The sequence below is a fragment of the Elgaria multicarinata genome, chromosome 4 (genome assembly GCF_023053635.1).
Source record: "Elgaria multicarinata webbii isolate HBS135686 ecotype San Diego chromosome 4, rElgMul1.1.pri, whole genome shotgun sequence".
NCBI classification, from domain to species: Eukaryota; Metazoa; Chordata; class Lepidosauria; order Squamata; family Anguidae; genus Elgaria; species Elgaria multicarinata.
This window is the reverse complement of record NC_086174.1, coordinates 148,729,997-148,802,085: the sequence shown is the minus strand read 5'-3', so window position 1 is coordinate 148,802,085 and position 72,089 is coordinate 148,729,997. Positions and strand designations below refer to the sequence as shown.

Genomic DNA, 72,089 nt, shown 5'->3' with positions numbered 1-72,089 from the left:
GGGCCCATAAGAACAACCAAAAACAAAACTAGGTAGCAGGGTAGGGTTCAAGAAACCCTGGGCCAACCTGGACCATCACCTGCCCTCTCGAGTTGCAATTCAGAGGCAGAAGAGGGACTGGCTCTACCATTAAGCAGAGCAAGAGGTCCATCTCAGACACCAGATGTTAGGCAGGGAGTGGTGGAGAATTAGCCAAGGACAGAGCTATGTACACCATGTGGCCTGCCTCGAACCTCGTAAACTGACCTACTCAGTTGCAGTGGAGGACATCACCATTCAGGTGAGATTTAACTGCCAGTCTGGTTGGCTTGGACAGTGGTGGTGGGATGCCATCTTGTCTACACCTAAAGAATGAGAGGGGGAGGATCACATGATATGCTGATCGTGAGATCCTCCCCCTGGATTCACATGTGGTGCATGACATCCAGGGAGGATGTTTCTGGTGCCAAGCTTATTCGTGAATAAACAGGCACCAGGAGGTCAGGCACCCACACCTCCTGCGGTCTCAGGACCAGTTATCCTGGGAAAATTGAGGAGTTGTCCCTGGGATCCCCTGTGCATCATGTGGACGCACAGGGACAATCCAGGGACTACCCCAGGATATAGGGCTGGTGTAGACATGCCCAAAATGTCTTGGGCCAGCCCTGCATATTATCTGTGACAACAGGACTTACTAATAGGTGTACCTGAGGTGTACCTGGAACCTTTGCCTTTGACCATTATAATCCATTCTCAGTGGTCCTCGGAGAAATCCAGTTGTTAGCTGTCAGCTGGGATGGTCAGAGGCTGTCGTTTTTAAGTGGTGACTCTGGAGGGAGGGTCCCCCACTCCCTGACTGCAAGCACTGTGTGGTTGCCATGGAGGAAGGGGTGTAGATGCATGACCGCTGAGAGCCCGGAAACACCAGGTTTGGCCTAATGACATTATAAGTTGTTATAACTAACTCCTATTCTGATTCCAAGGGCTGTTTATTCAGAACCTATTATATTAAAGACCCAATGGGAATTGACTTGTGTACATTGTTCTCAGAAAGTGCACAGCAGGGAATCCCATTTAGCCATATAGATCGTGCATGTTTTTCTTCAACTCACTTGCCTCCCAGTTTGGTTTTTAAGCTGGTTCCAGGGATCAAGGAGCGAAATGACATTAGGGGTCACTAGGTTAGGACAACAATCGAGTGAAGTGCCCTAGGTGTAAATAAGAAAAATTGGCTGTGCTGCTATGCAGGAAAACGCTGGCGTCGTATTTGGTATTTATTGCTATTGGCATTCCATATACAGGGCTCGGGGAGAATTTTGTTTGGTCTGCACTTATAAGTAAATGAAGCTACTTTGCAATTCCTAAAATGCAAACTGGAATGCAGTTATCTTTCAGACTGTGTACTTGTCCAGATATGCAAAGGTGTGTTAGGGAATGTGGTGTATAAAAATGCTTACCTTTGAAAAAGTCACACACAAAAAATAATGCAAATGTCTGTGTGTAGGTTTGTGTGTGTTATTCAGTTCATAGACTGATGTGCAAATTGGATGGATTGGATTTATGTCTGAATATATGAGAAAATAACATGGACCGGAAATTTGTCAATTCCTACCTACATCCTTCATGAATTTTTCTAATTCACTTGGGATGCAATCCTAGGCATATTTTTGTGAACCGCCCAGAGAGCTCCGGCTATTGGGCGGTATAAAAATGTAATAAATAAATAAATAAATAAATAGATGGGGGTGGGGGTGGGGTGGCGGGAGAAGACCTCCTATAAATCCTAGCATGCCCCAGCCAACAATGCTGGATGGATGGATGCTAAGAGCTGTAGGACTTTTTTTCTGTCTAAACATACATCCTTAACTACATCTTTTTTAAAAAATCCCAGGCTACTTCCCTGAACCCAGTACAGAACACTTCTTTACTGTATTAGCAACCTGACACTGTAAATTTAGGACGTATCTTTTCTTTCTACCCTGATATTTTAAAAATTATTTCTTACACTGCAGCTGCCAAAAACATGCTTTGAAATCTCAGGAAATGTTTTAGGCGGCTTCTGAAATTTGCTGTCAGCCTTTTTGGAGTAATGCACAATCGCTACCATTTGGGGAGTGTTGCACATAATAAGAAGATTAGAATGAGGAGTGTTTGTTGTTAGGGAAAGGGAATGAGAGTGTGTGACATGCAGCTGGTCAATTATTGTATCTGCTCTTCAAATGCAGATCTGGTTCATAGGATTCTATGTTTGTACAGGCTGTTTCTGTTTTGTTTTATTTAGTATTGGGATGATTTTTCTTTATTTTTGCTAAGCATAATTTCTATACAGCTGTAGTAGAATTTTTTTTTTTTTTGAAGCTGCATAATACACCTTGGAAGCACATGCCTTTGTCAGCGACACATGTGATGCTCCTGTTTCCTCCTCAAAACCTAGGACTGAGGCCTTAGCTAGACCTACCTGAAAGTTCGGGGCAGAGGAGGGGAGACGTCGTGTTGGAATTAATGAGAGATGGGAATGCTGTGGATGTCATATATCTTGACTTCAGCAAAGCTTTTGACAAAGTACCACATGACATTCTGATTAACAAACTAGCTAAAAGTGGGCTAGATGGAACAACTATTAGGTGGATCCACAGTTGGCTACAGAATCGGACTCAAAGAGTACTTATCAATGGAACCTTCTCAAACTGGGGAGAGGCAACGAGTGGGGTGCCGCAGGGATCAGTCCTGGGCCCAGTGCTCTTCAACATTTTTATTAATGATTTGAACGAGGAGGTGCAAGGAACGCTGATCAAATTTGCAGATGACACAAAATTGGGTGGGATAGCTAATACCCTGGAAGACAGAAACAAACTTCAAAGTGATCTTGATAGGCTGGAGTGCTGGGCTGAAAACAACAGAATGAAATTTAATAGGGATAAATGCCAAGTTCTACATTTAGGGAATAGAAACCAAATGCACAATTACAAGATGGGGGACACTTGGCTCAGCAATACTACAAACGAGAAAGATCTTGGAATTGTTGTAGATCACAAGCTGAATATGAGCCAACAGTGCGATATGGCTGCAAGAAAGGCAAATGCTATTTTGGGCTGCATTAATAGAAGTATAGCTTCCAAATCACGTGAGGTACTGGTTCCTCTCTATTCGGCCCTGGTTAGGCCTCATCTAGAGTATTGCGTCCAGTTCTGGGCTCCACAATTCAAGAAGGACGCAGACAAGCTGGAGCGTGTTCAGAAGAGGGCAACCAGGATGATCAGAGGTCTAGAAACAAAGCCCTATGAAGAGAGACTGAAAGAATTGGGCATGTTTAGCCTAGAGAAGAGAAGATTGAGGGGAGACATGATAGCACTCTTCAAATACTTAAAAGGTTGTCACACAGAGGAGGGCCAGGATCTCTTCTCGATCCTCCCAGAGTGCAGGACATGGAATAACGGGCTCAAGTTAAAGGAAGCCAGATTCCGGCTGGGCATCAGGAAAAACTTCCTGACTGTTAGAGCAGTGCGACAATGGAATCAGCTACCTAGGGAGGTTGTGGGCTCTCCCACACTAGAGGCATTCAAGAGGCAGCTGGACAACCATCTGTCAGGGATGCTTTAGGGTGGATTCCTGCATTGAGCAGGGGGTTGGACTCGATGGCCTTGTAGGCCCCTTCCAACTCTGCTATTCTATGATTCTATGATTCTATGTCTCCCCCGCTTACACGTAAGGTGCCACGACCTCAGGAAGAGAGGCATTGCACCTGCCATTTTTTATTTTTAAACGAAGAGAAGCACACAAACGCTCGTGTGCAGAGGTAGGTGTTTTTTTTTAAATAATAATAATGTCATTTCCCCACTCCCCCCACCCTACCCCCATGCACAGCTCCTGGCTCCACGCGAGTAATCGCGCGGTGCCGGGTCAAACCGTGGCAATGCGCCACACAGTCCACGGTCTCAGGAGACCGCGGAAAAAGCAGGCCCAAAGTGGAGGGCTTTAACCCGGGGCAAGGGAGGGATGATCCCGCCCTGATCCTGGGATCCCCTATGCATCATGTGGACACACAGGGACGATCCTGGGGTTCGCCCCGTGATAAAATCCAGTCTAGCTAAGGTAGGGTGACCATATGAAAAGGAGGACAGGGCTCCTGTATCTTTAACAGTAATGTAGAAAAGGGAATTTCAGCAGGTGTCAATTGAAGGGGGTGAAATTCCCTCTTCATCACAACAGTTAAAGCTACACTAGCTATAGTAGAGTGACCAGATACAAAAGAGGGCAGGGCTTCTGCAGCTTTAACTGTTGTGATGAAGAGGGAATTTCACCCTCTTCAATTGACACCTGCTGAAATTCCCTTTTCTACATTACTGTTAAAGATTCAGGAGCTCTGTCCTCCTTTTCATATGATCACCCTAGCTAAGGCCTGAGCAAAAGTTTTGTTTGATCCAGCTCTTGCCACATCTTAGCTTGTTCTGGAGGCTGGCACTCAGCAGGCGAGGTCATGATGACACAGGGCATCTCTCCGCATTTTTGCAATGATGCGGAGATGAGCAGCTTTTTGTCTCGAATGGTTCACTTGCACATCATCTTAATGCAGATGGGAAAGCAGAGGAAAGCCGATCAAAAATAAGATGTACTGACTAGCCAAAACAACAAGCAGTCTTATGGCACCTAAGGGAGCAATCCTATGCATGTTTAGTCCAGAAAAAGTCCTCCAACTCTCAACATTCCCGGCTGGGAATTGTAGGACCCTTTAAAAATGTTTTTATTGAGTTCATCACATGTTTTCAATGTAATAAATGAGTATAGAAAAATATTACAACTAGGGGTGTGCACGGACCCCCCGCTCCGCTTCACTTGCAGATCCGCCATTTTCCGGAGCGGGTCGCTCCGCTCCGCCCCCGCTCCGCCCACTTCCGCTCCGCTCCGCTCGGAGCTCCGGATCCGGATCCGGAGCTCCGTTTTTGCCCCCCATAGGGTTGCATTGAAAGCTAAAAAAGTAAACAACTTTTTTTCCGTTGAAGTTAGAAACCTCACGTTTGGCACCATGACACCTCATGGGCGTATACACACACACGCCAAGTTTCAAGGCAATCCCATCATCCCCTGATTTTTGGCGAATTTTTGAAAATCGGGCACCCCATTCACACCCCTTGGGATAGCTCCGTCAATTTGCATGTTAGAAACCTCAAACTCGGCACCAGGGCAGCTTATCCATGTGTCCACATGGACGCCAAGTTGCAAGCAAATCCCATCATCCCCTGATTTTTGGCGCGGCTCTACCCTCTAACGCACCACCCATAACCCTAATTCACACCCCTTTAGATAGCTCCGTCAATTTGCACGTTAGAAACCTCAAACTCAGCACCATGATAGCTTATCCACGTGTCCACATGCACGCCAAGTTTCAAGGCAATCCCATCATCCCCTGATTTTTGGCGAATTTTTGAAAATCGGGCACCCCATTCACACCCCTTGGGATAGCTCCGTCAATTTGCATGTTAGAAACCTCAAACTTGGCACCAGGGCAGCTTATCCATGTGTCCACATGCACACCAAGTTGCAAGCAAATCCCATCATCCCCTGATTTTTGGCGCGGCTTAAACTTTTTAACTCACCCCAAATCAAGTCCCATTCTACAACTACGTCAATTTGCACGTTAGAAACCTATCCTTTGGTCCCATGACAGCTTACCCATGTGTCCCCATGGACACCAAGTTTCAAGGCAATCCCATCATCCCCTGATGTTAGGGGAACTTTTGAAATTTGAACACTCCAGTATGTCAGGGATTTAAAGTTGCAATTGCAGACAGCTCAATGGGGCCAGTTCCAAGGCAATCCCAACATGCCACGAGATAACCCTAAATCTTCTGGCACATTTGAAAAAGGGATTATTGAACTTGATAAAGTCTAAGTGAGCGCAGGAAGGACTTCTCCCCTGAGTCAAAGCAAGACACATACACCATCGCTGCAAGGCGGGAAGGGGAGAAGGGAGGGAAAGCAGGCAGGCAGCATGCATTGTAGTGCCGCAAGGATGGCTTGAGCACTAACGCATAGCAAACCAACCCATAAGTGGGCGCAAAGTGAGGCAAAGATGGCTGGTTCTTTCTTTCTAAGCCAGCAGTTACGCCTTGAGGGGCACAGAGGAGGACGACTGGGAGCAAGCGTGCCGGAGGGTGCTGGGCACGAACCGCAAAGCCCATCTCCCAGGCACCAGGCGGGCAGAGCAGGCGAGGAGTCAGTCCTGGCAGATGCCCCACCACAGCAGCACCCCGGGGGAGGCGGGCAGACAGGCAGGCAGGCATGGGTTGGCGGGCCCAGAAAAGCTGGTACCTTGCACAAGTAAGCCATAGATCTGCGGGGGAGTCAGTCCCAGCAGATCCAGCTACCTCACAAGGACGGCTCCCAGGCAGGCGGGCAGGCGCCTCCACTGTAGTGGCTGTGCTCAACTCGGCGGGCGCACTACAAGACGAGTTGAAGTGAGAGCTCACTTCTCAGGAAACGTAGTGGCTGTGCTACGGGAGATCGGTCGACTGCTGGAGCTTAGCTTTTTCTCTGAGGGGAAGTCCATGAGTTGAAGTGACAGCTTGCTTCTCAAAGACAGGGTTACAGCGGAAGAGGGGTGGGACGAGACCGGGGAGAGAAGCTCGACCAGTGACTGCTACTAATCCCCACATCCTGGAGGACCACAGCATCCCACACAAAGTGGCTGTGGTGAAGTCAATGGCTGTCATGAGTTGAAGTGAGTGCTCACTTCTCAGAAAAATTAAACTGTCCGTACACACTAAGTGGCTGTGGTATGGGCGATCGGTCGACTGCTGGAGTACCACCCGCACATAGGGGAAGTCCATGAGTTGAAGTGACAGCTTGCTTCTCAGGAGGAAACTTAAACTGTCCCTATGCACTAAGTGGCTGTGCTATGGGAGTTCGGTGGACTGTTGGAGTACCAGCCGCAATTGGGGAAGTGAATGAGTTTCAGTGAAAGGTTGCTTCTCAAAATCAGCACACAGATCAAGGACTCCATTTGATCCCCGAGCTATCTAAAGGGTGACCCGTGGACTGCTGGAGTTTTCCTCAGGTTCCCGGTGGCTGGGATGGGTCTCGGCTTCTCAAAGCCATGGCACTGCTGCATATGCAGTGCAGCTTCTCGTAAGAGAGCTGTCCCACGGAAAAACGGTGCATTACTGGAGCTTAGCTTTTTCTCAAAGGGGAAGTCAATGAGTTGAAGTGAAAGGTTGCTTCGGAAGTCTATGGCTTTCATGAGTTTCAGTGACAGCTTGCTTCTCAAAGAGGGCGTTACAGCGGAAGAGGGGTGGGACGAGACCAGGGAGAGGAGCTGAACCAGCTGCTGCGACTAATCCTCACCCACATCCTGGAGGACCACAGCATCCCACACAAAGTGGCTGTGGTGAAGTCAATGGCTGTCATGAGTCGAAGTGAGTGCTCACTTCTCAGGAGGAAACTTAAACTGTCCCTATGCAGTCAGTAGTTGGGGAGAGAGGCACGGCCAGCTGCGCCTCGACCGTAGGGGCTGTGCTCAAGTGTCTGAACTTGGAGTCGAAGCGAGAGCTCACTTCTCAGATAACTTGAATTGCGAGACTGGGGAGAGACGCTCGACCAGCTGCTGCAACTAATCCTCCTCACCCACATCCTGGTGGAACAAAGCATCCACCAAGAAGTGGCTGTGGTGAAGTCAATGGCTGTCATGAGTCGAAGTGAGTGCTCACTTCTCAGGAGGAAACTTAAACTGTCCCTATGCACTAAGTGGCTGTGCTATGGGAGTTCGGTGGACTACTGGAGTAGCTCCCTCAATTGGGGAAGTCAATGGCTGTCATGAGTCGAAGTGAGAGCTCACTTCTCATTAAACTTAAACTGTCCCTATGCACTAAGTGGCTGTGCTATGGGCGTTCGGTGGACACCTGGAGTACCAGCCGCAATTGGGGAAGTCCATGAGTTGAAGTGAGTGCTCACTTCTCAGGAGGAAACTTAAACTGTCCCTATGCACTAAGTGGCTGTGCTATGGGCGTTCGGTGGACTGTTGGAGTACCAGCCGCAATTGGGGAAGTCCATGAGTTGAAGTGAGTGCTCACTTCTCAGGAGGAAACTTAAACTGTCCCTGTGCAGTCAGTGGTTGGGGAGAGAGGCACGGCCAGCTGTGCCTCCACCGTAGGGGCTCCTCACCCACATCCTGGTGGAACAAAGCATCCACCAAGAAGTGGCTGTGGTGAAGTCAATGGCTGTCATGAGTTGAAGTGAGTGCTCACTTCTCAGGAGGAAACTTAAACTGTCCCTATGCAGTCAGTGGTTGGGGAGAGAGGCACGGCCAGCTGTGCCTCCACCGTAGGGGCTGTGCTCAAGTGTCTGAACTTGAAGTTGAAGTGAGAGCTCAAAATTGCTCCATATGAGACTGGGGAGAGAAGCTCGACCAGCGACTGCTACTTATCCCCACATCCTGGAGGACCACAGCATCCGCAGTAGTGGCTGTGGTGAAGTCAATGGCTGTCATGAGTTGAAGTGAGTGCTCACTTCTCAGGAAAATTAAACTGTCCGTACACACTAAGTGGCTGTGGTATGGGCGATCGGTCGACTGCTGGAGTACCACCCGCACATAGGGGAAGTCCATGAGTTGAAGTGACAGCTTGCTTCTCAAAGACAGGGTTACAGCGGAAGAGGGGTGGGACGAGACCGGGGAGAGAAGCTGGACCAGCTTCTGCTACTAATCCTCACCCACATCCTGGAGGACCACAGCATCCCACACAAAGTGGCTGTGGTGAAGTCAATGGCTGTCATGAGTCGAAGTGAGTGCTCACTTCTCAGGAGGAAACTTAAACTGTCCCTATGCAGTCAGTGGCTGTGCTATGGGAGTTCGGTGGACTGTTGGAGTACCAGCCGCAATTGGGGAAGTGAATGAGTTTCAGTGAAAGGTTGCTTCTCAAAATCAGCACACAGATCAAGGACTCCATTTGATCCCCGAGCTATCTAAAGGGTGACCCGTGGACTGCTGGAGTTTTCCTCCGGTTCCCGGTGGCTGGGATGGGTCTCGGCTTCTCAAAGCCATGGCACTGCTGCATATGCAGTGCAGCTTCTCGAAAGAGAGCTGTCCCACGGAAAAACGGTGCATTACTGGAGCTTAGCTTTTTCTCAAAGGGGAAGTCAATGAGTTGAAGTGAAAGGTTGCTTCGGAAGTCTATGGCTTTCATGAGTTTCAGTGACAGCTTGCTTCTCAAAGAGGGCGTTACAGCGGAAGAGGGGTGGGACGAGACCAGGGAGAGGAGCTGAACCAGCTGCTGCGACTAATCCTCACCCACATCCTGGAGGACCACAGCATCCGCAGTAGTGGCTGTGGTGAAGTCAATGGCTGTCATGAGTCGAAGTGAGTGCTCACTTCTCAGGAAAATTAAACTGTCCGTACACACTAAGTGGCTGTGGTATGGGCGATCGGTCGACTGCTGGAGTACCACCCGCACATAGGGGAAGTCCATGAGTCGAAGTGAAAGCTCACTTCTCAGATAACTTGAATTGCGAGACTGGGGAGAGACGCTCGACCAGCTGCTGCAACTAATCCTCCTCACCCACATCCTGGTGGAACAAAGCATCCACCGAGAAGTGGCTGTGGTGAAGTCAATGGCTGTCATGAGTCGAAGTGAGTGCTCACTTCTCAGGAGGAAACTTAAACTGTCCCTATGCACTAAGTGGCTGTGCTATGGGAGTTCGGTGGACTACTGGAGTAGCTCCCTCAATTGGGGAAGTCAATGGCTGTCATGAGTCGAAGTGAGAGCTCACTTCTCAGGAAAATTAAACTGTCCCTATGCACTAAGTGGCTGTGCTATGGGCGTTCGGTGGACTGTTGGAGTACCAGCCGCAATTGGGGAAGTCCATGAGTTGAAGTGAGTGCTCACTTCTCAGGAGGAAACTTAAACTGTCCCTATGCACTAAGTGGCTGTGCTATGGGAGTTCGGTGGACTGTTGGAGTACCAGCCGCAATTGGGGAAGTGAATGAGTTTCAGTGAAAGGTTGCTTCTCAAAATCAGCACACTGATCGGGTCACCCAGAGGACCACAGCCTGTACGTAGTGGCTGTGCTGAAGTCAATGACTTCCAGGAGTTTAAGTGAAAGGTTGCTTCTCAAAGGCGAGGACTTGCCTGTTTCATTTTCGCAGCGAGACAGGCAGCTGCAGTAACACTCACAACCACACACACAAGGACAGCTTTTGCACAGAGGCTCATGAGTTCAAGTGACAGCTTACTTCTCAAAACCATACTTCTGGATCAGGGAGTACGTCTTCCACTCCCAGGGCACTCCAAAGGGCGACCCGTGGACTGCTGGACTTTACCTCCCTCAGTTGGGGAAGTGAATGATGAGTTTAAGTGAAAGCTTGCTTCTCAAAGACGGGTTACAGCAGAAGGGGAAGAGGAAGAGGATGAGACTGAGGAGAGAGAGAGAAGAGAGCATCCACTGTAGTGGCTTTGCTAGTGGCTGTGCTACGGGCGATCGGTGGACTGCTGGAGTACCTCCCGCACATAGGGGAAGTGAATGAGTTTCAGTGAAAGGTTGCTTCTCAAAATCAGCACACAGATCAAGGACTCCATTTGATCCCCGAGCTATCTAAAGGGCGACCCGTGGACTGCTGGAGTTTAACCTCCCTCACCCTCAATTGGGGAAGTGAATGAGTTTCAGTGAAAGGTTGCTTCTCAAAATCAGCACACTGATCGAGTCATCCAGAGGACCACAGCCTCTACGTAGTGGCTGTGCTGAAGTCAATGACTTCCATGAGTTCAAGTGAAAGGTTGCTTCTCAAAGGCGAGGACTTGCCAGTTTCATTTTTGCAGCGAGACAGGCAGCTGCAGTAACACTCACAACCACACACACAAGGACAGCTTTTGCACAGAGGCTCATGAGTTCAAGTGACAGCTTACTTCTCAAAACCATACTTCTGGATCAGGGAGTACGTCTTCCACTCCCAGGGCACTCCAAAGGGCGACCCGTGGACTGCTGGAGAGAGGCAGCCTGGCTAGTGGTGGTGGTGCCAGGCATTGCCTTGCCCCCTGCTTGCACCTCACCTAAACACGTGCAGTCAATCATGGACAAACGGTTGTAAACCGCCCAGAGAGCTTCGGCTGTGGGGCGGTATATAAATGTAATTAAATAAATAAATAAATAAATAAATGGAGTCTTTTGGAACTGGGTGGAAAACTTAGCTGACTAAGCTGTACCGGACGCCACAGAAATGAAATGAACTCAAGTGCGGTGCTTTGCCCTCACAGTCAGTCACACACACGCACGGTGACAAACTCTGCCTAGTGCCTACAGAGACGAATGTAATGATTCAGAGTTGATGTTGTGAACTGTAACACAGCCACTAAATAATAAGAATAAGAATAAGAATAAGAAAAATATAATAAAAATAATAATAAAAAGAAAAAAACAGCCTGCCTGAACTGTAGTGTGCCTGCCAACCCAAGGAGGGGTGGAATTAAAGGGAGCCTGCCTGTCACTCCCACGAGGGCTTGAGGGTGGGGTATCCCAGCAGGGGGAGATTGCCCTTCAGAAAGACCAGCTGCTCCACCAAGTCCGGCTCCAAGCGAGAGCGGTGAGGGGTCACTATGTCGCCCGCCATAGAGAACACCCTCTCGCTTGGAACACTGGTGGGTGGGCAGCTGAGTCGATCCATGGCCACCCGCGCCAGGTCCGGCCAAATCTGAAAACGGGATGACCAGTAGGCCAGGGGGTCCATGGAGGAGTCCTCGATGGGCTCTGACAGGTAACGCTGCATGGTGGTTGCAGCGTCATCCTGGCTGGTGGCTGGGGAGGGTCTCTGCCCAAACACGGTGTGCAGAGCCTCTTCCCAATACCCCTTGCCTGTGCTGCTGCTGGGAGGGATGCATGTGAGGCTGCTGCTGGTGCTGCTGGTGCTGCTGCGGGGAGGGGTGGCCTGCTCCTCTGCCTCACTCTGCCCCACCCTCTTGGCCCATGCCGCCCGCACTTCGCCCACCAGCGTTTCCACCCAGTGCTGCCTGCTATTTGGCCCACAAAGCCCATCCTTCACACGAGGGTCGCACATGGCTGCCAACATGTGGACCCTGTCGGTTTGGATGGGCTCCAGCCTCCGCGTCACGCCGTCCCTCAGCCTAGTCACCGCTTCGCGGACCTCGGGCTCGAAGCGCCTGCCGGTGACGGGATCCCTGTACTCCAGAAAGTCGCCCATCTGTTTCTGGAGATGCCTGCATACAGGGATCACCTGGCTGAGGAGGGCAGAGCTTTTGCTCAGGGTCTCGGTGGCGTTCAGGAACGGCTTGAGGACCACCACCAGCTGGGACATGGCATCCCACTGCTGCTTGCCCAGGTGGTGGACGCCCATGTCCCTGACCCTGAACAAGTCGTGGATGGCACGCTGTTGCTCCACCATCCGCTCCAGCATCAGGTAGGTGGAGTTCCAGCGTGTCACCACATCCTGCACTAGCCTGTGCTGCGGGAGATTCAACTCCTCCTGCTTCTCCCGCAGCAAGCGACTGCCCTTGACGCTGTGGTGGAAATGGCCTGCCACCTTTCTGCAGCTCTCCAGGAGGTTACGGATCCCGGACAGGGGACCGAGGTTGGGCTTGCTGCTGCCCATCCCAAGGCCATCCCCCACCACCAGGTTCAAGACGTGCGCGATGCAGCGGACGCCCTCGAATCCGCCGTCGCGCACCGCCTTCACCATGTTGGCTCCCCCGTCCGTGACCATGTAACCGCGGGTGACCTTCTGCCCAGCTAGCCACCCATCCACCATGCGGTTCATGGCCTCCGTAATCTCCGCTGCCGTGTGGGACTGGTCCATCACTTGCGTGTGGAGGAGGGCCCAGCAGTAGCCCTCCTTGCCAGTCCCTGTAGTGCTGGATCCTTCCTGCCCCACGGCTGCCCACCAGTGTGCCGTCAGGGACAGGTAAGCGTGCACTCCGCCCTCGCTGGACCAAATGTCCGAGGTGAAGTGCACCATCCGTGCCTCTGCCTGGCACAGACGACCCAGCACTAACTCCCTGCAGGAACGGTACAGGGAAGGCACCACCCGCCTGCTCAGGGTGGTGCGACACGGCAGCTTATAGTATGGCACCACAAGCGCCATCAGCCTCTTGAAGCCTGCGTTGTCGACGAGGCTGAATGGCTGGTCGTCCAACGCCACCATCTCACCGATTGACGTGGTGATCTGGGAGGGCGTTGGAAAACGCCATCTTGTGGTTCCATACTTCCCCCACCCCATTTCCGGCAGGGTTGCCTGCCTAACCCTTGTGGGGATGGGAGATGGAGAGCTGAGACTGGAAGTGCCAGCAGCAGCAGCAGCAGCAGCAGCCGCCGCCGCCTTCGGCTTTCCCCTGGAACCAGTCGCCTTGCCCGCCTCTTTCCCCAGCAAGACCGACTGGTGCTGCCTCTTAAGATGCATCTTCATGCTGCTGGTTCCATAATGCCCTGTCGATGAACCCCTGCTTAGGCTGAGTTTGCAGTGGCGACAGACAGCAAAGCGGGGATCCGCTCCCAACTCAAAGTGGTCCCACACGATGCTTGTCTTTCGTTTCCGTGGTGACACCACCAATTGCCCGCCTGAGCTCTCTGGTGTTGCCACAGAAACAGGGGTGTGGGATGAGACTGGGGAGAGAGCCTCGGCCTGCTGCTGCTCCTCCTCAGCCCCCACATCCTGGAGGCCCACCGCCTCCTCCTCCTCCCCCCCCCCTCCACTGTGCTGAGGACCTCGTCTAGGTCCATCAGCGGGCTCGTGGGCTGAAAGGAGAATGAAGGAGTTGGGGATACTCCTCCTCCTCTAATGGCACTGCTGCCACGTGCCTCTTGCAAACGGGCACTTTTCCCATTCCCACCCTCAAAAAGAGAACGCCGGGCACAAGTTGCAGAAGAGAGTGGCTCTGCCTGCTGCTTGTCCTGCTTCTGTTTTGGAGCAGTCAGCCAAGGAGTTGCCCGTTTGAGTTTCACAGGAGGAGAGGAAGCCTGCTTACTGCTGGCAGCCTGAGCCTTGCTGCTTTCAGCACGCCTGCTTCCTCTTTTCATGATGACTAACAAAATATTAATACTACTAATACTATGTATAAGGTACTACTAAGAATATGTATAAGAAGAATATAATATGTTTAAATGTAGGGAAATGGGACAAGAAGAATAAAATATACTACTACTAATATGTATGAGAATATACTAATATATATATATATATATATATATATATATATATACTACTAAGAATATCTACAAGAATATAATAATATGTTTTAGAATATTACTAATAAATGTAGGGAAATGGGACAAGAAATGGGACAACCACTACTATAACAAGAACAAAATATGAATACTACTACTAATATGTATGAGAATGTATACTAATAGACTACTAAGACTATGTAAAAGAATATAATAATAATATGTTTAAGAATAGGGAAATGGTGTGCGTATGCTTTCCCCAAAATGCTCAATCTGTGGCTGCCTGTTGAACTTGACAAAAGCAGCCCACTCTGTCGAAGTTACACAGAGAAGAAAAAGAGAATCAATTTTTTTTGGTATATTTGGTATATAGAAGATAGAAGGAAACACAATCAGGATTTAAGAGAGGGGAGGGGGGAAAAGAACCAACCACTACTATAAGAAGAACAAAATATGAATACTACTAATATGTATGAGAATGTATACTAATAGACTACTAAGACTATGTAAAAGAATATAATATAATATGTTTAAGAATAGGGAAATGGTGTGCGTATGCTTTCCCCAAAATGCTCAATCTGTGGCTGCCTGTTGAACTTGACAAAAGCAGCCCACTCCATCCAAGTTACACAGAGAAGAAAAAGAGAATCAATTTTTTTTGGTATATTTGGTATATAGAAGATAGAAGGAAACACAATCAGGATTTAAGAGAGGGGAGGGGGGAAAAGAACCAACCACTACTATAAGAAGAACAAAATATGAATACTACTAATATAATATCTATGAGAATATATACTAATAGACTATGTGAAAGAATATAATAAAATATGTTTAAGAATATAAATGTAGGGAAATGGGACAAAAAGTGTGTGTATGCTTTCAAAAGAAAGCTTTCACAAAAGCAGAACAGTCAGGCTTTAATACAGGGAAGGGGGGGGGCAACCAACCCAAACACACACTCCAAAATTCAAAAATAAAGTTTATATTAAATCAAAGTAAGGGGAAAACACAGGGCAAACTAAGCTACAAGTCAGAAAGAAGCAAACAAACACACACACGCGCCAAACTAAACCTATATTAAATTAATCTATCTCCAAAGCAGGAGCACTAGCTAAGTAAGTGTTCCCTCCACGAACGCCAACCCACAAAGAGACACAAAACAGAAAGTTCTCAGGGTGGGTCTGCCTTAGTCCCCCCTCCAACGCTGGGATTGGGAGGAGGATGCTTTCTGAGGAGATCAATTCTCATCAGGATTGGGAGTTGAATGTGCCTGTCATCGCTTCCAAAAAAATAAAAAAATAAATAAAAAAAACCCAAACCCCGATTTTTAACAAAATATTGCACGTGAACCACAGCACGCAGAAAGTTGAGAGTGGTCTCAAAATGACCCCCATCCACGACTCTCTGTGCACAAGAATTTTCAGAACGATAGCTTAAACCCCCCCCCAGTTATCCCCGATTCTTTCCCTCAATGCAATCCTATGGGCGAAAAGCCGAAACGCAGTTTGAGCCGCGCGGTTGACCCGATTTTCAAAAAAATATAGCACGCGACACGGACAACGCAGAGAGGTGAGAGTGGTCTCAAAATGACCCCCATCCACGACTCTCTGAGCACAAGAATTTCCAGAGCGATAGCTTCAAAAACATCGTAGTTATGCGCGATTATTTGCCGCAATGCAATCCTATGGCGAAATGTTTTCAAGATGGCGACCGGAGCGCTCCGCCTGAACTCGGAGCTCCGAAAAATGGTCGCTTCTCTTCGCCTTGCTTCTAGGGGGTCCACGGTCCGCTCCTACTCCGCCTCTGGGTAAGGCGGAGCAGGCAAATCCGCTACTGCTTCTACGCTCCTAATCGGAGCGGATCACACCCCTAATTACAACTTTTTCAACTAACAAAACACTTATATATTACATATGAAATCCAATTACAGTTAACAGGAATCACAGGAGTTTCAATATATTAATTATCTTATATTTATCCACAGAACTTCATTAGGGGCATAAGTTTTAGTTGTAATTACATAAAAGCATTTGTGCCCTGACAGATTTATTCTGGCATAAGCTTTGGTGGGCCAAAGTCCACTTCATGAGACTATGGTCTTAGCTAGACCTAAGGTTTCTCCCGGGATCATCCTGAGGGTCATCCCTGCCTGCCACACATCCCCTGTGTGTCATTTACATGAACAAGGATGACCCCGGGACAATCACGGGATAAACCTTAGGTCTAGCTAAGGCCTGTGTTTTGGAGAGTTTTCTTTAAATATGATGGGGAACAGTGAGCAGTGTGTTTGTGTGTGTGTGTGTGTGTGTGTGTGTGTGTGTGTGTGAGAGAGAGAGAGAGAGAGAGAGAGAGAGAATAAACAGTGGGGTTAGAAGGAAATTAAATGCAAAAAGCAGAAGGAGAATTGAAAGTGATGTGGCACATTGTGGCCAGTGGTGGTCACATGAACCTATTATCATCACTGATTGAACAAGTGCTGCAGGTTTTTGAACCACAGAAACGACCTGCAACACTTATTCACCAGAGAAAGGATAGTGAGATGTGTGTACATATGATCAACGATGCCTCTTTTAGAAATATACCTGTCATTTGTCTTCAGGCACAATAAGGTCAAGTGTATAGCTGGATTCTTTCATGTTTTAAATGAAGTACATCCATGTGTCCTGTGTCATGGCTCTGTTCCTGATTATTGTTGGATATACCTTACATCAGTCGTCCCCAACCAAGTGCCCACCAGTTGTTTTTGCAATACAACTCCCAGCATTCCTGACCATTGGCCATGCTGTCTGGGGATGACAGGAGTTGAAGTCCAAAACATCTGGAGGGCCCCAAGCTGGTGTATATGTTTGATAAATTGGTTGGGGTGTGTTAGTGTTAGCATCCAATTAAAAATGCATCCTAAGACATTTTAGAACATCCTTTTCAGAAGCTGTGCAAATACATTTACAAGTGTGAATTGTGCAGCTGCCAAGGAACAGAAGATTTCAAAGAAAATCTTCGTCAGAAACATGCTAAAAATGTGAAGTGCCAGCTGGCAACATTTATTTCCTCAGGACCAAACTTTCCACTGAAAGCTCTTTTGTAGAAAATAGTGGTTTCAGCTGCTCCCATTTCTGATATTTAACTTTTGCAATATCAAATTTTGTATAAGCCTTTCTCATTCTTTAATTACCATAGGCATGGAAATATCCAGAAATTTGCATGTCCCGTGTGACAGGTTATTTGATCTGGATGAAGAATCCTCACTTTTTATGTTACAGGGAGTTCAACATAGGCCCATAGCCAGGCTAAATATTTGGGGGGGGGGACTAAAAAAATAGGGGTGCAGTTCATCTGGTTTGCAGGCCTTTTAAAGACAAAATTATGAACTTTTTTTAAATGTATTTTTTTAAAAAAAAAAAAGTGGAGGGCAAAAACATCAAACTTCATGTAATATACAGTTTTACATTTCCGATATTTATGTCTATATAGGCTCCTTTAAACTTTACTTGCCTAAAGGAAGCATCATGCGATTATTGGAGTGTGGAGCTGTGCTCCTGGCCCTGCCCCCTCTTTAGGCATGCTGTTGGTCCTGCCTCAGACATACACATGTTAGCCTGCAATGAAGAAGCTTATACATAAGCAGCTGCTTGTACATAGGATTCCATACAATTGGGACACTGGTGCACTCAAGCAATAGCCTTTGATGGGTCAAGTTTGTGGTTACTTTGTCAGGCACCAGTTAGGACAACTTTTGGAGGTAAGGTTCTTGTAGGGTGACCATATGAAAAGGAGGACAGGGGTCCTGTATTTTTAACAGTTGTATTGAAAAGGGAATTTCAGCAGGAGTCATTTGTATATATGGGGAACCTGGAGAAATTCCCTCTTCATCACAACAGTTAAAGTTGCAGGAGCTATACTGCAGCTATACTGTGACCAGATTTAAAAGCGGGCAGGGCACCTGCAGCTTTAACTGTTGTGATGAAGAGGGAATTTCACCAGGTTCTCCATATATACAAATGACTCCTGCTGAAATTCCCTTTTCAATAGAACTGTTAAAGATACAGGAGACCTGTAAAGATACACCGCTCACCCCCACCCTAACCCCGATCTGCGCAGTGCCCGTGCATGGCTCCTGGCTCCACGTGAGGAATCGTGTGGAGCCGGGTCAAACCACGGCAACAGGCCACACATTCCACAGTCTTGGGCTCAGCCCGGGACCGTGGAAAAAGTGGGCCCAAAGTGGAGGGCTGTATCCCGGGGCAAGGGAGGGATGATCCCTCCCCGATCCCAGGATCTCCTGTGCGTCATGTAGATGCACAGGGATGATCCTGGGGTTCACTCCGGGATAAAGCCCCGTCTAGCTAAGGCCATAGTGGAATATCCTGCTTGGTGTAGATGAGCCCTATGTAATTCTGTAAAAGGATAAGAAGACATCACCAAAGCTATGGACCAAAAGAAAAGGAAAAGGAAAAGGCCTCCATCATTTTTATTTTACATTAATTTGTTTTTCTGTTAGAAAATCTTTCCAGGGATGTGAATGTTTTAAGTCATTATAATTAGCATTTACAAGAGGAAACCAAAGCCAAATGAAAAACTAATTGACTAGAAATATTTCCTTTTTAATTGCATTTAGTTCATTTTAACTGTGTTTCCCATGTGTGAAAATATTTTATGTTATTAAAAGGTTAATAAAACATTAATTAATTTACAGCATTTTAATGTGCTGTAGGAATCCTTTAATTACTGCTATGATGTGAACATTTTTATTGAGTCTGTAGTTTTTGGGATTCCCAAGTAATGCAAAGTAGATACTAAGCAATGAGGTTTCATTATCTTCTTGTTCTGAAGTGGACATACTGGATATACTGTCTAGGGCTGATGGAGTTGTAGGCCAAAACAACTGGAGGGTTGCTAGTTGCTTACCCCTCCTAGACCCAAACCCAGGACCAGTTCTAATGGTATGTCCGGGCCTGTAGAGGGGCCAGCCAGTGCTAGAAGTAGCACAGGCTGTCGCTCCGAGCTAGACATAACACACGATGGGGTAAAGGAAATCCCCATCATGTTGGCCATTTTTTCCTCCTTAAAGGGACCATGTGCACAGGAGCGCACCAACAATAAGGTAGGCTTTTTGTTTTTTTTAAAAAAGGGTTCCCCGCTCCCCCTGCTCCCAATTCCCCCCGCGATGTCCGATGCCCCACCCACCCACCATGTCCGATCGCCACCTGCCCGCCATGTCTGATCGCCCCCACCCGCCATGTCCAATGCCCCCCACGCCCGCCCGATGGCCTGCCATGTCCGATTGCCCGCCCACCCTGTCCCATCCCCCGCCCACCTGCCCACCATGTCTGATCGCCCGCCTGCCTGCCATGTCCGATGCCCCCTCCGCCCCCCTGCCGTGATCTAAGATCCCCCTCAGCCATGATCTCCCCACCCTGGCTCCGCTCTTCCCCCCCTGGCCCCCATCTGTCCCCCCCCCCCGTGATTTCCCCCCGGCCTGATGGGCACAGCGCGGCTTCTCCCGGCTACTCATGAGTAAGCCGCGTAGCCAGAAAAAGCTGCAGAACGGGCTAGACCGGGCCACAACTGGTGCTGGTTATCCCGGGCCAAGGGAGGGTTTAGCCCGGGCTGACCCCGGGATCCCCTGTGCGTTATCTGGATGCACAGGGGTGAGCCTGGGTATTAGCCCAGGCTAAACCCTCATCTAGCAACAGCCTTAGTTTCTTAAAAGAAAAACTCTCTCACAAAAAAGATTCACCTGTCACTAGAAAGATAATAAAATCAATGCAAAACGAAGAGCAAAACAAAGACAAATTGGCACATCCAGCTGTGTTTAATTTCTTGCAGGAACATCTGATGAAAACAAACTATTGATGAAAACACACTTCAGGAGCTAGCTGAGGAAATTTGAGTTGAGTTGGAAGCCTTTTGATATTGCAGAAAACTGATTTTTGGAAAACATCACTGTTTAGAAGGTAAAACGTGCTACTTCCTTATTAATGATTTAGTGTGTTGTGGAAGAAGCCAGCTAAACAGGATGGGGTGGGGGGGAGCTAAATGAAAATCAATAACAGAATCTTTTCAAGCCCATTTTCCTAGAATTTACCTCCTAATTTAACTCAATTAATTTTGTATACAATATGGAAACCCTAAAGCAATTGCCCACCATTGAGATATATGCAGCCACAGCAGCAGTCATGGATATATGAGAATGATGAAAAGGATAATGTTCACCAGCAATTGGGACTTCTACTAAGGAAATGGTCCACAGAGTGTCGAAAGGAAGGCATACCAGGAATAAAAAAGAGAGAGACGTACACAACTAATTAAATTTCCAAGAACCAACAGTTGGGACACCATGATGTGGTTTGCTGAATTTTGAAACCAGTTAGGCCATTTGATTACTACAGCAGTGAGCTCCTCTTTTTTATTATTTCAACAGGCTAAAGGGTTTCCATCAAGAGTGCCCTAGAGGAAAGTGGAGACTCTTAATTCTTGAAAGGATATTAAGGGTAGAACATTTAATTTATCACATCTGGAAGAAATAAGTTTAGTCATGCTCTCTGTTTCTCCCTCTCTCCCTCCCTCCCTCCCTCTCTCCCTCCCTCCCTCCCTCTCACACACACACACACACACACACACCATAGCTAGATGAGGTGATATCCCGGGATCGTCCCTGTGCATTCACATTATGCACAGGGGATCCCAGGAGCAAGGAGGGATTATCCACCCTTTCCCCAGGATATCGCTCTACACTTCTAGCCCACTTTTTCTGTGATCTTGGGATGATCCTGAGACCGTGGAACATGTGGGCAAGTGTCCTGGTTTGTCCCAGCTCCTTGCAAGTAACCGCGAGGAGCTGGGAGCCAGGCATGGGGCACAGAGCTCCTCAGGAGCTCTGTGCCCATTGGGGGGTGGGGTGGGGGAAGGCGAGGGTTTCTTTTTTAAAAAAAACACTCACCATTTGCGCACTCACCTGAGAAATGACATTGCTTCCTTCCCCTCTGCCCCTAAGAATTATTTTTATATTTAGGTACATGTGATTGCCAGATGCTGGCAATGGACCAAAAAAGAAAGAGCACTAATAGCGATGTTTTGTTTTGTTTTTTGGTTTTTTTTGGCATTTCCAAAGCATTCAGTACTGGTCTGTTAAGAGCACTCTTTTGTTTCAGCAGATGTAGATTATTGGTGATGTTCTCTGGAAGTCAATGGTGTTGATATTTCATGGTCTACTGTAAGAAGATTTAACAAACTGTGCTTGCTGTTTCCCTGAACCAAGATTATAACTAATATTCTTCCTTCCTTAAATACCCACATACTTATTGTTATCATTTCCCAAGGAACTAAGCTCCCTTGCCTGGCATAAAGAAGTGGCCTTCTGATTAAGGTGTGACTTCTAATTATAGTACAAAAATGTGAATGGCACTGAGAACTTCAAAGCACATTGCTGGAAGCAGCAAAGGTCAAATTCTGTCTTTGTGCAGTTTGTTATACATTATTCATATTTCCCCTACTAGGTACGGTGTTTACTTGCTCTGAATGGACGACTGTGTGTTACAGTTTTAGCATCATGTACCCTATGTTCTGTTGAAGGGACCTATGTATCCCATTTTGATGTATTCTGAAAGAAAGGGCAGGCAGCCTTTTTGCTCTTCCAAATTCTGTTGATTTCACTGGTGGCCATTCCAGGTGTTTTGTGCTGGCGGCTTTCGTCAGACCATAGAAAGGGATCTGATAAAGACGGCAGAAGGGTAAAATTTCTCTGTAGATTCATGGAAGGCCTCCTCATCTGGGCCGGTGTCAGCTGGCCTGTGACTCCACCTGCAGCCTTTTTTGTTCCCTCGCTCATGCTGTTGATGTCTTATTGTGTTTGATTGTTGATATGGTGGTTCAACTGCTCAATGAAGCAGGAGTGCTGGGCTGAAAACAACAGGATGAAATTTAAAAGGGATAAATGCCCAGTTCTACATTTAGGAAATAGAAACCAAATGCACAGTTACAAGATGGGGGTTACTTGGCTCAGCAATACTACAAACAAGAAGGATCTTGGAATTGTTGTAGATTGCAAGCTGAATATGAGCCAACAGTGTGATATGGCTGCAAGAAAGGCCAATGCTATTTTGGGCTGCATTAATTGAAGTATAGCTTCCAAATCACGTGAGGTACTGGTTCCTCTCTATTTGGCCCTGGTTAGGCCTCATCTAGAGTATTGCGTCCAGTTCTGGGCTCCACAATTCAAGAAGGACGCAGACAAGCTGGAGCGTGTTCAGAGGAGGGCAACCAGGATGATCAGGGGTCTGGAAACAAAGCCCTATGAAGAGAGACTGAAAGAACTGGGCATGTTTAGCCTGGAGAAGAGAAGATTGAGGGGAGATGATAGCAGTCTTCAAATACTTAAAAGGTTGTCACACAGAGGAGGGCCAGGATCTCTTCTCGATCCTCCCAGAGTGCAGGACACAGAATAACGGGCTCAAATTAAAGGAAACCAGATTCCAGCTGGACATCAGGAAAAACTTCCTGACTGTTAGAGCAGTACGACAATGGAATCAGTTGCCTGGTTGTGTTCAAGAGGCTCCTGGACAAGCATCTGTCAGGGATGCTTTAGGGTGGGTTCCTACATTGAGCAGGGGGTTGGACTCGATGGCCTTGTAGGCCCCTTCCAACTCTGCTATTCTATGATTCTATGATTCTATGATATGCTACTTTATGTTAGTATACCATCCTGGAAACCACCTTTTGTTGGTGAAGGAGTAGCCTAGCAAATTTTAAATAGAAAGAATAAAAGTGCTTCTGCTTTCCATAACCCCCCAGACAATTTTGTACCTTGTGTCATGTTTCTGACAGGGCCAAACTGCACACTGCATTGATTGAGCTTAACGTGTCTGGGTTTTGTATTTCTTTTTGTTAAATAGCAGCTATTGTGGATGGATCTCAGGATCAAGCCTGTGGCATGTAGGGAGGAAGTATGAATTCTTTCCCCCTGCACTATGTTGCCAACAGAATTCCACACACACCGCCCTCCAGATGCTATGTGCTGTGAGAAGGATGCTGACACTGGTACCAAGAGCATTTGTTCTCTCACAGCAAATAGCATTTAGGTTTTTGGGACTCAAGTGTTTGAATAAAGTTTTAAATTTTTTCCCTTTGGTCCCTTGTCCCAATATGGACTCCCTCCCCAGCTGCTATGCAACAACAACTATCTGAATATGTTAAAAGCAACCACTTATTTAATGTGATACAGAGTTTTATTCCAGGAGGTTCTTCACCTGGGAACTACCCAAAGGGCACAGTCTTAATCTCAAACAACGCAACTAGCCTGAGATTTTTGTGACTCATACATTTTCTCCCTATTGACACATTTCAGCTATTTTCACTTCTTAATTATACATTTTGTTAATTCCAGATGGAGCTTCTGGCAAACCATTTTATTCTTGAATTGAAATCTGTTTAGTTTTATTTCCGGAGCATGAACATTTTTAAAGAAGGGATTTCTAGTTCACTTTTTGAAAGATGGAAAGTTCATTACTCTTTGGGCCTTGCTAGACCTACATCAGAATCTGTGTGGGAGGAGCAGCCAGCCCACGCTAGAAGTAGCGCGGGCTGTTGCTCCTTTCCACACGTCAGACACGCTCGCCCCCTCGCCCGTCCGTCTGCTCACTTGCCCATCCGATGCACCCTCCACGACCACCCCGGCCACTATCTCCCCACCCTGGCTCCACTCTTCCCCCCCTGGCCCCCATCTCTCCTCCTCACGATTCCCTCACCCCTGGCCCAATGGGCACAGCACTTGGCTTTCCCTGGCTACTCACGAATAAGCGAGCAGCCAGGAAAAGCCACGGAACCAGCTACACCTTTTGCAGCCCCGGGCTCAGCCCAGGGCTGCAGAAAAACCAGGCCAAAAGTGGATTCAGTTATTCTGGGTCAAGGGAGGGTTTAGCCTTGCCTGACCCTGGGATTCCCTGTGCGTCATCTGCCTCGCACCGGGCTAAACCCTCATCTAGCAACGGCCTTTGATTATGAGGCATCTGGGTACTCTTGTTGGTTGAAGGGTATTGTATGGGTTGCTCAAAATGCCCTCTCCCTCTGCTCCCAGTATAGCTTAATTGTGCAGAGGATATTGAGGATGTAGCATTGCAGACTTAATGAACACTTGTGACTTCTAAGGGAGTTGCTCTAGGAATAAACACGCAGCAGGAAGTAGTTTTGCGTTTTCATTATCAATGTTTCTTTCATGTACCCGATTGAGTAGGATGAGCATAATTGAAACAGGTCTTTTCTGAGAGCCCTGAGGAAATGAGAAGAGAAACTGCAGCTGCTGAATATTGCCCTGATTCAGAACTTGAATGAGGGAAACGTAGAGCATTATGGGAGGCAGAAGTGTTTTCCCACTTGTTATTGAATATTGCCATTTCTCATTTGAGATTTGTGCCCATTTTAGGGATGGATTAATGTGTAAGCTTTGGTTCTCTCTCTGTTTCTTATCCCCCCCCCCCGATTTAAGTTCAATTCATCCTGAACTTTGAGAATGTTCCAATCTTAAATTTGATTCATTCCTATGAATTTTCGTAGGCATTTCTCCTAAATATATATTTCTGTGTGCAATTTTACCTAATATACACACTTTTCCTAATAGAATGGATTTCTGACATCTTTTTCTCTAATATAGACATTTTTGTGTGCACTTTCCACTAATATATGTGTTTACTGTACACATTCTTTGGTTGGAGAATTCCATAGCAAACCTTGGAGAAGCACAAATGTCAAAGAATAACCGAGTTTTGATTTGTGTAGTGGTTCAAAATGTGAAATTAGGTAAGATCGCATTAAATTATAAACTGCACAATTTTCTCCCTTATCCCTACTATTCTTTTACACAGAGACTGGCCTGTTTATCCTATGTAGAATGCAGATGGCTATTGCTGACAGAATACGCCATATATCACATTAGAAGATGAGAAGGTGAATGAGCCCCTAATATTGTGGGTGACATGTTTAGATCCTGTAATAGTGTTGCCTGTGTAGATATCGAGGCAAGCACCTAAGAATGGGCAGTACAATATCCTTATGAAATAATTGAAATTTGAGCGCTCTTCCCCCCCCCCCCCCACAAGTCACACAGCAAGTCCATGAGCATCTGCGGTACTCAACCAATGTAAAGTTTATGTAAAGAGACTATTTCTGTTTCTTACTTCATCTAATTACTACAGTTCCTCTGTAGGATGAATGCTGTAGTCTTACAGCCCTCTTGTGGTCTGTAGCAGACATGGTTTTTACATAAATAGGTATATCTTAACTTTACAAGAATCAACCAAATTTTTAAGGCTGCAATCCTATATACACTTAACTGGGTCATTGGGCCTTACTTTGGCATAGACATGTGTAGGATTGCACTACTGAACAGTGCAGCCTGCTCTAGCTGATAGAGATATCAGATGGAAACTCTACAACATGAGCCTATTGGGAGATTGGGTTTTGTAGATGGATCCAGCTTGGGCTGACTTCCTAGAGATTTGATGTGAGAGCAGTGGACTCTGGGTATTATTCATTTATTTATATAGCACCATCAATGTACATGGTGCTGTACATAGTAAAAGAATAAAACAGCAACACCCTGCCCCATAGGCTTACATTCTAATAAAATCATAATAAAACAATAAGAAAGGGAAGAGAATGCATCAAATAGGCACAGGGGACAATAAAACTAACAGTGTGAAAGTAAGAACAAAGTCAAGTTCTAAAAGCTGTAGAAAAAAGAAAAGTTTTCAATTGAGCTTTAAAAACGGTAATTGAACGTGTTCCACAAATGCTCTGGAAGAGAATTCCAGGCGTAAGGGGCAGCGAGGCAAAATGGATGAATCCAAGCAAGAGAAGTAGAGGCCCTTGGGCAGGCAAGAAACATGGCATTCGATGAGCGAAGCGCACGAGCGGGGCAATAGTGTGAGATGAGAGAAGAAAGATAGGGAGGAGCTAGTCTGTAACAAGCTTTGAAAGTCAACAAGAGAAGCTTATATTGGATTCTGAGGAGATTTCAGGAGTGGAGTAACATGATCAGAGCGATGAGCCAAGAAGATGATCTTAGCAGCAGAGTGATGAATAGAAACCAACAAACTGATGTGAGAAGAAGGAAGGCCAGTCAGAAGAAGGTTACAATAGTCCAGCTGAGAAATAACCAATGCATGAACAAGAGTCTTGGCAGAAGAGACAGACAGCTATCTTGGAGGGTTCAAGTTGTACCTCAATCTGTATATGTGTAAATAAATCCAAATGCAGCAAAATGCATTTGGATTTATTTACACATATACAGATTGAGGTACAACTTGAACCCTCCAAGATTTCTTATGACCTTCAGTGACCTTCTTTCAAAGGAAACCAAACCTACATAGACGCTGGGTCCCTGGAATTCCTCACCATTCGGAGAAGTAGGATGAGTGTAACCCTGTGTTGGTATTGAATCTGGATGGAGAAAGTTGGAAAGCATGGTAGTCCAAGAACTCATCAGGTAAGGTATATGTTAAGGCCACACATTCAAATGCAACTATTTGGTGACAGACGTAAGTATCCAAAAATCTACTTTTGAATGAGAGATCATTAATGAACAGGCTGCCCCTATTGCATTTACTTACTTGTGTTCTTACAATGGCAAATTTTAGCTCTGGTGTTCAGAGAATTGCAGTGTTGCTTTTGGAAATAGAAACACAATTTCTTGATTGTGAAGAAAAGTTTTAAAATGTGCAGCTCAGAAGCCAAAGGGCCACCCTTCTCACCCATTCATTCACCCACCTATTCCATCTCTTCCTTTCTTATCTGTTAGCCAGCCCTGAACAAAATATTCTAAACACAGGGGTGGGGAGGACATTGCAGTTATGTAATAATTTTAATGTTGACTCTGGGGCAGTATTTGTGTTTCTTTGTTGTTTCATTTGGCTACTGCCTGCACTCCTACACCTTTTTTACATAAGGCATTTATCGTGCTTCATGATTCCTTACTCACAGTTGTTTAGGGGTTCTTTAGATGATGTTGTGATCTTCCAGATTTGCTTCTTCTTCTTTCTTTTTTTTTGAGCAGTGAAAATGGGGTATTATTTCTGAAAGCAAAAGAAAAGCTATTTTCCTATTTGTGTAATTGCAATATTCCGCTATAGCACAGTGCCACCTACAGTTTATGTAGTAGGAAAACAGGAAAGGAAAAACTCATTGTGTAGAGCGCAATTCTGCAACAAAACCAAAAATAGATTCAGCAGATTAAGAGCCTCAGAGAGAAAATCTCCTAATAATATGCTTCTCATACTTTGGGAGTCTCTTTATCCTTTTTACCAGTTTTGACCACACATGATCTGAAGAGAAGTTAATACCATCATACATTTCTTCCAATACAAATATGCCTGTTTATCAAGGGACACAATTGTATTGGTCAGAGAAAGAGAAAAAAGTTATTATTTGAAGAAGCTATAAAATTTTACATGAAGTTCAAATAGAGGACCCCGTCAAATAGAGGATTGTCCTCTGACAGCCTTTCAAGTAGGGGATGGTCTTCTAAAGTGGGAGACATGGCCATCCTAGGGGGGTGGAAGAGGTGGATGAATCATAACAGGAAGAGGGGGAATGGGGGAAGCCCACCAGAAATGCCCATTTGCATAGCCCACCAGAGGGCTGGAGCACCCCAAAACCATGCCAGGTTATGACTCCAGTTGTGTGAACTGGAAAATTGCATGGTGTGCCCATCTTAGAAGGCCTGCATATACAGGAACACAGGAAGCTGTCTTTCATGGAGTCACACCACTCACCTATCCAGCTCAGGCCGTTGCTAGACGAGGGTTTAGCCTGGTGTGAGGCCCGGGCTCCCTGCTGTGCTTGCAGACGATGCACAGGGGATCCCGGGGTCAGGCCGGGCTAAACCCTCCCTTGACCTGGAACTGCTTATGGCTGCAAAAGGTCTAGTGAGTTCCGTGGCTTTTCCAGGCTGCTCGCTTACTCATGAGTAGCCGGGAATAGCTGTGCCCATTGGGCTGGGGAGGGGGGAGATCACGGATGGGGGGCGGAGGGGGCATTGGACATGGCGAGTGGGCGAGCGAGCGGGGGGGGTGGACAGGTGAGCGGGGGGTGGGCATGGCAAGCGGGGGAGGGTGGACATGGCAAGCAGGGGGTGGACATGGCGAGTGGGGGTGTGGACATGGCAAGTAGGGGGGTGGACAGGCGAGCAGGGGGGGTGGACATGGCAAGCAGAGGGGTGGACATGGCAAGTGAGGGGTGGACATGGCGAGTGGGGGGTGGACGGGTGGGCGAACGAGCGAGGGGATGAGTGGGAGGGTGAGCGGACAGACGGGTGAGCGAGGGGGCGAGCGGGGGGCATCATACATTTGTTAGATCAATGTTCTTTTCACCCAAGGACGAGATCCAAACAGCCCTTAAGCACGACTCCACCATTCCAGCGACAGAGGGTTCAAAAGCACTTTATTGATTAGTAATCAAGGCCTGGTCTCTTCAAAGGGAGCAATCAGACAAAAGACATAGGGAATATGGTACAGTATTTGAGCTTTCAAGGGGCAGGGCCCAGTAGCAGCATTAACCAATCAAAACATAACACTGAGGCATAGCTAATTATGCTAAACAGTCCTGTAAACAATACCTTTGGCCTGACAGTAAGTTATAGAAGTTAACTTCGACACAGACAGCTGGAGCCAGAGCTCTTGTTTATATTAGTAATCAAGGATGCAAGGATGCACTCAAGGAGACATTCTCATACAGGGCATTACGACATTTTGCTTGGTGTGCAATGGAGATTTTACAGTTTCCTGTTAAAAATGGAGGTGGTTATGCTAACACATTGGGGGGAAATCCGGGGCAGGGGGAGCGGGGAACCCTTTTTTTAAAAAAAACAAGGACTTACCTTTTCGTTGGTGCGCTCCTGCACACATGGCCCTTTAAGGTTTTTTTGAAATGCAGGACGTGACGGGGCTTTCCTTTCCCCGTCGCGTCTTACGTGTAGAAAAGGGCGACGGCCCACGCTAGTTGCAGCACAGCCTCGCTCCTTCTCCTCTCTGCATTAACTGGTAGGTCTAGCAAGGCCCTTAGTATTGTCCACACCAGGGGTGTGGAACCTCTTTCAGTGCAAGGACCAGTTTCAGAGAAGCTACATTTTGGTGGGTCTAAAAGTAAAATGGCCAGGGCCCAAATGCCCAAATTACTGACAAAACCAGCAAACCTTAGCTTAAACCTCTTACTGCCAGTAGGTAAGCCTTAGGAGAGGCATTCCGACCTTTAGAGTGGGAAAAAGCACGCACACGAATGTCAGGAAGCTATGAAATAATCAGCAGTCATGGAAAATGGGGTGGAGCCATGGACAGGGGGAGGGGCCATCTGGGGAACTCCAGAGGCTGATTTGGGACTGCAGGTCAGCCAAGTTTGCTCTGCAGGCCTGAGGTTCAATACCCGGGACCAAACTGACTAGGAGCACCTCTCTACGGTTCAGACAAGGGTCTTTCCTAGCCCTGCCTGTAGATGCTAGGGAATGAACCTGGAATCTTTCCCATGCAAAACCTGTGCTCTACTGCGACATTGCAGACCTTTACACTAGACCCACCATATAAACCCTCCCCAGGCTGAGCGCCACCACTTGAAAATTCCTGACATGTATGGGTGATAACTTTCTCCTACAGAAAGTGGAGGAAGGATCTAGAGGATTGGCAATCCTTGACTTGTTATTGACCAATAGGGATGACTTAGTGAATAAAGTGGCAGTTACGGGAACACTGGGGGAAAGTGACCACGTCATACTTGAATTCTTGATTATGAAGGAGACAAAAGTCGAGCGTAGCCATACACGGACTCTGGATTTTAGGAAAGCTGATTTTAATAAACTCAGAACTATAATAAGTAAGGTCCCGTGGCAAGGAAGCCTAATGAGAAAAGGAGTGCAGGATGGGTGGGAGTATTTAAAAAAGGAAATTTTAAAGGCACAGTTACAAACAATTCCAACCAGGAGAAAAGATAGAAGACAACAGAGGAAACCAATGTGGCTCCACAAAAAGCTTAGAGATGAACTGAAAACAAAAAGGGATACATATAGGAAGTGGAAGGAAGGCCAGGCTACAAAAGAAGAGTACAGACAAGTGGCGCAGAAGTGCCAAAATGGCATCAGGAAGGCTAAAGCTGTGAATGAGCTGAGATTAGTGAGGGATGCTAAAAGCAATAAAAAGGCTTTCTTCAGATACGTGAGTAGTAAAAGACAGAGGAAAGAAATGGTGGTTCAACTGCTTAATGAGGATGTCAAATTGATAACAGATGACAAAGAAAAGGCTGAAGTGCTCAATTCCTACTTTGCCTCGGTCTTCTCCCAAAAGCGGGTCTATGACCCCCCTGGAAAAAGTGAAGCAGAAGTTGAGGGGGCAGGATTGCAGTTTGAGATTGATAAACAAATGGTCAAAGAACACCTAATTTCCTTGAATGAGTTTAAATCTCCAGGGCCCGATGAACTGCATCCTAGAGTAATGAAGGAGCTAGCAGAAGAACTCTCAGAACCTTTGTCTATTATCTTTGCAAAATCATGGAAGACAGGTGAGGTGCCGGACGACTGGAGGAGGGCTAACGTTGTCCCTATCTTCAAAAAGGGCAAAAAGGAGGAACCTGGGAACTACAGACCAGTCAGTCTGACATCCATCCCTGGGAAAATTCTGGAGCAGATTATAAAGAAGTCAATCTGTAAACACCTTGAAATCAATGCAGCGATTACTAGAAGCCAACATGGATTTGTCAGGAACAAATCCTGTCAGATTAATTTGATCTCATTTTTTGATAGGATAACCTCCCTTGTGGACTGTGGGAATGCTGTGGACGTCATATATCTTGACTTCAGCAAAGCTTTTGACAAAGTACCACATGACATTCTGATTAACAAACTAGCTAAAAGTGGGCTAGATGGAACAACTATTAGGTGGATTCACAGTTGGCTACAGAATCGGACTCAAAGAGTACTTATCAATGGAACCTTCTCAAACTGGGGAGAGGCAACGAGTGGGGTGCCGCAGGGCTCAGTCCTGGGCCCAGTGCTCTTCAACATTTTTATTAATGATTTGGACGAGGAGGTGCAGGGGACGCTGATCAAATTTGCAGATGACACCAAATTGGGTGGGATAGCTAATACCCTGGAAGACAGAAACAAACTTCAAAGTGATCTTCATAGGCTAGAGTGCTGGGCTGAAAACAACAGAATGAAATTTAATAGGGATAAATGCCAAGTTCTACATTTAGGGAATAGAAACCAAATGCACAGTTACAAGATGGGGGACACTTGGCACAGCAATACTACAAACGAGAAAGATCTTGGAATTGTTGTAGATCGCAAGCTGAATATGAGCCAACAGTGTGATATGGCTGCAAGAAAGGCCAATGCTATTTTGGGCTGCATTAATAGAAGTATAGCTTCCAAATCACGTGAGGTACTGGTTCCTCTCTATTCGGCCCTGGTTAGGCCTCATCTAGAGTATTGTGTCCAGTTCTGGGCTCCACAATTCAAGAAGGACGCAGACAAGCTGGAGCATGTTCAGAAGAGGGCAACCAGGATGATCAGGGGTCTAGAAACAAAGCCCTATGAAGGGAGACTGAAAGAACTGGGCATGTTTAGCCTGGAGAATAGAAGATTGAGGGGAGACATGATAGCAGTCTTCAAATACTTAAAAGGTTGTCACACAGAGGAGGGCCAGGATCTCTTCTCAATCCTCCCAGAGTGCAGGACACGGAATAACGGGCTCAAGTTAAAGGAAGCCAGATTCCGGCTGGACATCAGGAAAAACTTCCTGACTGTTAGAGCAGTGCGACGGTGGAATCAGTTACCTAGGGAGGTTGTGGGCTCTCCCACACTAGAGGCCTTCAAGAGGCAGCTGGACAACCATCTGTCAGGGATGCTTTAGGGTGGATTCCTGCATTGAGCAGGGGGTTGGACTCGATGGCCTTGTAGGCCCCTTCCAACTCTGCTATTCTATGATTCTATGATTCTATGAAAACCTGAGGGAGGGTTAATTGCCCCTATCTGGACAGGGATAACCTAGCTTCAGTTGTCCATACTTTGGTAACTTCCAAATTAGATTACTGCAATGCCCTCTACATGGGGCAGCCTTTGAAGACGGTCCAGAAGCTGCAGCTTGTGCAAGATGCGGCGGCTAGATTAATAGCTGGAACAGGGAGGTTTGAGCATATAACACCGATTCTGGCCTGCTTGCATTGGCTGCCTAAATGTTTCCGAGCCCAATTCAAGGTGCTGGTCTTAACCTATAAAGCCCTACATGGCTTGGGACCACAATACCTGATGGAACGCCTCTCCCGACATGAACCTACCCGTACACTGCGCTCAACATTTAAGGTCCTCCTCCGAGTGCCTATTCCGAGGGAAGCTCGGAGGATGGCAACAAGGGAGAGGGCCTTCTCAGTGGTTTCTCCCCAACTGTGGAATGATCTTCCCGATGAGGCTCGCCTGGCGCCAACGTTGTTATCTTTTCGGCGCCAGTTCAAGACTTTTCTCTTCTCCCAGGCATTTTAACAGCATTTAACAACGTTAAGTTTGTTTTTAATGGACCCCAGAATTGTTGTTTTTAAATGGATACTGTTGTTTTTATACTTTTTATGTTTTTTTTTAATTTTTGTAAACTTTTAATGTTTACTATTTTTAATTGTTGTAAACTGCCCAGAGAGCTTCAGCTGTGGGGCAGTATATAAATGTAATAAAATAAATAAATAAATAAATTAAACCTTTCCCCTAGCTATGAGGGAAACAGGTTTTATACAGGATCTTCTCTAAATATACTCTGGGTATAATCTGGTGTGGGTGTTTAATAACTGTGAGGTAAGTAAACAATGCCAAGCTGACATGTGGTATTTGGTAGCTAACAAAATAATAATAAGTTTATTGTTATTTAAAAGCTTTAAATAAAAATATAATACTTTCAATCCTGTCTAATCTGAATTCTCCACACACCAACTACCTCTCCCACTTTACACCAATCCTAAGTCCCTAGAATCTAATCTTTTCTTACTTTACAAATAAAAAACCACTGGCCCCCCAAAACCTAAAAGCACCCTCCTTATCTACTCCTCTTCCTCCCCCACCTATTACATCATAAACCACACCCACTCAGTTCTAACATTCCCTACTTAGCAGACATACTAACTAGACATATACAGTATAACCAATTGTGAGGTAACACATCTACCATTGAGCTGGGATCACTATTATTCATATAAATAATACAATGCAGCTGATACACCTTCTGAGGTGTCAGGTATGGGATGCCAAATACAGTACTAGAGGAACCACACGGAATCACACATTACAAGCAGTGGCCATGGGAACAAGCATGGAAGAGGCAATTCCTGTACCAGATTGGGCATAGTTAAAGAAGTTTTTAAGTCTGTATGCATCTAGGCAATTTTTTAAAGGCACTTTAGGTATCTTTTTATCACTAGAATTACTGGGGCTGTATTCAGGATTCTGGAATCTGTTGAAAACAAAATATAATCAAAATTACACCAGGCATGAGTTAAATGTGACATCCTCATGTAAAATTCCCTGATGGTGGTAGTCAAAATAATAATAATAAAGAAAATCCAATGGAATGCTTCAGACCCATCCTGTAAAGCTACATGACTTTTGTTCTCTGCTTCTCTCTAGCCTTCTAATCCACCCAGCAAAAGCAGGACATTTGCTTTTCGTTGGGCCACACACAATTGAAACCAATAGAGAGAGAGAGAAAAGCAAAACAAAACAAAACAAAAAAACCGCTGACAGAATTGAAAAGCATACAGTCACCAAGAATGAGAAGGTGGGGCCATTTGATTTTATTTAGTTTCCCTTGCAGACTGCTGGGGTTTAGAGTCATAAACTATTGAGGCAGGCAGTTATTTAGGGGTGGGTGGGAGAGCTGAGTGGGTTCCCTTCTATCCATTCCAAATCTGAGAAGCATTTCACATTCACACTGGACAGAGACAGGAACACCCAAAGGGGATTCTTGGGCCCGCACACATCTCCCCACCCCGCCATGTACAGGAGTAGCTACCTGCGTGAAATTCGCAAGGAGAAGTATGAAAGGTCGGACACTTACGAAGAGCTGCCAGAATCACCAGAATTCGGCAGCCTCGCTCAAGCCCAAGGCCTGGAAAACCTGCAAGAACTCAATGAGCGCTTCGCCAACTACATCAATCGGGCCAGGGTCCTCGAGCAACGCAACGCCATCTTCCGCAAGCAGCTGGAGACATTCCAGCGCATGGATGAGCTGGCGGGGCTTGAGGAGGCCTTTGCTGCTCAGATTGATCTCAATCGTCAGCGTGTTCGTGAACTGGCCTCGGACAGATCAAAGCTGGAACGGGAAGATAAAGATGCCCAACGCATGCTGGATGAGTTCCGTAACAAGTAAGTCAACTAGCGCTGGGGGAGATAGCTCTGTATGGTCTTAGCTGTGTACATTGTCATCATTTCATGTATATTACTCCTTCATCGTTACTGATCTATCTACCTCCTGCTTTGAATTTCAGGGCATGGGGTTGGCTGTGTAAATTAATCTGCATTGTAGCTTCAGAACAATCAATATACTGCAGGACACAAAGTAGATTTCCATATGTTTTGGGACATCAACTCCCAACATTCCAGACCATTGGCCATGCTGGCAGGGGCTTCTGGGAGTTGAATTCCAAAACATTTGGAGATTTAACTTCTGCCCACCCCTAATGAGCTGAAGGTAAATCAAAGTTCCAAGTAACCTTGGCTCCTCTATTTAATATTAGTCTCTTAAACAGTTGCTGCTGCAACATAGGGAAGGCTTTAATCCTGTGTTATGAAGCCTCTTTGGCCATAACTAGACCTAAGGTTTATCCCTGGATCGTCCAGGGGTCAAACCTGTTCATCTAGGTGACACACAGGGGATCCAGTGCTCAGGCAGGAGTGAACCCTGGATGATCCCAGGATAAACCTTAGGTCTAGCTGTGGCCTTTTAGTCATGGGGCCAATACTTTTTGAAATAATTCAAGTTTCTGATACGAGTATGAAGACAGCAGGGGTCACGATGCTATGTTCTCCTTGCAAGGAGAATGTGGCATAAATGTACGTAGAAATTAAGATAATAAACAAATGAATATGCCATTCATTTATTATTTAAATTTCTATCTCACCTTTCTGCACTCCATGCCCAAAGCCTGAACAACAATAAAGCATATAATTGCAATACCATTAAAAGGCACATTAAAAGAGAGAGCGAGAGAGAGAGAGAGAGAGAGAGCAGATAGAAGTATCAACCAATTTAAATCCACCACCCCCAGCCAATAAATACGCTAAGCATCAGTCCATCAGGAAAAAATAACTAGTGTTGTGCCCAAAATTCTGACCATTCCAATTTTGGCATTTCATGGGGGTGGGGTGGGGTAAATGAAAACTCAGGTGAAAGAAGCTGGCAGAGGTGAGAATTTTCTCCTTGGGGAAGGGACAGGGTTTCCACATACCTTTATAAATTTAGCCAGTTGTTGAGGGATCTTCTTTCTATTTTTTTTTAAAACACTGCTGGCATCTTCAGGAGCCCAGGGGTTCATCCTGAATGCTTATTGGAGAGGGTGAGGTCACATAGTCTCCAATAGGCATTCACTAAGAACTGCCAGGCTACTCCAAATGCTGGGAGAAGGGGTGTGGGTTTTTTTGTTTTTGTTTTTTTGCTTTTTTGAAAAACTAAAAAATAAGAAGAAAGCCCCTTAGCTTAAAAAATGTATGGGGAAACCCTGGGCATGATTAGATGAGGGCTTATCCCAGGGATCGCCCTGGGATCATCCCTGTGTGTCCACATGACACACAGGGGATCTGGGGGCAGGGAGGGATGATCCCTCCCGATCCCTCCCTTGCCCTGGTATATCCGCTACCTGTTTTCCCACGGTCTCGGGATGATTCCAAGACTGCAGGATGTGTGGCCGGGCATCACAGTTTGTCCCGGCTCCTTGCGAGTAACCGCGAGGACCCAGGACCTATAATTTATTAATGCTTCGGCATTAGGCCATTCACATACAAAATAAATACAATAAGAAGGGACAACAATATAAAAATACTGCATATAATCACATATAAATCTTATTTATTTATTTATTTATTTATTTATTTATGTAAAGATTTTTATGCCGCCATTCAGCTAAAAAAGGCTCTCATGGCGGCTTACAAAAGTATTTCTTGACAGTCTTACATAATGAAAAGATAAAAGTCAATACAATTAAAAACATAGGTTATATTAAAATAATAATAATAATACTGTAGTTAGATAATAGCATCTCCAGAACAGTCAACTGCGATCTCAGTAATAAATCTTGCCCGAATTTATTTATTTTATTTATTTATTTATTACATTTCTATACCGCCCAATAGCCGGAGCTCTCTGGGCGGTTCACAAACAGAATTTTCATTGCTGCCAGGGCAAAAAGAGATAACTTGTGGGTTGCCCTAGAGTCAGTGTCAGACAGGAGAGAGAAAATCTTTTCTGAAATGGTATTGGAATGTAATTGATACAAGATAGATTCCAGAAATTGAGTTCTTGGTTCAGAATATAAAGAACAGAAGAGCAAATAATGAGGCAAATCCTCAATTTCTGCCCCCCCCCGCACAAATACACAGACAGAGGGCCAAAGGGGTACGATAATATCTGCCATCAGTCACAGCTGTAGGCATAATTTGAAAATGGAGGGCTGTAAATGTTTGCCTAAGCTTTGGGGATGTGAGCTTTACCAGGTGAACAGCCCTTTGATGGTCAAATTTATAAAGCCTATACCATTTTGAAAATTTAGAATTGTTAATTCTAGACAGAATTGTTAATTCTGTCCAGATGAGCACCATGGTCGAAAATATATTCCCGAAGTTTCTCTTTTGAGATCAAGACAAAAAAATTGTCAAGAGGAGCAGGATATGATTCAAGCAACTTGTGATATTATATTTAAATATGGAAACAAACATATGTTTCCACACCCATCCACTCCTAAACCCAATGTCAGGATATAGTTCTTTCAGGATGACTGAAGGTCTCTTCAGGAGCGGATGGTGTGACTCCCCCGGCCTGGACTCCTTGTCTTCTGCCTTCCTTTAGGGCCCACTGTTCTTAAGTAGCCCCAGGGAAAGTGAGGGAGCAGTGTCAGAATATAGTCCTCTCAGGCAGTTGATGATCCCGTCAAGAGCAGATGGCATGACCACCCTGGCCTGGAGAATTATTTATCACTTTTCACTGACATTTAGCAGTGCAGGGAGTGGTAGGATTGAGTTAGGGTAATAACAATGATAGGACTCAAATTCTATTGGGCAGAATGGCTGGTTGGGGGAGCAGGTTATGAGTGGGGTAGGATGGGACAGAGCTTCTTTGATGGTGCTGTGGTGGTGTCTACCTTGGTCACCTGGTTGCACCCATGCAATGTTCCATGGATAGAAAGCTACCACTGATACTGTTCCACTTGGGTAAGACTTCATAATGATATGTTTTGGGGGTCAATAGAGTTGGGGTAACAGGCCCTGATGTTGTGGTACCTGGCCCCTCAACCACTCTAGCCTGGAGCTGATGTACTGAAATCCCTCCCTTGCTTGAAGTGTGGGGGGGATTTTAAAAAATAAAGATTCACCCAACTGAAAGGTCTGACAAAGCCGGCAGGGCTTTGGGAATGGCAGAAGTTCTACTGCTTCACTGTGTTGGGTAGCTGAGTGAGCCTAAAATTTTCCTCCACACTCTAGGTTGGGTCATTGTGGCAAATTAAACTGGTGCTTGATCCGGTTGCTTGGCACTGTTCAGAATGCTGGGCCAGAAAAAACAAATATGGACAGGCTTCTCAGGACAGGCACCTGCAGTCAGGTCTGCCAGGGTGCTGTGGCCCTGGTTGCTGCCGGCACTGACAGATGACAAATAGGACAGGTGGAACAAGTCAGGTAGGCAACCTTTTTGGGCACATGGCAATCTGAGAAACTGTCCTAGGGCATGGCTAGATGAGGGGGGTGGAGGGGGATGATCTCGAGATTTTATGATCACGAGATCGTCCGCCTGGTCTACACGCGGCGTGCGACATCTCAGGAGGAAGAGGACATTGGGAATGCCATTTTGGATTTTTTTTAAACTCAAGATGAGCACTTGAGCGCTCCTTTGTAAAAGTACTTAAAAACAACAACAATTCCCACTCCCTCCACCTCACCACCTGAGGGGCACGGAGCTCCTGAAAAATGTAATAATAATAATGAGGGAGATCACAAGCCCAGCAGGAGGCTAGGCTTATTTGCATAGGCCAAACCATATATGAATGTCTCCATTAACTTATGCATGGAAACAGAATGCAGAGGTCTGAGCCATTTCCTTTTCTTATTTATTTATTATCAGTGTTCACATTTTCCATTTGTTTTTCTTCTTTGTAGATTTAGAAATGAATGTGAGTATCAGCAGATGCTAAAAACTACTCTGGAACGGCTCAATAAGGTCAGTTTACCATATGAAATGTAATATGCTAGCATTGCTTACCAGTGACTTGGATTGCATAATTGCCACAGCCCACCATGCCAGGCAACTTTGGATATTCTAGTTGTGACTGTAGCTTATCATGTTGCCCAAACCCATTGAGGGTGGATTGTTGGCATGATTAACAAATTATTATTATTATTATTATTGTTGTTGTTGTTGTTGTTGTTGTTGTTATTATTATTATTATTATTATTAGTATACGCTTCTCCTTCTGGATTGAGGTGGGAAACAATATTAAATACAATATAATACATAAAACTAGTTAAAAGGGCATATTAAACCAATACAATATTGAAATAACAATCACAACATCTTAAAATTCTTTGGTTTAAAATTCATCTGGGTAGGCCTGCCGGAAGAGACTAATCTTTACGGCTGTCTTAAACTCCGAGAGAGCTTTAAGCTGAAAAATCTCCTCCAGCAGGCCCTTCCACAGTCTGAGGGCAGCAGAAGAAAAGGTCCTCTGGGTAACAGTTGCCAGCCTAGTTGTCACTGACTGGAGTAAACCCTTCCAAGAGTACCTGAGTGTGCGGGGCAGATTGTACAGGAGAAGGCAATCACGCAGGTAGCCTGGATCCAAACCATGTAGGGCTTTAAAGGTGATAACCAACACTTTATACTTTGCCAGGAAAGTAATTGGCAGCCAGTGAAGTGATTTTAAAGTTGATGCAATATGGTCACCTCTAGGTGACCAACATGGCTGCCATATTTTGAACTAGTTGAAGTTTCCAGACTAGGCACAAAGGTAGCCCTATGTACAGCGCATTGCAGAAGTCGAGCCTTGGAGTTACCAGTGCGTGCACTACCATTTTTAGGTCTTCTAACTCTAGGAAGGGGTGCAGCTACAACCCTAAAACAGGCCATGTTTTCTGAGTGGTTTGTTAACCACACCAAAAACCTACTCACCAGGGTATTCAAAATGGCCACCTACATATGCCACAGCCCACTGTGGCTTAAATAAGCCACACTGGAGTGCTTGATTGTCATGGGCATTATCCAGTAGGTGCCAGCGACACTTGTGTAATCTCATGCAACACTCATACTCTTGCGTTGGACATACTAGCTTGGGGTGTGGGGAACAGCTCTCCCCCAGCTCTAAAATAATGCTATTTGAAAACAGAAAATGTGTTTATGGGTAGGCACTCACCCACGCACACTGGAAAAGCCCTTAATGAGTGTGTTCTAGATTAAGGTTCCGTAGGAATGAATGACTGCATACAACAATTAATATAAGTAGAATTTGTATGTCAACTAGAGACTGTGAAACAATGTACTCAGATTGCCTGCTGAAGGACTGAATGTACTCTGTGTAGCCACCCAGCCCTAGCCCTTTGACACAACCCAGTTTCCTTCCAAGGCAAGGAAGAGAATCCTGCAAATCACAAAAGAGACTGTATTCCTGTTTGATTGGCACAATTACCATCATTTCTTAAATTATATTTTGATGTTCTCTCCACCTTTATTTTATATTTCAGGAGATTCATATCTTAGCATTTCTTGTATTTATTTATTTATTTGGTGGATCAATTTAAGACAACACTCACACACTCACACTGGCATCCAGTTTAGTAGGTCGTGGGGACTGGCTGGTTCATATCCCAACTTCAAAGGGGAGTCATTGACTAGCACTGAGCAAATATTTTCTCAGTCCCATTTCATATCCATCTGTGAAATGGCAGTAATTAAGAGCTATGTATGGTTTTTGTGAGATTAAACAGGAGGAAACTACATGCATGAGGCACTTTAAAAAGAGCCATGCCCAGTTTTATGTTGCAGTTCAAAATGACATTCCAAGAGCCCAGCATGTGCTTTGAATTTTAGAACGGTGTGCTTGAATATTGTTCTTAACCTCCCTCCACCTCCTCCTCCACTTCACATGTGATTCTCTGCTCTGGTGAGATACAGTTTTGCTTTAGCCATGATACTCATACTGTCACTATTGCTAAATGGTACTTTTCAACCCATTTTTCTCAAAATAAGAGCAAAGAGGGAGAGACACAGGTTACAATCCTATATCCACTAACCTGGGAATAATTCACATTGAACTCAATAACTGAGCTGTTTTCAGGCTATCTTTGGTTCCTTCGAGTCAGAGAGCTATTGATTCCTCTGAGATTTCTCCATCTTTTATTTTCTTCACTGTCTTTATTGTATCCCCTCCACTTTCTTTCCATTGGAACAGAGGGCAAGAGTGGTGTAGTGGTTAGAGATCTGGCCGGCAAGATCACGTTACACCAGTCCTTTTACAACTTCATTGGTTGCCAGACCAGGTCCAGGCCCAATTCAGAGTGCTGGTATTGACATTCAAAGCCCTAAACGGTTTGGGGCCAGGTTATTTGAAGGAACACCTCCTCCCATACGTACCAGCCCAGACCTTAAGATCATCTTAAGGTGACCTTAAGTACATGTAGCCATACACGTACTCTGGATTTTAGGAAAGCTGATTTTAATAAACTCAAAACTATAATAAGTAAGGTCCCGTGGCAAGGGAGCCTAAAGAGAAAAGGAGTGCAGGATGGGTGGGAGTATCTAAAAAATGAAATTTTAAAGGCACAGTTACAAACAATTCCAACAAGGAGAAAAGATAGAAGACAACAGAGGAAACCAATGTGGCTCCACAAAAAGCTCATTGATGAACTGAAAACAAAAAGGGATACATATAGGAAGTGGAAGGAAGGCCAGGCTACAAAAGAAGAGTACAGACAAGTGGCGCAGAAGTGCCGAAATGGCGTCAGGAAGGCTAAAGCTGTGAATGAGCTGAGATTAGCGAGGGATGCTAAAAGCAATAAAAAGGCTTTCTTCAGATACGTGAGTAGTAAAAGACAGAGGAAAGAAATGGTGGTTCAACTGCTTAATGAGGATGGCAAATTGATAACAGATGACAAAGAAAAGGCTGAAGTGCTCAATTCCTACTTTGCCTCGGTCTTCTCCCAAAAGCGGGTCTATGACCCCCCTGGAAAAAGTGAAGCAGAAGTTGAGGGGGCAGGATTGCAGTTTGAGATTGATAAACAAATGGTCAAAGAACACCTAATTTCCTTGAATGAGTTCAAATCTCCAGGGCCCGATGAACTGCATCCAAGAGTAATGAAGGAGCTAGCGGAAGAACTCTCAGAACCTTTGTCTATTATCTTTGCAAAATCATGGAAGACGGGTGAGGTGCCGGACGACTGGAGGAGGGCTAACGTTGTCCCTATCTTCAAAAAGGGCAAAAAGGAGGAACCTGGGAACTACAGACCAGTCAGTCTGACATCCATCCCTGGGAAAATTCTGGAGCAGATTATAAAGAAGTCAATCTGTAAACACCTTGAAATCAATGCAGTGATTACTAGAAGCCAACATGGATTTGTCAGGAACAAATCCTGTCAGACTAATTTGATCTCATTTTTTGATAGGATAACCTCCCTTGTGGACTGTGGGAATGCTGTGGACGTCATATATCTTGACTTCAGCAAAGCTTTTGACAAAGTACCACATGACATTCTGATTAACAAACTAGCTAAAAGTGGGCTAGATGGAACAACTATTAGGTGGATCCACAGTTGGCTACAGAATCGGACTCAAAGAGTACTTATCAATGGAACCTTCTCAAACTGGGGAGAGGCAACGAGTGGGGTGCCGCAGGGATCAGTCCTGGGCCCAGTGCTCTTCAACATTTTTATTAATGATTTGGACGAGGAGGTGCAGGGAATGCTGATCAAATTTGCAGATGACACAAAATTGGGTGGGATAGCTAATACCCTGGAAGACAGAAACAAACTTCAAAGTGATCTTGATAGGCTGGAGTGCTGGGCTGAAAACAACAGAATGAAATTTAATAGGGATAAATGCCAAGTTCTACATTTAGGGAATAGAAACCAAATGCACAGTTACAAGATGGGGGACACTTGGCTCAGCAATACTACAAACGAGAAAGATCTTGGAATTGTTGTAGATCACAAGCTGAATATGAGCCAACAGTGCGATATGGCTGCAAGAAAGGCAAATGCTATTTTGGGCTGCATTAATAGAAGTATAGCTTCCAAATCACGTGAGGTACTGGTTCCTCTCTATTCGGCCCTGGTTAGGCCTCATCTTGAGTATTGCGTCCAGTTCTGGGCTCCACAATTGAAGAAGGACGCAGACAAGCTGGAGCATGTTCAGAAGAGGGCAACCAGGATGATCAGAGGTCTAGAAACAAAGCCCTATGAAGAGAGACTGAAAGAACTGGGCATGTTTAGCCTGGAGAAGAGAAGATTGAGGGGAGACATGATAGCAGTCTTCAAATACTTAAAAGGTTGTCACACAGAGGAGGGCCAGGATCTCTTCTCGATCCTCCCAGAGTGCAGGACACGGAATAACGGGCTCAAGTTAAAGGAAGCCAGATTCCGGCTGGACATCAGGAAAAACTTCCTGACGGTTAGAGCAGTGCGACAATGGAATCAGCTACCTAGGGAGGTTGTGGGCTCTCCCACACTGGAGGCCTTCAAGAGGCAGCTGGACAAGCATCTGTCAGGGATGCTTTAGGGTGGATTCCTGCATTGAGCAGGGGGTTGGACTCGATGGCCTTGTAGGCCCCTTCCAACTCTGCTATTCTATGATTCTATGATTCTATGATCTACAGGGGCCCTTCTCCGTGAGCCCCTGCCAAAGGAAGTGAGGCGGGTGGCTACTAGGAAGAGGGCCTTCTCTGCTGTGGCACCCCGGTTGTGGAATGAGCTCCCCAGAGAGGTCCACCTGGCGCCTACACTGTACTCTTTTCATCGCCAGCTGAAGACCTTTTGATTCTCTCAGTATTTTAACACTTAATTTTAAATTAAATTTAAATTTTACTGTTCTAACTCTGTATTTTAATCTTATATCAATTTTGCTGCGTGGTTTTATCCTGGTTGTGCTTTTTATACTGTATTTTGTATTTGTGTTTTTAACCTGTTGGTTGTTTTATTATGGTTTTAATTTTTGTGAACCGCCCAGAGAGCTTCGGCTATTGGGCAGTATAAAAATGTAATAAATAAATAAATAAATAAATAAATAAATAAATAAATAAAGTGTTGGACTGGGACTCAGGAGGCCCAGGTTCTAGTGCCCATTTGGCCACAAAGCGCACTGGGTGACTTTGGGCCAGTCACTGACTCTCAGCCTGGCCTACCTCACAGAGCTGTTGTTGTGAGGATAAAGTGGAGAGGAAGAGGAGGAGGAATGCATGCTGCCTTGGACACCATGCATGCTGCCTTGGAAACCTTGGAGGAAAAGGTGGGATATAAATGCAACAAATAAATAAATCACTACAATAATTTCAGATTAATAACTTCTTCATTTAAATTAATGTGCTTTTTTAAAAACAACAACAACAACAACAACAACAACAACAAATAAGTGTTTTGCTGTGTGTTGAGCAAGGCTAGCCTCAGACATTTTGCTGCCTCAGGTAAAGATCAAGTGAGCAATTCCCCACCTCCCATTCTGATGTACAGATGTTGACCAGACTGCGCATTGAATCTTGGCATAGCTTCCTTTACCACACCTAAGCTCAGCAGGCTAGCTTTGGGTGCGCAAGGCAGGCCATGGGGAACACACAGCTCTGTTCTCCAACATTCTGCTGCTGCTCCCTGCCCCCAGCACCTGCTGCCTGAGGTGGCTGCCTCACTATGGCTAATGGTAGGGCTGGCTCTGTAGTCAAGAGAGGCCTGGTGTTCTGAGGGACACTCCTCCCTATGGTTAGGGTGACCATATTTGGGAAACCAAAAAAGAGGACACCTAGTGTGTGTGTGGGGAAGCAGCTTTCTGAGTCCTGCAGAAAGTACGTTATTCCCCCGCCACCTTAAAGAACCCGATTGGAGTGGAGGAGGGGAAAGGATTTCATTCTGCACCACCACCATCCACTCCAATGGGGGCCTTTTCTATAATGTCCACGAATGACCCACTTTCCCCTTTAAGACCTCAATTGGAGCTCGGGGTGGGGGAATGATGTGCCTCAAGAAAGCATGTCATTCCCTCCTGCCATGCTAATGGCAGCCTTAAAGGGGAAGGTGTGTCATTCCAGGACATTATTGAAAATTATAGAAAATCCCCCCTGACACCATGGACAGAACAAAAACCAGGACTAATCCGGGGAAATCCTGACAGTTGGTCACCCTACCTATGGTGGAATTGTGTGGACAACAGCTGAGGGAATTAATTGTGGGGGCAAGCATGACATTCAAAAGTTGAACAAATGGGGGGTGTGTGTGCAGAAGATGCTCCACACCTGGGGTGTGATTTTGTTCAGGCCCAGCCCCGACCTCAAAGTAATGCTTCTTTTGTAGGCAAATTGTATTTTCACTACATAAGTGGCAAAAGTTGTAAGGCAATTAAGGATTTCTCTGTGCCAATAAGTTGGTTCTTAATAGAGACTCCCATAGATTTCATATACGTATAAGAGGTAGGCAACCTAGTGTCATCTTACAAATCCCATTGGCCATGCTGATTGGGGCTGGTGGTAGTCAAGAACATCTGAAGTGCACCAAATTTCCTACCCCAGAAGTAGATAGACCTAGGGATGAAGTAGGTGACATTGCATCTTCCTCATCCTGTCATCTTTTTCAAAATGGAGGTTGAAATCCCATGTATACTTACTTGAGAACAAGTTCAATTGAACATACTTTTGAGTAAACACACATCGATACTTGTTGTAAATGTCCCAAAGCATTTGTCATTTGGGCAATCTTCATGTATGATCAGATCTCCCTGTCTGTTTACATTTAGTCCCTTTTGCGTCTGTTCTCAATTCTGGTCTTTTATTGGTCCTTTGATCTATTCCTTTTAGGTTAGGGGTAATGAGTGAATCCTCTCAGTTCTAATTTGAACAGAGGTGGGACATACCACATTATTTTTCTGGCCCTGACTTGATCCAGTGACATTGCCGTTCTATGTCAAGCAGCATTCAGGGGTTTTAAGAAGTTTTTGTGATTTAAAAAATAGCCCTTTAAAAGTGATGATCTGCGGCATGAATGTTATATCTCTTGTAACAAAGTGTTGCCATTTTGAAGCAAGCAGTTCACAGTGAGATGTACAGCAAAATACCTGCCCCCCCCCTCTTGGCTTTTACACATAGAAACCTATTGACCCATCTCTTTCCATCTCCACTGAACCCCCATCACCCAAGTGTCAGTGTAGGAAACAGGCGTGTAACAGGTTATTGCAGTCTGTAGGTGACAACACAACGTAGAAGAAGCATGGTGAATTGCGCAATGGACAAGTGTCTGTGATGACTAATGACTTCTTTTCCTTGCAAATGTAATTCCATCAGGAAAGCAAACACTTCCATCTGACATAGGCTGACCTGCCATACATTGTAAATATCAAATGGTTAAAGCAATCCGCACAGTGGAAGCTTGCAAAGAAGCCATTAGATGGAAACAGCTGCTAGAGACCATTCATAGATCAGACTGAATAAATAACAACATTGCCCAAACGCATTTGTTTCTGGACCACCTGCAAATGCACAGTATGGGTCTGAGCATTTCAAATGCAGAATCAGCGGTTCAAAAGGCTGAACCAACTCTTCTTTATAATGGATTCCAGTGGTTAGTGTTTGGATAAATAGTTACATTGGATTCCATATGTACAGTGGGAAATGCAACCCTGGGAAGACGTTTTTCACCCCATGTCTGTCCATGTACTCTTTGTGATCTTGCTGAAAAAAAGCCTCCCAAGAGTTGCATTAGGAACTGTACGATCCCATCAGATGTAACAATTTTATCAAAGCAGCAGCCTCTGGAATCCATTGTTCATGTTTTCAAATTTCCAGCTCTGTTTTTAAACGCCAAGGCAAAGAAGTTAGAACACAACATTTCATTAGGTAGGTGTGTGTGAGAGCATATGAGTGAGTTATTGAATTAAAGGGAGAGAGAGAGAACACTGCTAGCTGATTTGGGTGTGTGTGTGTTTAGTGTGTATGTGTGACTTTGGTCAGGATTGGCGTCAAAGACAGGCGCGGTTGGGCACCTGTCAAGGGCCCACACTTTAGAAAGGTCACACTAACAAGAGCCTCCAGGAGCTGCAACCTGCTTGTTCACCAGCCTCTCACTTTGGCCCAGACCATGGAGAAGGAAGAAGCATTAGGTGCCACTGCCTACTAGCTCACTTAGGGCCTTACTAGACGAGGCCTTAGTGCGCCTTCTCACCCGGTTTCCCTGCTGTGCGTCCAGATGACGCACAGGGGAATCTGGCGGCAGGCCGCGCTGAGGCCTCCTTCAACGCGCCATAAGCGAATGTGCTTATGGCGCGCTTTTTCCCCAGCTCCGGCCTGAGGCCGGAGCTGGGGAACGTCTAGCGACTTCCGCGGCTTTTTGCGGCTCCTCGCTTACTCGCAAGGAGCTGTGAAAAGCCACGGACTGGCCTGGCACAGCGCTCGTATGAGCGCTGTGCCCATCGGCCCGGGGGCAGGGGGGAAAGAGAGGGGAGGGCGAAGGATGGGAGGGGTGGGTGGGAAGGGGGGCGGGTGACAGAGGGAGCGCCGCGCGCCGCCACCCGCCGCTCGCAAGTAGGCGAGCGCCGCTTGCCCGGGCAATGCATTGCCCGGGCAAGCAGCCCTCACCTGCTTGCGAGCGGCGGCGGCGAGCGGCGCTCCCTCTGTCACCCGCCCCCCCTTCCCACCCACCCTCCCATCCTCCCCCCCCCCGGTTTTTACAAAAACACCCCTTACCTTCATGAAGTCTTCGGGCCACCCGCGGCCCCTTTAAACAAAACAAAAAAATGGCGGACGCTGCAGGGCTTGCGTCCTCCCTGCGGGTCCGGCACCTGGAAGCGTGGGGGAGGCGCGCTAACGGTAGCGTGCCTCGGCCCCGCCTCCCGTCCGGCATAAGCCAGCAGGTCTAGGAAAGCCCTGGGTCTCTGCTTGTCAAGGAAGCATGTTGTAAAAATGGTGAGAAAGAGAATGGGGGAAGAACAGCAGCTGGTGACAATGGCAGAGAGAAGGTGACCTCATTGAGGGAATGGAGCCATGGAGGGCGTCTTGCCCAAATGCCCGCCAAAACCAGCTGTTTGCGGTGTAAGCTTTTGTAGGTATCGTATTGCTTAATTTGATGCATACAGTGTAGACTGAGAAGGTGGTGGGTGACTAGCTATCTACACACATACACACAGCCTTAAGCACTGCTTAGGGAATTGCAATCTCCTGGAATAATTTCAAAATTCTGATACTTTATTTCAGTGGAACAAATTATATATATGCTATAGCTCAGTGGTAGAAGGCATCCCTCTGCATGCACAAGATCCTGGGTTCAGTCCCTGGCATCTGCAGGTAGGACTGACAACAGACCCCTATCTGGGACCCTGGAGAACGACTGGTGGTCCATGCAGACCAGGAATGGGCAACATGTGGCCCTCAAGATGTTTGACCCTATACAGCTCTCATCAGCCCTAGTCAGCATAGACACTTGTGAGGGCTGATGGGAGTTGTAGGCCGAAACACCTGGAGAACCACAAGTTGCCCACTCCTGGTGTAGACAGTACTGAGCTAGATGGACCAATGAGACATATCAGTACAAAACAGCTTCCTTTATGTTACTTATCCTCCTCTAGATCTTGTGGATGCATAGATTTCCAATGAGGCATTTGAATGATCCATGCTAAACATGATCCATAATAATTTGTCAAGTTCATTTGAGGTAGCATTAGACTACTTAATTACTACTTAAAGAACACTTGGGATTGCTCAGGCGTTAACTGAGTTTAATTTCTTCTTAACTATACCTGTAGTGTTCAGCATTTGAATGAGTTTTTGTCTGTAGAGATGCTTGTAAGAGGATTGAAAACATTAGAAGGCAATCTAGTTGTTTGGACTGATCCCTGGATACTTGTGGGTGGAATTACAATCAACTCTAAGTAACGTATTAGCGGTTACTAAGCGTTCCTGTTGTGAAGAGTTGCCACTTTTACCTTTAATTATGTGGAAGAGTACATAAGGCCAAATGATTTTTTCCCCTTTTTTATCCTTGCTGAAGTGGTGTCTGTTTGTCTTTTGATCATTGTTATGGATCTGTAAAGTCTAGGTGAAGAGGTTTATGCCACCTGTACATAAAACATTCATGATTCATTCTGATCTTTCCCCTTTGGAATCAGTTGTTGGTGCTAACACCATCCAATGGAACTGACAATGGCACAAGAACACAGCAAAACCATATTAGGCAAGGCTTAAGGACTCTCCATAATAAATGCCCCTCCCTTTTTATGTGAATAAAATAGGTTTTGATCCAGACTTAATCAAAGTCTGAACCTACCTGCTCACTGCGCTCAACATCTAAGGTCCTCCTCCGAGTGCCTACTCCAAGGGAAGCTTGGAGGATGGCAACAAGGGAGAGGGCCTTTTCAGTGGTGGCCCCCCAATTATGGAATGATCTCCCCAATGAGGCTCACCTGGCGCCAACATTGTTATCTTTTTGGCACCAGGTTAAGACTTTTCCCTTCTCCCAGGCAGTTAAGAACATATGTTGAGGTTTCTTTTAACTTACCCCAGAATAGTTGTTTTAAATAGATATTGCTGTTTTTATGCTTTTGATGGTTTTAAATTTCTATATATTTGTTTTCACTGTTCACTGTTTTCAACTTTTGTAAAACACCAGAGAGCTTTGGTTTATGGGGTGGTATATTAATGCAATAAATAAATAAATAAATAAGTTAGAGTAGACCCACTGAAATAATTGAAGTCTGGGTCCAATCCAATGTCCATTTTGGTCCAGTTTTACCTTTGCACTCCATTTTGTTGTAGTTTCTAGTAGTGCCGTAATCGTGAGATTTACTTTGTACTTTTCCAACCCTATTTTGGAGGTAGGGTTCAGAACCTTGGATAGCGCCTTTATAAATCTGACTGGCTCTAAAAGGTGGTTTCCTGGCTTTTGCTTGCTCCCATAACCTACCCACCCTATTCCAAAAAGTTGAAATTTTTCTCTTAAGAGCTTTCAGCTAATAGAGCTTTGGGAATATTGTCCCTGCCCTCTTTGCCTTCCATGACATGCACCACTGGAACGTAGCCTTAACACCTCTGCTATCTGTGTATCACACAGAATTTTATCATAGAATAGCAGAGTTGGAGGGCCATTGAGTCCAACCCCCTGCTCAATGCAGGAATCCACCTTAAAGCATCCCTGACAGAGAGCTGTCCAGCTGCATCTTGAATGCCTTCAGTGTAGGAGAGCCCACCACCTCCCTAGGTAATTGGTTCCATTGCCATACTGCTCTTAGCGACAGGAAGTTTTTCCTGACGTCCAGACGGAATCTGGCTTCCTGTAACTTCAGCCCATTATCCCATGTCCTGCACTCTAGGATGATTGGGAAGAGATCCTGGCCCTCCTCTGTGTAATAACCTTTCAAATACTTGAAGAGTGCTATCATGTCTCCCCTCAGCCTTCTCTTCTCAAGGCTAAACATGCCCAGTTCTTTCAGTCTCTCCTCATAGGGATTTGATTCCAGACACCTGATCATCATCGTTGCCCTCACAAAAAAAATGTGTGAGATATTTTTGCTGGAGAAAGTGACTGGAACAAGGTCACTCAGCGAGAACTTCATGACTGAACAAGTATTTGAACCAGGGTCTCTGGGATCCTAGTTTAGCATCCTAACCAACCCCACAGTAGCTGACTTCAAATTGCAGCCTCAGTGGCTGCAGTTTTAGTTTTATTTTTAACTCCCCCCTCTCCCAAACCATAATGGAACTACAGTATATGTAATTTATGTTTTTATCCTATGTAGGCAGGAGTGCAAGACAGCATGAATGACCTTTTGGTACCCAATATGTTACCAAGAGATCTCCTCCTCCTCCTCCTCCTTTATGTAATTATATGTTGGTTTTAATGTGTGTATATGGAGCATATTATAATTCTTCTCATGTTTCTCAGTGTTTTATATTTAACAGTTGAAATAAAATGAAGTTAACTTTGCCAACATTCAAAATACTGACATTTGTCACCATTTAATTGGGCATGTCTTATGCTCCAAGACATAATTTCCTCACATCCATCACCTTTAAACTGGTATATTAATACATGGAAGACAAAGAAGATTGCAAAAGATTGCCTTCAGGGAAGCTGCAAGTATTTTTATTTGGTAAATTTCTTTCTGAGTATGTTGACCATTGCTGCATCATCCCAAAGGATGTGGAATGAGTAACTTTAGGAATTGAAACTCACAAGTGTAAGGGAGCATTAATCAACAGTTCTGCAAACCTGTCAGGTTCCTGTTTTGTTTTTGTTGCTTGGAAAATAGAATGCTGATGAATCACTTGCTGAGCTTACCATTTGGGACTGTGAATCTAGAGGAAGAAATATCATACAGAAGAAACGAGAGGGAAGGACGAGGGGGAAAAATAGAATTCTAACCCTGCTCTACTAATCAGAAATAGCAAGCACTGGTCACAGATGCAAATGTGACTTCTCATCCACACAACAAGATGCTTTCATCCAGATCAATGGGTTCTGAATGAGCATTGTAGTGTGGACATGGGTGGCCTGCCAGATGCACTTCCATATTTGAATTAGCTGTGAGGGAAGTGTGCTTTTGTACACAGCTTTCTCTGGCTGGATTGGAATGATTGGCGTATGACAGGGGTGGGTGACTTTTGGCCCTTCAGATGTTTCATCCTATAATGCCCGTCAGCCCTATCCATAATGGCCAATGGTGAGGGATGATGGGAATCATAGGCCAAAACATCTGGAGGGCCACTCGTTGCCCACCCCTGGTGACTAAAAAGCAACCCAGGTCATCTAGATATGCAATGAGTGTCAAACAAATGCTGATGGTACATTGATTTTTTTTCTTAAGCCAAGGTCTGGGGCTTGTTTATGTGCCATACATATCCCATCTGGCTGCACGGTGGTACTGCATTGATTACATGATGCAGCCACCAATTCGCAGCCATGTCGGGCTTTCCCCCTGAGACTGCACTTTTTTTTGGCAGCGCTGTCTTAGTGCGACTTTTTCAGTTGACACGATGTCATGACGTTGTTTCTTCTGTCAATGGCGGCTTCGCTTCAGATTAGAAAAGTAGGTGTATCTGGGGGTGGTTCCGAGTGCAGGATCGGTGCAAGAATGCAGGGCAGGGGAAGAGCTCAAAAAAACAAGTAATGGATGCTGTGGCGATATTACAGACCGGAGAACAAAAGTAAGGGCAGTTGTGAAGTCTAACGCATCAATTTAAAGGCTTTTAAAGTTGCGCAGAGTTCCCAGGGAGGAGGAGGAGGAGGAGGAGGAGGAGGAGGATGAAGAGGAAGAAGAGGAAGAAGAAGAAGAAGAAGTAGAAGAAGAAGAAGAAGAAGAAGAAGAAGAAGAGGGGTTTTTTTTGCAAGTTTTTGGTCCACCTTGATATTTGCTGCCCATTCCCAATGTCTCACTACAGCACTGTGATTTTTCCTCTCCAGATAGTCCACAGTTAGTCCTGTCATTTAAACAGATTGATGCAACAGGTTTTGGGGGAATCAAAATGCAAAATGCCATCCCATAAACACAACCTAGTTTTGTTCATTCTATACAAAACTATGCACTGTTCAGTGGCATATGCCTGCCTTCAGCTCTCTATCTGCCCATGGACTCTGTTGTGCTCCAGATTCACTTGTCAAAAAGATGCCATAGCCAATGCAGAAACATTGAGCAAATGGCTAAACACTGGCTTAGAATATTCTGATTGTGATCTGCATTAATGAATTTTATTTGCTCACAGTACAGATCACTGGGCCCAGAGCGAAAAGCCATGCTTAGGGTTTAAACAAAATTAATGGTACATCAGCAGACCTGACAAGTTCTGCATTCTATGATATAATGGGAAGAGCAACCCTCAGCATATTTTTGAATAGCACAGCAGAGCTGTGGATTACTTTGCAGGGCATCTCACTAAAGCAGTTCTCTTTGAACAGCTCCCTGTCACATGCCCTTCCCAGGAATGTGACTATTTTACAGCCCAGAAATGTGACGCTCCTGTCTGAGCATTGGAAATGAAGTGCTTAAGGCAAGCAACACATCTCGGACCAATGCCTGTTTGTTGCATGTGATTAGTTGAGTGTGAGTAAAACTGGAGAACGATTAAAGTTTGAATTTTGTATTGGATACCATCTTGATCACTTCCTAGAGTTGGTCTAGGTTTTGCAGATACATCATACTCCTTGTACAAATCTGAGCAAGTCACTGTGATTGTACTCCACAAGTTATACGGCTTGTGAAGTCTTGGTTCGTTCTCATTGATATTGGTGCAACAAAGTAAGTCTGGGTCTTAGTTCCTTGCAACTAAACATGGATAATAATATTCCCATTTTCCTTTCAATTGACACACACACACACACACACACACACACACACACACACACACACATATATATATATATATATATATATATATATATATATATATATATATATATCCAGTTGGGTGGAGGCACAATGAGGAATGCTGTACCTTTGACCATCCATTCTGGCTTACCTGGGTTATTTTGGTTCAGCTAGAGTCAGCATAATTGGAATAGCATTGGTTCTGTCTAAACTGGAAATACGCACGGTCAATAAATAATAGGGACTTTGGAGATACTAAGCTGGTGAGAACACAGGACAGGGTCTTCTCTGTGTTGGCACCGCAATTGTGGAATTCTGTCCCTAAGGAGATGAATCTGGCCCTTTCTTGGTTTAGTTGTAGGTGGGCCATCTGCATGGTTTTTGAGTCATTTTAAATGTATAAGTACAGTCTGCATTTAAAAGATCAAGTGCATAGAATATAGAAGAACCATGTTGGGTCAGACCAAAAGCCTACCTAGTCCAGCATTCTGTTCCCCAAATGGCCAACCAGATATCTACGGGGCATCCATAAGCAGGATATGTGGATAATAGCATTCTCCCACTCAAGTTCCTCAACAACAGAGGCATACTGTGAGACTGGAAGTAATGTATAGTTATCACTTCTCCTCCTCCATGTATTCTCGCAAACCCCTTTTAAAGCTTTCCAAATTGGTGACCGTTACTACATCTTGTATTTTTCACCTGTTCTTAATTTTGCTATGTTACGATATTTTAAAGATTTAAAATTGTGCATCCACTTGGGAGCCCTTTCTGGGCCAAAAGGTGTCTCAAAAATAATATAATAAACAAACCAAAAGATCCACCCCATAATAGATAAATAGTAGTACTAATAATTATGGGATGGGAGATCCTGCATCATGTCCGCTTTTTACAAGCGAGATCACTTTCTTTCTGTGCTACATTGCACATGGCTTTTAAAATTCGAGAGGCATGCTTGCATTTATGATTGGTACCAACCTTGCAGTTGTGGTGGTGCCAGATCACCTGGGCATTTTCTATTTTGGCCTATTCAAATTTTTACTGCTTTCTACTGTTATTTCATATTACATTTTATGGTTGCATGACCTGTTGGTGGTGGTGGTGGTGGTGGTTCACCACCCTAATATAATTTGATGAAAGGTGTTTCATAAATACCAAAATAAGAGAATAATTAAAACCCAGTGACAATGTGGAGACATCAATAGCTTGTGAATTGTGAAGAATCCATGCATCATTGCAAGCCACACACACACGACATTTCTAAAGATATTTATTTATTTATTTATTTATTACATTTCTATACCGCCCAATAGCCAAAGCTCTCTGGGCGGTTTCTTCTTTTGGCTATCACAAATTGACTTCTTAATGTTTTACAGTGTGGCAGTGCGTTGCTGGTTATGAGAATATCATCATCCCACCCAAAATGATTTGTTAAACAAAATTGTTTAAATTGCAATCCTTATACATGTACACCCAGAAGGCAAAGGATCAATAAGGAGTATTGCAGGACTGCTACTTTAAGACCTGGTTCACACTACAGCCCACTGTGGGTTATTTAAGCCACAGTGGATTGTGGTGCCTGAGTCTACGTCCCTGCTGCAGCTTCCCACGTTATCCAAATTCAGCAAGAGTGCCTTTTTGGGGTGGTTAAGAAACCATCCACAACCCTAAAACAGGCTATGGGTTCTGGTTGGTTTGTTAACCACACCAGCAAGCCACCCTTGTCAGGTTCTGATGTAATAGCATGCCATGCCTGGCGAGGGTAATAGGAAAACGACTGGCCATGCCAGAAACCACAATACATATGTTTACAATAAAAGATTACCATTCAGAACAAGCAGTCCAGCTGGTTTTAGTAACATGAGGAACAAGGACAAAAAGAAATGGCACTTTTTGCTTTTGTTACAGGAAGCCGACGAAGCTTTGCTGTGTAATTTGGAATTACAGATTGAATCACAGTTCTTGCAGGATGATGTGAATGCCACAAAGGACAGATACAAGAAGGTAAAGGCTGAGAGTCAACCATGGGTCTTTGTTTCATTCTGAGTTTTCATTGTCAGAAGAACTTGCCTACATACCCAAGGGTGGAGGCTATAGAGGCAGTTTGCCCTTGACTTTGGGTTCACAAGTGACTTTCAGCAGTGAAGCCAACCCTTATCTCCCAGTTCCATTCCCCTTAATTTGGGATCCTTTCAAATGCATATTAAAAGCCATGCTTGCCATGCTTGCACTGAGGGGAGTCCACAGTCTTTCCACAGGCAAATCCACAACCTGAGTTTTCTTCATTTAAACAGTTCAATTTAAGGTGGCAGGTGTTGGGGAGAGCGATGTTGTGGTTGCTATTGTTAAAAAATCGGGAGACAGAAATCCTTGCCGATCTACTGCAAATCACCTAGAGACCTACCAGGAGTTCCAAATCTGCCTTCTGCTCTCAGCTTCTAGTGCCACAGAACCCTTAACAGTAATCTTGTCCTTTATGCCCGGGACTCCCTTCCAGAATGCCTCCATGGTGCACCTCTCTTGCTCTTCTTCAAGAGGAGGCAGTATGCTGAGGAACATGGGCAGGAGGGTGCTGTTGCACTCATGTCCCACATGTGGGTTTCACGTGGGCAGCTGGTTGGCCACTGTGTGAGCAGAATACTGGACTACATGGAGCCATAGTTTGATCCAGCACGGCTCTTCGTATGTTGTTATGAGGCCAATATCTGGGTATGGTTTCCTAACCCCAAAGAGTGAGTGAGAACAGAAGGACTATGGAGCCCTGTATCCCCGATGCCCAATGCTCAAGCCCTATGGCTGTTAGTTGACACTATTCTATTCTGATGTAGCTAGTTCTATTTATTATTTATTTATTTATTTATTACATTTTTATACCGCCCAATAGCTGAAGCTCTCTGTTCTGCCCCCTCTAGCTCTTCTTAATGCTCTCCAACAGCAGGACACACACACATTCAACCCTAGTGAGTAGTTTGACACATTTAAATTCATAAAACTGGCATCTTTTCCCACAAAAAGGATTTCAGTATAATTCAAGCCATGTTATGTACCATATCATACATGAAAGTCTTCCCCAACCAGGTGCCCTCCAGATGTTTTGGACTTCAATTTTCATCAGTCCCAGCTAGCACATCCAACAATCAGGAATGCTGGGAGTTGTAATTCAAAATATTCGGAGGGTACCAGCATGGGGAAGGATGATATCAACTAATAATAAACCCAATTATCTGAGTGCCAATCTTTATGTAGCAAAAATGGCACCTTCCATGAACAACAGGGTAGTATAAGCAAGCTTGGAAGAACCACAAGGTTTGCAGAAGGACAGACCATCTGAGCATGCTCAGTGGCCATGGAATGTTGCCTGACACTTGGAGTAGGTGGTGGTGGTGGGCTGGGTTGGAGTATCCTGGAAGAGGGCATGGCTGGCTGGCTGGCTGGCTGAACAATGCAACATTTTCTTTCAGGACCCACTTGACTAGAACCATTCCTTATCAGCGTAGGACTTTCCTCATCTTGAATGATTCACAAGTTAATTGCAGACGTGCTGCCCCAAACAAAACAGATTGGATGTCAAATGCAACATAGAACGTTATTATGAGAAGAGCGTTGTGGTCTCCTTAGTCTGCTCAGTTAAAGAAACTGAGCAAAGATACATTTACGGAAAGCAGGACAGGTGGATCCTTATCCAGAAATGGGAGTAGAGGGGAGACAAAATGTCCAGTTACACGGGACCACTACTTGTCTCAGTATCAGTAATACCACAACCCTTCCATCAGCTAACTTCTGTAACTGAAGCGTTGTGCACAGGAACCCATTTCAGTGGGTACAACTTTTCTTGTGGCTTTGAGAAAACACCTCCTTCTACACAATGATTAAAAAGACAGGGTCCCTGAGCCCTGCTTATCTCTGTGTTTGCCATCCTACGGACAACTCACTCTTGTCATTTACATTTGTGGCTGTTTAATATTGGAGTCTGACCATCCAGCCTATCTAAACTTCCTCCCGTAATTTTCACAAGAAGGGCCTGGGAGGGAGGGAGCGCTAGGAACACAGGTGTGTAGTTTCTTGAAGTGTGATTTTTGCTGGCATAACTTGGAATGCTAATTCTTTTACTTGGCCACAGAACCTCATGGAAATACAGACCTATGTCAGCATTTTGCAACAGATCATGCAGACAACTCCCCGGGTAACCACCATGGCAGCTGGAACCATTGAGGTAAGAGTGTTGTTTCACAAATCATTTCTGTGTCGTGATAATCCAAAGAATCCAGTTTTCAAACAAGTTTTATGGGGGCTACGGAGGAGAAAAAAGTGGTTAACGACGCTTTAGCAAAGCCATGTTGGGGGGATGACATTGACACTGGTTCCCCTGAGGAAGTCCGCCTGGTGCAGCATCGCAATGCAGTGGGAACTAGAGGTGTGCTGCGCTCCGATTAGAATCGGAGAATCAGAAGCGAATTGGCCTGCTCCGCCTTGCCCAGAGGCGGAGTAGAAGTGGACCACGGACCCTTAGAAGCACGGCGAAGAGAAGCGCCCATAGGCGGAGCGCTTCTCTTTTCGTGGCGTGATCCGATCGCCATTTTGGAAAATTTTGCCCATAGGATTGCATTGTGGAAAAGAATAGGGGATAACTGTGTTGTTTTTTAAGCTATCTTTCTGAAACTTCTTGTGCTTAGAGAGTCATGGCTGGGGGTCATTTTGAGCCTACTCTCAGCTCTCTGCATGGTGCGGTTCGCTTGCTATATTTTTTTAAAAAATCAGGTAAAAAAAGCAGGAGAGGTACCTCTTTGAAGTGCTGAGAAGCAGAGTCATGATCACATGATCCCAAAGTTGGAGGACGGGATAGGCAAAATGGGGAACTTGGGATCCTGGGAAACTTCTCTTTCTTAGTCTGAACGGACTTTTCCCAGTGTTTTTTAAAACAGTAGCCCCGCCAAATGCACAAACGCAACCTGAAATCATATACTAAGCAAATAAATAACAGATAGGAAACACAGCACTGCTACCCACCCTAACCTTGGTGAACAACTGAATAGATGTGGTGCAAGGGGATGAGGTCCCCTAGGGCATGTGGACGTGCCCAGTGCACACACTCCTGCCCTTGGAGGGTCAACAGAGCCCTCCGAAGGTTAACCAGTGGAGACTAATGCCTATCATGAGTTGAAGTGGCAGGTCGCTTCTTAAAGACTGGTCCCTAGGCAAGGCCAGTCAAAATTGGCACAGTTCCCCCTCCCCCTGGGCACGTCCACTTCCCTCTTACTGGTAAAAGACAGATATAGCCTTTTTAAAAAAAATTCTTCTTGTTGTTTATTCAGCAACACTGCTGCTTTTAATTCCACCCTCCTTTGTTTATTTATTTATTTATTTATTCCATTTTATATTTACACCCCATAGCCCAAGCTGTCCTGGCTTTTCCTCTTCAGTGAAGTCAGGCAGGCTTTCATTGTGGTTCAACTCCTTATTGTTGTTGTTGTTGTTGTTGCTATTAATATTAATTACTACTGCTATTAACATTATTATTTTGTTGTTTAGTAATGGCTGTGATCACAGTGCAGTCAATCAACTCTGAAGCAAGGATCACAAAGCTTTACTCTTATCCTCCTAGCCTCCTAGTAGTTATGGGATGCAAAAGAAAAGGCATCTCTCTGTGCTGCTCCCACCTCACAGGGATGGTTTGCATTACTGGCTTTGAAACTATCCTTGGCTCACTTCCTTATGCCCCCAGAAATGTCTGCTGCCTGCCTGCCTTCCCTTCCTCCTCCAATGCCCGCCTCACAGGGATGGTTTGTGTGTGTCTTGCTTTGACTCAGGGGATAAATCCTTCCTGTGCTCACTTAGACTTTTGGAAGTTCCAAATCAATTTTCCAAGTGTGGAAGAAGATTCATATAGGTTTATCTCTACTCCCCAATTCATGGCATGTTTGGATTTCCTTTGAAATGGCCCCATTGAGCTGTCTGCAGCTTTAAATTCCTGAGATACTGGGGTGTCCGATTTTCATAAATTCCCCAAAAATCAGGGGATGATGGGATTGGCTTGAGTCTTGGCATGCATGTGTATCCATGGATAAGCTATCATGATGCCAAGTCTGAGGTTTCTAACATGAAAATTGACGAAGTTCTAGCATGGGACTTGATTTGGGGTGAGTTAAAAGGTTTAAGCCCTGCCAAAAATCAGGGGATTATGGGATTTGCTTGAAACTTGGCATGAATGTGGATCTAGATGGCATCTGCGTGGGTGCCCACTTCAATTTTTTTATCTGTCCAAATGTCGGAGAACAGTCCATGTCTGAAAATGGGTTGTCCAATTTTCATAAATTCCCCAAAAATCAGGGGATGATGGGATTGGCTTGAGTCTTGGCATGCATGTGTATCCATGGATAATCTATCATAGTGCCATGTTTGAGGTTTCTAACATGGAAATTGACGGAGATATCGAAAGGGGTGTGAATTGGGGTTATGGGTGGTGCGTTAGAGGTTTAAGCCCCGCCAAAAATCAGGGGATGATGGGATTTGCTTGAAACTTGGCATGATTGTGTATCTAGATGGCATCTGTGAGGGTGCCCACTTCAATTTTTTTTATCTGTCAAATTGTCAGAGAACAGTCCATGTCTGAAAATGGGGTGTCCAATTTTCAAAAATTCCCCCAAAATCAGGGGATGCTTGGATTAGCTTGAGTCTTGGCATGCATGTGTATATGTCCATGAGGTGTCATGGTGCCAAACTTGAGGTTTCTAACTTTAACAGAAAAAAAGTTGTATACTTTTTTGGATTTCAATGCAAGCCTATGGGGGGAAAAGCAGAGCTCTGATCCGGATCCGGAGCTCCGCAGTGGAGCGGAGCGGACTATAGGCAGAGCAGGGCGGAGTGAAGCGGCCCGATCTGCAAATTGCAGATCTGGAAGAGAAGCGGATTGGGGGATCCGTGCACACCCCTAGTGGGAACAGGACCTTTTTCTAATGGCATAATAATAATAATAATAATAATAATAATAATAATAATAATAATAATAATAATAATAATAATAATAATAATAATAATAATTTCTTACCCGCCTCTCCCTTTGGATTGAGGCAGGGAACAACATTAGTACAAGAATCAACACCTTGATGCAAGTACAGGTGCATTTGGAAACAGGTGTTTCTCGGTGCACATGTAGTAGCATACGCTGCAACTGTACTTACCACGTGACCTGCATTTGCTAAGTCACTCACTCCAGAGCCTGAACTGGATTAAGTCATCACTGGTTTAGTTGCGGTGGGAAAGAATTAATCTGCCTGTTCTGAGAGACTTCTCTTTTTTTGAATTAGGGGAGGCGGAAAAGGTAGCAGGGAAGGAGAACCCATGGCAAAATTTGACGAACTTGATGTGCATATTATTGATCACTCAAAATTCCCTTGGAGGCGTTTCAAGTGATCGATATGAACACCCCAGTTTGTGTTAGGAGTGATTACAGAGTTCAAGCAATATGCCAGACCAGTTCTGCTACTGTAATAAATCCCGCCCCATTCTTGATAAACACAGAGGAGGGGCCACAGCCCAGGAACAGAGACTGAGGCAGGATCTACACTACCCTTTTATAGCAGTTTATAGTGGTCTTGTCAACTGTTGGGGCCCAGGACACATTCCATACACTGTTTTCAAACTGCTTTCAAAGTGTTATATCCTGCTTGATGTAGATTAGTCCTACACTTAGAATGGTTGGGATTTTTAATTGTGTTTTTAATCTAATTGGTTTCTTATGCTTGTTTTAACTAAGCTTATTTTAACCTTGGGCCATAGCTAGATGGAGCAAAATCCTGGGATGATCCCAGGGATTGTCCCTGTGTGTTCAGATGAGGGGATCCCAGGATCAGGGAGGAATGATCCCTCCCTTGTCCCGGGATTTCACCCTCCCCTTTAGGCCCCATTTTTTCACAGTCTCGGGCTGAGCCTGAGACCGTGGAATGTGTGGCCGGGTGCCGTGGTTTGTCCCGGAACTTACCTTTGCACAAGAGCATTCATGCGCTGCTGGGCCTTTAACTGTAAAAAAAATGGCGGGCGCAACGCCTCTCTGTCTGAGGTCGTCGTGCACCGTGTGTAAACAGAGGGGGGAATCTCATGATAAAACCATCACAAGATCTTCACCCCTCCGTTGTGGACTAAGACATAGGTGTAGCAAAGGCTATGGTTTTTATTACTGTTTGCCACCTTGAGCACCATTTTGTTTGGTGGAAAAGTAGGGTACCAATCAAATGAATAAATCCATAAATTCCCAGTAATTCCAGTTAAAGAATTTCAGGTTACTGGGGTTGGGAAAGGGCTGGCCTGGAGACCTTGGGAAGTTAACTGCCTGTCAGAATAGGAGGAGTAGAGTTTTGAGATACTACAGAGCTCGTGGGGGCGCCCAACAGGCCAAGGACTGCTTTCTTTTGCATTTAGGTTTTATTGTTTTAATATTGTGCTGTTTGTGGAATCACAGTAAAGTGCATTTTTCCTCAGGTCCTGATGAAGGATGTATTTCCGAAACATGTGAGGAGATCGAAGAAATAATTAAAGATTAAAGAAAAAGATTGTTTCATAGTACCAGAGCTTGGCTCTCATTTTTTCATCAACTTGTTTGGAGTTAACTTTGTTCTATTTCATGAATGTATTTATTTATTTATTTAGAGTATTTTTATCCCGCACCTCAGCCAAAAAGGCTGCTGGAGCGGCTTACAATAAATCAGTAAAGAAGACAGTCCCTGCCATCAGGCTTACTTTCTAAAAACAAAAAACAAAAAAAACAAGACACAAGAGGAAAAGGGGATTGGGAGGGAAGAGGGGGAAAAGGAAAAGAAATTTAGGAGACTGTTTAGCAGGACTGAAAGGAAGGCCCTGCTCCCGCCTGTCATCTCCCAAAGGAGGGCTGCTCCCATCTCCCTCGCTGCTGCTTCTTCCCCACAGGGGCAAGATGACCGTTAGCCCTGTGGCTTGTGTTCCACCTGAAGCAGGCCCTGAGAAATTGCATAAACATCTCCTGTTTTCACATCAGAGCACGGTGGGATGTGTGAAACAACAGGGCTTCTGTAGTGCTCCAGCTGGAAAACCTTGATGCACTTCTTCTTCTTCTTCTTCTTCTTCTTCTTCTTCTTCTTCTTCTTCTTCTTCTTCTTCTTCTTCTTCTTCTTCTTCTCCTCCTCCTCCTCCTCCTCCTCCTCCTCCTCCTCCTCCTCCTCCTCCTTTCCAACATGTAATCACATCTTTGATGATACTTCTACACAATATGATTCTCCCTTCTCCCTCCCTTTCTGCTTTGATCTCAGGAGAAGCTGATAACCGAGAGGAGGATCCCAATTCTTCAGAACCAGCTAGAAGAATACAAGAGTATCCTTTGCCAACTCCAGGCTCAAAAAGTGAAACTACAGACAGAGGTATTCTTTCAAGAAACACCATTGTGACCAGGATTACTGCAAATTAGCAGTTGGGAGCTGTGAAATTTTGAGCCTTTTTGTTTTTACAAGCAAGAGGGATAGCCAAGAAAGAGTTTGAAGTATGCATGTATGGAATGGAATGGAACTGAACCAAATTGAGTTAATTTGAAATTTATTTTTATTTTATTTTATTTATTTATTGCATTTTTATACCGCCCAATAGCCAAAGCTCCCTGGGCGGTTCTCAAAAATTAAAACCAAAGTATAAAACAAACAGTATAAAAACATGATATAAAATACAATATAAAAGCACAACCAGGATAAAATCAGCAGTGGTGCAGTAATACAAATTTTAAACAGCAAAGTTAAAATTAAATTTATAAACTGTTAAAATGCTGAGAAAATAGAAAGGTCTTCACCTGGCATCTGAAAGAATATAGTGTAGGTGCCAGGTGAACCTCCTTATTTATTTATTTCAAGCATTTTTATCTTCAGCTGACAAGGGTCCCAGAGTGGTTTACACAAAGCCATTAAAAACAATAACATGTCATTTTAAACTCTTTTAAAAGGTGGTGCTTAAGACAGTCTGTTCCTTCTTCCTCTTCTCAGTTGGGTCTCATGCCGTCCTCTCAGTGGCATCCTTTAGATGTAGAATAAGTTGAACTCTTCTTGGCAAAGGATTCTCCTTTGCAGTTCAGTAGGGCATATGAGAGCAAGAGGAAATGCATCTCCCCAAAAGATGACAGAAGAGGGCAGGATTCCACAGAAAACTGGCATCTACTAATTTAGGAGTTGATGCAAATTTTAGAAATTCGCACTATAATTTGAACAGAAATACAAGGCATCTCACCAGAGTGTGGAAGGCTATGAACATATGACCGTGTGCCTGCTCAGTCCATTGTCCAGGTACTTACTTTGGCTGGGCAACTTTGAGGGACCCTAACCACTCTCCTTTCTTCAGGTTCTTTCTCTTTAAACCAGACTTGGGCCAGCCAGGCCTTCAAATAGAGAATGTCTTCAGCTAGAGCACTGTCCTCTGTAAAGCATGTAACAAAATTAAAGGCTTCCCCTGTGTTTTGTAAACTGGTGTATGCTTTCATCTCAACATTTTCAGTCATCTGAGTGGTTAGTTCAGAGCTGCTGCTCTTTCTTCTCTCTTATAACCAGAGAGCTTCGGCTATTGGGCGGTATAGAAATGTAATAATAAATAAATAAATAAATAAATAAATAAATAAATAAATAAATAAATAACCAGAAGATATTAGGGAGATGGTAGAACTGTGAAGGTCTGTTGCTCTCTCTCTCTCCCTCCCTCTTTCATAAGAACATAAGAAGAGCCGTGCTGGACCAGACCAAGTGTCCATCTAGTCCAGCACTCTGCTCACATAGAGTGGCCAACCGGGAACCCACAAGCAGGACATGAATGCAACAGTACCCTCCTGCTCATGTTCTCCAGCAACTGATGTACATAGTGCCTCTGATGCTGGACGTAGCACATAGCCATCAGGACTAATAGCTATTGATAGCTTTCGCCTCCAGGAATTTATTCAATGCCCTTTTAAAGTCATTCATAGTTAAATTATGCACTGTGTGAAGAAGCACTTCCTTTTATATGTCCTAAATCTTCCACCAGCCAGCTTCATGGGAGAACCGCAGGTTCTAGTAATATGAGAAAGGGAATAAAATGTCTCCCTATCCACATTCTCTAGACCATGCATAATTTTGTACACCTCTGTCATGTCTCCCCTTAGCTTCCTCCTCCCCCCAGCTGTTCTAACCTTCCCTCATAGGGGAGATGCTCCAGCCCCTTGATCATTTTAAGAACATAAGAAGTTCCATGCTGGATCAGGCCAAGGGTCCATCTAGTCCAGCACTCTGTCCACACAGTGGCCAACCAGCCATCGGCCAGGGATGAACAAGCAGGACATGGTGCAACAGCACCCTCCTGCCCATGTGCCCCAGCAACTGGTTGCTTCTCTCTCTCTCTCTCTCTCTCTGTGTGTGTGTGTGTGTGTGTGTGTGTTCATGCACACGTGTATGTTTGTCTGTCTGTCTGTCTAAGTCCATCTTTCTACAACCGCTTCTCCAACCCCAATGTCTTAGAATATTCCCCAAAGTCCTAAGGAGGTCCATTTTAAAGTAAAATGAAGTGTTAGTTTGTCTACCATGTACTCTTGTCTTGCTGTCTTTGAGGTTATCTTGGTGATGCCATTAGAACCTTGACACATTTATGGTCCTGGAACAACGTGGAAGTAATAAAATGTTTCCCTGTGTCAAGCAAATCTTTTGTTTTTGAAGTGAATGAGTGCCACCTGGTGGTCAATTTATATATTCCACAAGAGCTTTTTTTTTTTTTTTGCACAGGACTTTCATTTTCCATACAACAGGATCCCAAGGTGGCATTGCCTAATATAAAACAATACCTGTAGAAGAAAAATATAGGGGGGGGAGCATGGTTGTGTTGTATCTGAAATTCATGCTGATTCTGCAGGACAAATTCACAAACGAAACAAGATTCATCATAGTCAAAATGCCTATAGATTTTGCACTGTAACAAGGCATTTCTCATAAGTGTTCATCCATAGCAGGATAATATTTATTTATGTAGCTAACCTATGTGCTATTTCCTTACAAGCTAGCACTCAAGCAGTTTAATAGTAAAAACAGAAAACAATAAGACATTGTAGAATTTGTCATAAACTACAAATGGAATTTGTGGAGCAGCAAAATAAAGAGACATACCAGTACAGTATAATAAAACACTAGGAAGAGCAAATCAATAATTCAGCCACTGGAAAACTAACTCAACAATCCAACCAAACAGACCCAAATAAAAACAAAACTGCAAAGAACAAATAAATAAACCAACACTATATAACATCAGATTCCAACCATAATGGACAGATCGGCTAAGCTGACAGACAAAATGGTTAGGTTGAGTTGGTTCACTAATAGTTTTCTCTGGAACTGGCATCCATTGTTGACTTAGTTTTTAGAAGTCAGATGATTTCATTGCATTCCGGTGCTCTCTGTTTTTGTCCTCCTGTGTTTTGTTTTGTTTGTTTTTGTTTTGAAAGCCGATGTATGGAAACGTTTTCTGATCAAACACAAGTGCAGCATCAGCCCACCCAGTGTAGCAGTACCGGGACTTATAAGGGCTACTAGGATTTCAATGAAATGCTTTTTCTTTGCAGTTTCTGCTGTTACTGCTTCTTGGTCAGCGTTGCTGAGTGATTAGTGGTAAATTGCCACTTAATTAGTCATAACAGCTTCTGTTCCCCATGGGAGTGGGGACTGAATTATACTGCTTTCCTTTGATTATCTGTATCTATTTTTTCCCTTTATAGTAAATTCTGGAGGGTACCCCAACCCTCTGGAATAGATTTTTGGGAAGCCCAGGGGGCTGCAGGAGGCAGTCAGCAAAAATTACCTCCCCAGATTCCACCAGCAGAACCATCCTGTGAGCAGAATTCCACTCATGGGGATCTCAGGATCCAAGTTACTGTTCTTTCTCAAAAGGTTATGAAATACATGGAAAAGGCTGGACTAGATCTTGCTCTGAGAATATAAAATCACAGTTTCCTGCAGTGAATGTGTGAAGTATGAAGAGCAAATGCATGGCCTTCATCATTCACCATTATTATTAATTATTATGATTATTATTATTATTATTTATCACCTTATTTGCTAAAAAGCCATGAAGACTATGCAAACAATTTAAAACAAAACAACCTTGCACTGGATTTGGCCATCCCATCAATACGAAGCCCTTCACAATCCATCTTAACTTGCGCCAACTTTTCCTGTTGTTCTATGTATATATTACATTTCTATACTATCCAAAATCCGAAACTCTCTGGATTGTTCACAACAACGAAAACCCCAAATTGCAGCATAAAATGAATGATAAAAATTTAAAAGCTTAAAACTACTGTATAAAATAAAAGTTAAAAAAACAGAATAAAAATTAGCAGCAATGTGGAGATTTAAAATGCAATAAAATTTAAAACAACAGAACTAAAAGACTGAAATTCCTGGGAGAATAAAAAGGTGTTCACTTGGCGCCAGAAAGAGGACACTGTAGGTGCAAGGCGAGCCTCTTTGGGAAGCTCATTCCACAACTGGGGTGCCACAGCAGATAAAGCTCTCTTCTTGGTAGCCACCTGCCTCTCTTCCTTTGGGAGGGGATGAGAACCACCAAGGATTATCTTAGGGTGATACATATGGGAAGAAGCAATCCTTCAGTTACTCTGGGCCCAAGCAATCATGCCAAGTTGTACCACAGTTGTTTAAAATCAGTGAACTGCTATTGAAGGAGGTTGACATACCACACGCTGAGAGCTCTCAACGTGCTCTGAGAAGGTGCTGGTCCACCATTTCTCATGAGAGAACTGCTTCAAGCAACCTCTTTCATCTGCATTTGTTCAACAGACAACAGTGCTGGAGCAGGCTATTAAGAACACCCAGGAAAGCTACGATGATGAGATCCAGCTGTACAATGAGCAAATTGACATGCTGAGGAAGGGCATAGAAGATGCAGAGAGGACCTTGGAAAAATACACCAACGACTGCCGCCAGCTCTCCATTTATAAGCAGGCCTTGGAGACTGAGCTGGAGCGCTACAAGCGCATCATTGAAAATGAAGATAGCAGGTAGGAGAGTTCTTTGGAGCCACAAGGCTCAACATACTGCTATGTTTTTAGAAGCCATTTTAAGGAAATACAGGGGGCGGGCATATGGTTCAGCGTTTATTATGAAATGGGGCTAAATAGTAGCACTGTGCCAAAAAAAATTCCCGTGAAAATTTCAACCATTCTCATTCAATTTGATTGAAAAGAGATTGCTTTAAAAAAGAAATTCAAAGGAGAAGAAATTTCAGAGAAGTTCTCATGAGTTCAGTTCAGGGTTCTGGTGCTTATTTTACTTCTAAGGTGACTGAGGAGTATTTATTAATATCCTGTCTTTCATTGTACAGTTATCTCTCTGACAGTCTGTGGCCTCCTTGGTTTCCTTCATTTCCCACCCAGGGAAAGGCATCATGAATTTATTCCTCCCATAGGGCCTTTTCAGATCAGGAAGTACAGGCAGCCTGGGAGACTGTAGAGCAGTGGTGAGATGTGTAATAGAAAGAAAAAATATAGACAGTCCCCAAAGCCACCTCACAGTGATTAATTAAGGTCAAAAACACCACACACCCACATTCAAAATAAATTATAAAATGCCCTGAAAATGAGGAATAAAAATAGAGGCTTATTTTCATGATGAAAGAAAACTTTCAGGAAATTCCAGAGATTTTCCTTTTGTTACCCCCTAGAAATAAAAGGACACTTTTCAGAATTTTCTCCACATTTTCACTTTTTGTTTTTGTTTTGTTTTTTGTGGTGGCTGCATTCTCTCCTCTCAGTGCGCTGGAGTGATGCTAGGTATATGGGACATTGTGGAAGATGCAACAGTTGCTGCTGTTGCCACCTGCATTAGCAGTGCAACCGCCCCCCCCCCAAAAAAAAACCTCTTAAGAATAAAAAGGAAGAAGCTGTTCTACAACCCTTGACAATGGTGATCAGTTATGCCTTGATTTTAGGAACTTTTTTAAAAAAATTCCCCACTCTAGCCTTCTCCAACCTGGTGCCCTCCAGATCCATTGGATGGACCCCATCCCTGTGCGCAGACACTGAAATAAAGAGCCTGCCAAGATTTCTCACTCACCAGCCAGCCCAGGAGCACTTTCACACTGTGGAAATGTGGATGATTGACTTCTACGAGTCCAAGCAGAAACACGCCCCCTCTCTCCCACTCTGCCCCTGAACATTGCGATTGGAGAGCACTGCTGCAGCTATTCCTATTGGTTAGCCTCTGGAAGGCTTTGAGCAAGAAGTCAATATCAAAGCTACCCCTCACTCCACCCAGCCTCTTCCAATACCAACACACACACTCACAGAGAGAGAGAGGGGGGGGGGGAGAGGGAGAGAGAGAACAGGATAATTCTGGAGGCTTTAGAAGCTCCAATTGGGCACGTCTCTGCTCTGATATTAATTGATGGGTTTGGAAGTGGCCAATCTCTGCTCTGGAAGATCGAATGCTCCACGGATATTCATGGTTACCAGATAATTCCAGGGCGGAGAGCACACCCCTACTATTCACAAGCCCTAATGCCCTGATTCCACCACTGAATTCATCTTGAGGCAACTAGTTAAAAGAACTAAATTGGAATAAAAATGATTTATTGAGAATATACCCATACATTATGTATAGATATAAAATAGCCATAATTCTGTAGAAGTTACCTCTTTTGTTTGACTTGGCATGGGGTTAATTTCACGTAACAAAATTTTCATTCTTCTATGAGATATTATTTTCTTAGCATAATTTTCTCTTTCTGTGCTACTAGGTTAAATTCTGCCATTGTTGGAACCCCCGTAACACTCTTTACGCAGACTTACAGACCCTCACAGACTCCAGCCATGAGTGGGAGAGGTAATGATTCAGGGCCTTTTGGTCCATGGGACTAGTATTCAAGAGTTGCATCTGTGACTACGTTGGCATTATGTCTGGCTACAGCTGATTTGAACTGGGCTTAAGGGGATCAGTTAACCATTTGCTCATGGGTGCCTGCTACTATGAGAAAAAAAGAGTAAATTATATTACCTGAAAAAAGAAAGAGAGAGACTGATTTGACTATTGAAGATTTGCAGGGTCACTGTGTGTTACTCCACAGAGAAGGATCAATGGGTGCAAATTTCAGGGGAGCAGAAACTTCCTCATATTGACACCTGCTCAGCAGTGGAACAGACTGCCCAAGAAGAGGTGGGTTCTCCATCACTGGAGGTAATTAAGCAGAGGTTGGCTGGATGGCCATCTATCAGGGACTTTGCAGCTGCATCCTGCATTGCAAAGGTTGAACAGGGGTTGGATTAGATGACCCTTAAGGTCAATGCCAACTCTATAATTTTATGGAGGGGGGAGTCATTTTGCAGAGTGCCTGCCTACCTCACTGTAGTTGGCACATGTTGCAAATACTTTTGGAGTGAGTTGGTGGGACCTTAACATTTGGTGGGGCCTTAACTTGAAGATTAGGGTTGCACTGCACTGCAGTCCTGTGCATATTGACTTGGGAGTAAGCACCTGATTTTAGCTTCAAACACATCCAATTAAGCCTGAGTCCTCAGGCGTATTAAACAGAGCTTTTCTCAAACACATGGCATGTTGCTAACAGCATGAACTGCAGTAATTAGTGGAGGCAAAACTAGTGTTACAGCCAGTTCTTAAAGCTGGCAGTTTTTATGGCTGTAGGTAACAAATGTTAAAATTTGTTAACATCTCTCTCTCTCTCCCTCCCTCTCTCCCCCTTCTCTCTCTCTCCCTCTCTCCCCCTTCTCTCTCTCTCCCTCTCTCCCCCCTTCTCTCTCTCTCTCTCTCTCTCTCTCTCTCTCTCTCTCTCATATAATATATAATGAGTGCTTCTGAATGAGTTCTTTTGAAATGTTTAGGAGGTGCAGAGGAATCAGTGCCCAAAGGATTGTGTCACTCTTCAAAGGAGCAAGTTTACAACATTTTGGGATGATCTAATAGGTTGGATCCCTGCTTAATCATATGTAGAGTAGACCCCTTGAAGTGAATGGGACATGCACTTCAATGAGTCTACTCCAAGTATGGCTACATCTGAATCCATCCCAATATCCCAATGCACTCTAAATAGGGCTACCTTTGTGCCTATTGCAGAAACTTCAACTAGTGCAAAATATGGCAGCCAGGTGGGTCACTGGTACACCTAGGGGTGACCATATTACACCACTTTTAAAATCACTCCACTGGCTGCCAGTTAGTTTCCGGGCGAAGTATAAAGTGTTGGTTATTACCTTTAAACCTGGTTTGGGTCCAGGTTACCTGTGGGATGGCCTTCTCCCCTACAATCTGCCCTGCACACTCAGGTCCTCTGGGGAGAATCTACTTCAGCCAGCAAAAACTAGATTAACAACTGTTACCCAGAGGACCTTCTCTGCTGCCGCTCACAGACTGTGGAATGGCCTGGTGGGAGAGATCCGCCAACTCAACAATCTTTCTGAATATAAAGAAGCAATAAAGACTGATCTCTTCCGGCAGGCCTGCCCAGTCAAATTTTAAGATGTCTGGCTGTTATTTTAATAATGTATTAGTTTTTATATGTTTTAATACATTTTATGTATTTTATAATATTTTGTATTCTATGTTGCTCTCCCTCTGGATCGAGGCGGGTAATAAATAAATAAATTATTAGTATTATCTTTAAGTATCCACTTTAAGTCCATAAAGTAAGAGCTTTGTGAGATACCAACTTATTTATTCAACCAATATTTGCAGCATTACAGCAATGCTTAGCACTATTTGAACTGATGGCTGAATATTACACTGGTCATCATCTTCTATTGGCTACAGTTCACGTTGTGTTTGTCTTTCCTCTTTATTTCCTTCCCCCCAGACATTACTCTGGTCATCCAAGACATTGCTAGTGCAAAGCCGAGGCAAAGAAGTCTGCCAAAGAAAGTGTCAAGGAGGAAGGAGATCACACCTAAGGACCTCAACAATGGTGTCTCCCTATCAGAAAAAGTGTACAACCAACCTCTGGAAGGCTTTGAGCAAGATCAGCTGGATTTCAAACATGAGGGATTACTGGTAACAAGCAAACATGGGCATGATGACATCGTGGAAGAAGAAACTGAGCAAGAGAGAGCAGCAGAGGATGTGCCTGATGGAGCCCAGATAAGCAAAGCTTTTGATAAACTGTGCAATATAGTGAGAGAGAGAATTAGATGCTACCAGAGGCCAGAACCCAAAACTGACTTTTATACAAAAGGGCGTTATATACTTGTCACAGGAGAGGGAAGCTATGATGACCCCAGCTTTCATTCTTCATCCATTTATACTGGAGGTGGGATCATTGTTTCTGACAGTGATGGGAAGATGCCAAGTGGAGATGGCACAGAACCAATCCCAGAGCTACCCAAACCATTTGAGCATGACAAAAATCAACTGGAGATGCAAGAGGGGTCCAAGATGCAGGAGGACATCACATATGAATACAAACCAGAGGGCAAAGAGAAGGATGATGTATCTGAACAGTGGGGAAATACTGCAGAAAAAGATGAAGAGTCCATGAAACAGTCGAGCCTTGAGGAAGTTCCAACGCTAGGTCCGAGTGACCGAACAGAAGCAGGGATTTACGTAGGCAAAGAGTCTGAAAGGCAAGAGTCTGCCCTGTCTTTCAAAGAACTGAGCCCACCAAGCGCCATGAGTTATGAGAAGGTAGAAGTGGTGGAATCCATCGAGAAGTTCTCCGATGACAAAATTCAGACTTATGAAGAAACTGCGATGATAGTGGAGACCATGATTGAGAAGACCAGCAAAAAGAAATTGGGAGACAAAAGCTGTTAACCTGCATTTTTAAAATGGCCAGTCAGTTTGTCCAGCTCTGAGTCACTAAAGATGTGATCCTCAAGAGTTTTTTGCTCTGTAACGATAACACTAGTAAGGTCAATGGAACTCTTCCAAAGTGAGTGGTTTGAGTATTGTAGCCTTAAGGATATACTTTGCTTGATCTTTCTTTCTTTCTTCTGCTGAAATGATAAAAATAGTGGATCTTGTGCTTGGTATAAAGCTAGTGTTGTCTGTACTACATTAGGTGAAATACTGCATAATGTTGGTTCACTTTGCTTGATTCTAAATGGTTGAAATGACTCTCCTAAGGTTTAGTTACTGGCAGTAAGAGCTTTAAGCTACAATATGCTGATATTTTTGGTGCCACCTTTTTTGCCTTTGGCTCTGCCCAGTCTGCAATGCAGTCCCT

General features: G+C 44.8%; 1 protein-coding gene across 1 annotated transcript; it reads left to right on the top strand.

The window, feature by feature from the left end:
* The first annotated feature begins 34,142 nt into the window (after nucleotides 1-34,142).
* Nucleotides 34,143-71,677, top strand: BFSP1 (beaded filament structural protein 1). Its single transcript, XM_063125498.1, has 8 exons — nucleotides 34,143-34,513; nucleotides 38,510-38,570; nucleotides 54,792-54,887; nucleotides 57,004-57,096; nucleotides 62,162-62,269; nucleotides 66,701-66,921; nucleotides 68,658-68,743; nucleotides 70,725-71,677. The coding sequence occupies exons 1-8, from the start codon at nucleotides 34,143-34,145 to the stop codon at nucleotides 71,675-71,677; spliced, it is 1,989 nt and encodes a 662-aa protein (XP_062981568.1).
* The last annotated feature ends 412 nt before the right edge of the window (nucleotides 71,678-72,089 follow it).

What these genes read in the sequence shown, in the direction of transcription:
- BFSP1 (XM_063125498.1), top strand. Translation starts at nt 34,143, where the DNA reads ATGTACAGGAGTAGCTACCTGCGTGAAATTCGCAAGGAGAAGTATGAA. An exon ending in TGGCAGCTGGAACCATTGAG is followed by an intron (nt 57,097 to 62,161) that starts GTAAGAGTGTTG and finishes CTTTGATCTCAG; the next exon opens with GAGAAGCTGATAACCGAGAG. An exon ending in TCCAGCCATGAGTGGGAGAG is followed by an intron (nt 68,744 to 70,724) that starts GTAATGATTCAG and finishes CCTTCCCCCCAG; the next exon opens with ACATTACTCTGGTCATCCAA.